Source organism: Phyllobates terribilis, unplaced genomic scaffold, assembly GCF_046119375.1.
Source record: "Phyllobates terribilis strain yellow unplaced genomic scaffold, ASM4611937v1 Scaffold_3__8_contigs__length_932513732, whole genome shotgun sequence".
NCBI lineage: Eukaryota > Metazoa > Chordata > Amphibia > Anura > Dendrobatidae > Phyllobates > Phyllobates terribilis.
Window position 1 is genome coordinate 472,743,229 of NW_027362763.1, and position 71,930 is coordinate 472,815,158.

General features: G+C 48.7%; 1 protein-coding gene across 1 annotated transcript; it reads left to right on the top strand.

The window, feature by feature from the left end:
- The first annotated feature begins 17,324 nt into the window (after window positions 1-17,324).
- On the top strand, window positions 17,325-38,174 carry MFSD4B (major facilitator superfamily domain containing 4B). The gene is made up of 4 exons (XM_073675862.1): window positions 17,325-17,737; window positions 20,087-20,255; window positions 20,667-20,783; window positions 34,048-38,174. The coding sequence occupies exons 1-4, from the start codon at window positions 17,468-17,470 to the stop codon at window positions 35,265-35,267; spliced, it is 1,776 nt and encodes a 591-aa protein (XP_073531963.1). The 5' UTR covers window positions 17,325-17,467; the 3' UTR covers window positions 35,268-38,174.
- Window positions 38,175-71,930: the final 33,756 nt, after the last annotated feature.

Consider the following 71,930-nt stretch of genomic DNA (forward strand, 5'->3'; position numbering starts at 1 on the left):
TTGTTTTTGCATGTCAGAAATGTTTATTTCTAAATTTTGTGCACTGATATTGGTTTTCCTGGTGAAAATAAACAAGTGAGATGGGATTATATTTGGTTTTTATTAAGTTGCCTAATAATTCTGCACAGTAATAGTTACCTGCACAAACAGATATCCTCCTAAGATAGCCAAATCTAAAAAAAAAAACACTCCAACTTCCAAAAATATTAAGCTTGGATATTTATGAGTCTTTTAGGTTGATTGAGAACATAGTTGGTGATCAATAATAAAAATAATCCTCTAAAATACAACTTGCCTAATAATTCGGCACACAGTGTAAATCCATGCCAGTTGCATGGATTTATATTGTCTGACCAACTTGTCAAGCACTTTTCCAAGTGATGCTCAAAATCGCTTGGAAAAGCGCTTGAAAAAACGAATGCGGAAATGCATGCAAAAACTCTTCTCCCTGGCAAAAAAACACATGTAAAATCTGCATGTGTTTTTTTCTGCCAAGGAGATACAGAAATGCTCAGGAAAATGTCTGCTTCATTTCTGCATCGTGGGCACATAGCCTTAGGGTATGTGCCCACGATGCAGAAATGAAGCAGAAAATTTCTGCTTCATTTCTGCATGTCTTTTCCCGGAAAAACGCGTGTGGAATTTGACATGCGTTTTTCGCACGTTTTGCACATGCGGAATTGCCTTGCATTTTTTAATGTATAGAGAAGGCAATTCCGCAAGCGGAATTTTTGTGTTTTTGTGTTGTTTCAATACGCACAAAGGGTTGACATGTGTATAACAAAACATGTGTAATTGCAATAATTTTCTGGGAGAAATACTTCATTTTCTGGAACAATTTCAAAGGTGCCAACACTTTCGGCCATGACTGTATGTAAAAATTTCCGCAATCACATATGACAGTATACACCACAAAATGGGATCTACATGTGAAAAATTGATCTAACAAAAATAGCGGCCCAAAGTAATTTGGTTGACTCACCTATAATAACTTTTGGGCGGTGCAAAAATATAAAGGACATGATAGTTAAGGGTTGCTTCACAGAAAAAACACATAATACAAATTGGTTGGAGAAAAGAATGCCAAGAGGCAATTATAAATGTATGTATTGTAATTACTGCAGCTATCTGAACAGGGAAAACCAAATTACTTTGTGCGGCTATTTTTGTCGGATAGATTATTTAATTACATTTAGATCCCAGTTTATGGTGTATACTATCATATGTGATTGCAGCCGTTTTAAATTTGGCGCCAATATCGCTGATTGGTCGAGGCCGGCGGCAGCGACCAATCAGCAATCCGTGTTAGTGAGGGACAGAGAGCCTGTTTAAATTTGGCGCCAATATCGCTGATTCAATCAGCGAATTGTATTAGTGAGGACCGGGGAGCGGCGCTGCGGGAGATGACCGGCTGCTCGCAGCAGAAGTATTCCGACCGGCAGCGCCACTGCCCGGTACTCCCTTTACACTTGCCGTCGGGAGATCAGCAGCCCTAGCCGCATGGAGGTCAGCGGCGCCTCTGTGAAGAACGGTGTTTAAATTTGGCGCCAATATAGCTGATTGGTCGCTGCCGACGGCCGCGACCAATTAGCGATATTGGCGCCAAGTTTAAACACTGCTCTGCTGATTGGTCTCGGCCGCCGGCCGCGACCAATCAGCTTTATTGGCGCCAAATTTAAACACCGTTGTGCTGATTGGTCGCGGCCGCCGGCCACGACCAATCAGCGATATTGGCGCCAACTTTAAACACCGCTCTTCACAGTGGTCAGCGGCGATGCAGCCGAAGTACCCGAACCGGCGGCGCCGCTAACCTCCATGCGGCTACCGTCGGGAGATCAGCGGCTAGGGCCGCTGATCTCCCGACAGCAAGTGTGAAGGGAGTACCAGGGAGCGGCGCCGCAGGTCGGGATACTTCTGCTGCGAGCAGCCGGTCATCTCCGGCAGCGCCGCTTCCCAATCCTCACTAATTGTGAAGTTTGCTGCGGATCCTGCAGAAAACAAAAAACACAGTATTTCTGCAACGTGTAAACACGGTCTTACAGACACAAAAAGCCAGATGTCATATAGTAAAGCTACATAAAGCTGACTAAGTTCTGGCGGCTCCGACTGTGAATGAACAAAAAATAATCCACAGGTCACAACAAGAGATGAGCAGGATGCACAGATGACATCACGCTGCCACGGGTGATCAAAAGCCGCCAGGGACGCCGGATGGTTAGAGATTCACGACCTACCGTCCAGCCGCCAGGTACCACTGACCTGGACGCTGGACCAGAGACCCGGGAATCCATCCGCTCATCTCAAGTCCCTAATGTCCCGGATACAGTGGACAGTCCTGGATTTGGGTCTACGCCCTGCAGTCTCGGGTGTCTGCTGAATGCCCCTCATTAGCAACACCCCTCCAACCAAGGGAGAAAAAAAAAAGGTAAATGGGCGTGGATTTGGGTGTGGCTAGGGGCGTGGCCAAAACATGATGTGTCCCTCTTTCTGTTCTTCAAAAGTTGGGAGGTATGCCTAATATACAGTCATGGCCAAAAGTATTGAGAATGAGACAAATAGTAATTTTTCCAAAGTTTACTGCTTCATTTTTTGTAATGGCAATTTGCATATACTCCTGAATGTCAAAGAGTGATCAGCTTAACAGCAATTACTGTACTTGCAAAGTCAATATTTGCCCAGAAAATGAACTTTAACCCCCAAAACACATTTCAACATCATTGCAGTCCTGTCTTAAAAGGAGCAGCTAACATCGTTTTATTGATTGATCCATTAACACAGGTGTGGGTGTTGATGAGGACAGGGCTGGCGATCAGTCAGTCATGATTAAGTAAGAATGACATCACTGGACACTTTAAAAGGAGGCTGGTTCTTGGTATCATTGTTTCTCTTCAGTTAACCATGGTTATCTCTAAAGAAACACGTGCAGCCATCATTGTGACGCGCCCCTGGGCCTGTGTCGCGCTGCGTTGCGCATGCGGGAGCTTACCCGGAGCCGGATCTCTTGAGGGTTGTAGTCTCGTGGCGGTGATCCGGTCCGTGCCCAGGGAGTCAGACTAAGTGGCGCTGTATTAGCGGTAGATGTTGGACGACTACGCCACCCGTTGAGTACAGCTAAGGAGCTGCTGCTGCAGGGCAGACCGCTGAGGCCGGTGGTAGGATTGTGCAGCGTGATAGTATAACCCCCAACGGGAGGGGTATGGCCTCAGGGCAGCCGACGTGGATGATGGGGGTAGCAGGAACCACTCGGAGACGGTACGGTGTAGTTCAGGGTCTTTACTGGTGACAAAGATAGACCCTCCCGGAGTACTGGCTAGCGATTGGGGCCTGGTCAGTCCTTGAGCAGATGGGATCTCCCCTGGCCAGGCGGAGTTGTAGGCCTCCCAAACTAACGATACTCTTCCAGCTACCTTGCTAGAGGCGGGTATAAGTAGCCCACGTCCCTGAGTGTACCGTGTGGTGCTCACCCGTATGGCCGGTGACTCGGGGCCTTCTAGTAGCTTCCGCTCCACGATGGCGGTGCTGGTCCCACGCGTGTGACCGTGCCTTCGGGTTTCTGGGCCAGAGGACCTGCAATCCCCTGCCGGTCGGTTTCTGCTGCTGGATAGGAGTTAGTCCCCACAGCCTCGGACTCCGGTGATAACTTCTCAGTCAGGGCGAGCTCTGCAGCTGCCAGCCCCTGACTCCTTGTAGCACTGCTCCCACAGAGCTCCTGATGTTCTTTTCCTATATCTGCTTCTCTGTCTCTACTTCTTCTCTACTCACTAACCCTGCCTCAGCCCTAGGTTTATATAGGGGAAGTCCTTCCCCTCCCAGGACTGGGCAGGAGGTGTGGCATGCATAGGATTCCTGACCAAGAGACCTCCCACCTGCTCTCAGACATAACATTGCTGTTACTGTGGAAACCAGACCCCTGGGGTGCCACATTCCCCCCTAGTGAAATTTAGTACTCCGGGACTAAACATATTTTTAAACATAACAAGGTAAAAACAATAATAGTACAATAAGAAAAACATATAAAGATGGTCACGGCGTGTCCGCAACCGGGTGCAGTTTTTGAAGAAAAGCAAGGTGTCCATTTCACCAAAACAGGGAGACGTAACCAGGTAGGGGTCTGTCCTGCCCCGAGTCCTTAACAGTCTTTAGTCCATTCCTAGGTTACGCTCCAACCATGTACAAGGATTCCTGGTAAATCCACCAAGGACCCCTATAAATAACTAGAAACACATAATTATACACAAGCAACAAGAAAAACAGGTAACCACAAATAAAACAATTTATACACTTCAAATCCTCCAAAGTGCGGGTAACTGGCCTCTAGTGGCCCTAGTGGACCTACGGAGCTGACTGTCTAGCCCTGAACTACAAGGTGTAGGAGCTGTCAAGGGTAAACTGGGCAGCTGTCTACCGGCTCTTTGGCTCACTAGGGGTACGGCAGGCTCACTATAAGCAGAGGGTTGATCCTCCTGTTCTGCTTGTGTGGAGTCTTCTGCCTCCTGGACCGGCTGCTCTTCCAGCTCTACCTGTTGCTCCGTAGGCACTTGGGATGCTGGTTGGAGGAACGTGAGGGCGGGTACCACAACTGCACCATTGACTTGAGTCCAGGACCGAGGGAAGTCTCCGAGCACAGTACTAACCATATCTTCCCTTTCCTCTACGGGTCGATGGTCTTCTTGTTCCTCTTCAGGGTTCCGTAGCTGTTCAGGACACTTCTTCAGGTGATCCCGGGATACAATGGCTATGGTCTCCCCTCCGTCTTTACTGATGGTACAGACTTTCGGGTTCTCGTGGCTTGAGGGCAGTACGGTGTACGGGTCCTTCTCCCACTGGTCGTCCAACTTGTGGAGCCGTCTTTTCCTCTTCAAGACCTGCTCTCCGGGTACCAGGGGAACAGCGGGAGCATACTGGTTGTAAGTTTTCTCTTGTCTTTCCCTAGCCTGACAGAGACTTCGCTCCACGCTCTCCTGTACTTTCCGGTACTGCTGCTGCCTCTCTGTGTCCCAGTCTGCTTCTGGTGAAGTGTCCTCGGGTGTCAGGACTCCCATTTCCAGGTCAACAGGTAACTTACCAGGTCTCGCCCTCATTAGGTAAGCCGGGGTACAGTTGGTGGAACCTACCGGGATGTGGTTGTATAGGTCCACTAGATCGGGCAGCTTCTCAGGCCACAGACTGCGTTCTTCCAGGGGCAACGTTTTCAGGAGATCCATTACCACCTGGTTCATTTCCTCACAAAGTCCATTAGTTTGCGGATGATAGGGTGTCGTCCTTATCTTCCGGCAGCCATACAGATTGCAGAATTCCTGTAAGACCTCCGCTTCAAAGGCAGGTCCCTGGTCCGTCAGCACTTGGTCCGGGTACCCGTGTGGACGGCAGAAGTGCTGCTGGAAGGCTCTAGCTGCTGTTTGAGCCGTTAAGTCCTTAACGGGGACGACAACCAAGAACCGGGAGTAATGATCCACAATGGTTAACGCGTAGACGTAGCCACTCCTGCTTGGGGTCAGTTTTACATGATCCAAGGCTACCAGTTCCAACGGCTGCCGGGTGACGATGGACTGCAGGGGAGTCTTCTGGCTGGCACGGTCCTTCCTTCTTAGGTTGCACGGGCCACAGTCTCTGCACCACCTCTCGATGGTTCCCCTCATGCCTACCCAGTGGAACCGCCCACGCAGCAGGAACTCCAGCTTCTTCCATCCGAAGTGTCCAGCCCCGTCGTGGTATGCTTCCATCACCATGGCTGCGTCTCTCCGTGGCACCACTACTTGCCAGATTAGTTCATGCGTCCGGGAGTTAAACATTCTGCGGCACAACTTCCCCTTGTAAAGGAACAGTCGACTCTTCTCAGCCCACAGTTGCTTGGCTTCCTCCGGAGCGTCTGGGTCAAGGCGAGCCTCTGGCCGAGTCAGCATCTCCTTTACCAGCCAGACGGCAGGGTCACTGTCTTGCGTTTCCTCCCAGTTGTAGTGAGGCAAGGGGTTAAACGTAGCGGCTTGCTTACTCCTTACCAGATGGGAATACTGGATAGTCCCATGACGGTGGAACGCGGGGAGTTCGACTTCTTCCAGTCCCTCTGGATCTTCTCCTACGTCCGGTAGGTTTGGCATCCTGGACAGGGCGTCCGTGTTGGTATTGGAGCGTCCTGCCCGGTATTTGATTGTGAACTCGTAGTTGGACAGACGGGCCATCCATCTCTGCTCTAGGGCACCGAGTCTTGCCGTGTCCAGGTGTGTCAACGGGTTGTTATCCGTGTACACGGTGAACCGGGAAGAAGCGAGGTAGTGCTTAAAGCGTTCGGTGACTGCCCACACCACTGCCAGGAACTCTAGCTTAAATGAGCTGTAATTCTCAGGGTTTCTTTCGGTGGGTCGCAGTTTTCGGCTAGCGTAAGCGATTACTCGTTCTTTCCCCTACTGGATCTGGGACAGTACGGCTCCTAGCCCGATGTTACTTGCGTCGGTGTAGAGGATAAAGGGCTGGCTGTAATCAGGGTACGCCAGGATTTCATCCCCCGTGAGGGCCATCTTCAGCTGGCGGAAGGACTCTTCTTCTAACTTCTCCCATCTGAAGGGTGGCTTCTGGTTCTTGGCCTTCCGGGACTGGCCTATCAGGAGGTCCTGCATAGGAGCTGCCTTTTTGGTGAAACCGGGGATGAATCTGCGGTAATAGCCTACCAACCCGAGGAACTGCCGCACTTCCTTTACACTGGAGGGACTTGGCCATTCCTTAATTGCGGTGATCTTATCAGGGTCGGGAGCCACTCCATCAGCGCTCACCACGTGTCCCAGGTACTGCACCTTTGGTTTCAGGAGGTGACACTTGGAGGGTTTCACCTTTAGGCCGTAGCTTGCCAGAGCTTCGAACACTTCCGCCAGGTGTTTCAGGTGGTCCTCATACGTCTTGGAATATACGATGACATCGTCCAGGTACAGCAGGACCGTCTCGAAGTTTCTGTGGCCCAGACAGCACTCCATTAATCGTTGGAAGGTTCCTGGTGCGTTGCAGAGTCCGAACGGCATGCAGGTAAACTCGCTAAGTCCCATCGGGGTGGTAAATGCGGTCTTCTCCCGGTCCGCCTCTGCTACAGGAACCTGCCAGTACCCACTAGTGAGATCCAAGGTAGAGAAGAAGTTAGCGGATCTTAAAGCAGCCAAAGACTCCTCTATCCTTGGTAAGGGGTACGCATCCTTGTGTGTGATACGGTTGATTTTCCGGTAATCTACACACATCCTCATGGTGTTGTCTTTTTTGACTAAGACTAGTGGAGCTGCCCAGGGGCTACAGCTATCCCTGATCACCCCAGCCTCCTTCATGTCTCTAAGCATCCCCTTGGCGTGTTGGTAGTGTGCAGGGGGTACGGGTCGATACCTCTCTTTTATGGGAGGATGGTCTCCCGTGGGGATGTGGTGTTCTACCCCCTTGACTCGCCCGAAGTCTAACGGGTGTTTACTAAACACTCTCTCGTACTCTTGAACCACCCGATAGACTCCCTGTTTCTGGTGTGAGGGAGTGGAGTCAGTACCCAAATGTAGTTGCTGACACCAGTCCTCCATTGTTTCCTTAGAGCCGTTACCTTCCTCCGGGGAAGATGGAGGCAAGGGTTCTACGGACTGTATGGAATTTTGATTGATGGTATACAATTTGGCTAGCGTGGCATACCGGGGCAGGTACACTTCCCTCTTCCCGATATTTATTATGCGAACGGGCACCCTCCCATGGCGTACATTGACCACCCCCCGTGCTGTCAAAATGGTGGGCCTACTGTCTGAGTAAACTGGTTCTACCATTGCCTGGTAATCTCTACCTCTCAGACCAATAGCTGCCCGGCACCAAATCATCATTTCACTTTTTGGGGGCATGGCAATAGGGAAAGGGTCACACATTCTTAAGCTACCAATCTCACCACCAGAGAGTTCTATCTGTTGCCGTCGCATCAGTGCCCGGATCTCTTTCTGGAGCACTCGCTGCTGGCCGGAGCTGGCGCTCTTGGCAACCTGTTGTAAAAGGAAAATCACCTCTGCAAGACAATTTTCAATTACATTAGTTCCTAGAGTTATCTTTGGGTGACTCTCGTGTTTGTCAATGTCTACAATGATCAGTCCCTGTGCTGCCAGTTCGACTCTACCGATTTTAATGGTCACCTCTTTAAATCCAATCTGTGGCACGGGCTGACCATTGCTGGCGATGATACTCAAGTCGTCGTCAGGGTAGCGGGTGATATCCGAGTCATTCCAGTACTGCTTGAAGAGCACGTACGGGATAGTGGTGACCTGTGACCCGGTGTCCAATAGGGCACTCATAGGGATGCCATCCAGTACCACAGGCAAGACTGGACGTCCTCCCACATATCTGTCGCGCCAGTTCGATGGGCCTGATGATCTTTTTCCTGGGGGTTGGCCCTCTACCCCAGGTTGTGCCAGTTTAAAGGACAGTACCTTGCCATATGTCCGGGTTGATTGCAGCGGCGGCAGATGGGTTGTCCGTCCTCGTTGTATCGGTCGCTGGGTCTTCCTCTGGCCGGTGGGGTCCTCCTTGGTCGACGCCACGGGATGTCCTCCGGTCCGGATGCCAGCTGGATCTTCCCTGGAGTGGAAACCTGTAAAGACTGCACAGTTCGGGTTAGCGCAGCAACGCTTTTAGCTAGCTCTTGGACCTGATGGTGCAGGTCTGGAGCCGGGTCATTGTTCAAAGCCTGCGCATCAGCTCCCACAGGCCCTGCCGACAAGGGCGCCGCCTCCTGGTGGTAAGTGGTAGTGGGGCGTCTGGGGGTCACAACGCCACCTGGTGCCGGTTCTCGAAGCACCCGGATGGCTCTGTCCTTGAACTGTGCAAATCCCAGATGAGGGTCCTGTAAGGCCATTGCCCGCAACTGGGTTCGGTGGGCATTGCAATATAAACCCTCTATAAATTGTTCAGTCAACAGCCTGTCCTCGTCTCCCACGCCGTCAGGGTCGGTCTGCTTAATGGCTCTCAGGGCCTCTTGTAGGTTCAGGGCATAGTCCCTTATACTCTCATGTGCCCGCTGTTTGCACCCGTAGAATCTAAGCTTGATCTCGGCTGAGGTGTGGGTATCAAAGGTGTCCCTCAGCCGGGTTAGTATCCCTGCGACAGTCCTCCCCCCAGGTGGCCAGGACTTTACCTCCCTTTGGGCTGCCCCGGTCAATTGGGCCACCAGGATGCTCACTTTTTGCTCCTCTGTGAGGGGGTACACCTGGAAGAGGCTATCCAGCTTTTCTCTAAAGTCATGCAGGGTATGTGACTCCCCTGAGTACTGGGGTAGCCAGGCTGCCCCCGGGATATAGGGCATGGTGAAAGGCATGACCGCAACAGCGGTGGCGCTGGCGGGGGTTGAAGCGGTGAAGCTCTCCTCCGTATCCGACATCCTTCTCCCCCCTAGTGGACCGTGGCCTACCTTGCGATGATCCTCTTCCGTAGGCCGCGGCTCCGCAGTGGATCGTCAGGGTTGAGGACCTTCCGTCGCGCTCCTGTGACGTCGACGTCTGCTGGGCTCCTTCCAGGACCTTACGCAACGTCCGGACGTGAGGCGGGGCTTCAGTTCTCGCGCGCTTTCGGAGTCCACGCCCCTCTTCTTCCCGCGCGGCGTCCTCAAGATGGCGTCCAATGGCGGGAAAACTCCACGTATGGCGGGAAGAAGGCCGAAGATGGCGCCGGATGGCGGGAAAACTCCACCGATGGCGGGAAGGAAGCGGAAGATGGCGCCGGATGGCGGGAATCTTCACCACAGGTAAGTTTGAACAGTCTTTTTCAGGCACGCAGTACCCGGTGGTTGCGGGCACGAAATCCTGCCGACTACGCCAAAAGTTGACGCGCCCCTGGGCCTGTGTCGCGCTGCGTTGCGCACGCGGGAGCTTACCCGGAGCCGGATCTCTTGAGGGTTGTAGTCTCGTGGCGGTGATCCGGTCCGTGCCCAGGGAGTCAGACTAAGTGGCGCTGTATTAGCGTTAGATGTTGGACGACTACGCCACCCGTTGAGTACAGCTAAGGAGCTGCTGCTGCAGGGCAGACCGCTGAGGCCGGTGGTAGGATTGTGCAGCGTGATAGAATAACCACCAACGGGAGGGGTATGGCCTCAGGGCAGCCGACGTGGATGATGGGGGTAGCAGGAACCACTCGGAGACGGTACGCTGTAGTTCAGGGTCTTTACTGGTGACAAAGATAGACCCTCCCGGAGTACTGGCTAGCGATTGGGGCCTGGTCAGTCCTTGAGCAGATGGGATCTCCCCTGGCCAGGCGGAGTTATAGGCCTCCCAAACTAACGATACTCTTCCGGCTACCTTGCTAGAGGCGGGTATAAGTAGCCCACGTCCCTGAGTGTACCGTGTGGTGCTCACCCGTATGGCCGGTGACTCGGGGCCTTCTAGTAGCTTCCGCTCCACGACGGCGGTGCTGGTCCCACGCGTGTGACCGTGCCTTCGGGTTTCTGGGCCAGAGGACCTGCAATCCCCTGCCGGTCGGTTTCTGCTGCTGGATAGGAGTTAGTCCCCACAGCCTCGGACTCCGGGTCCGGTGATAACTTCTCAGTCAGGGCGAGCTCTGCAGCTGCCAGCCCCTGACTCCTTGTAGCACTGCTCCCACAGAGCTCCTGATGTTCTTTTCCTATATCTGCTTCTCTGTCTCTACTTCTTCTCTACTCACTAACCCTGCCTCAGCCCTAGGTTTATATAGGGGAAGTCCTTCCCCTCCCAGGACTGGGCAGGAGGTGTGGCATGCATAGGATTCCTGACCAAGAGACCTCCCACCTGCTCTCAGACATAACATTGCTGTTACTGTGGAAACCAGACCCCTGGGGTGCCACAATTGCACTGCACAAAAATGGCCTAACAGGGAAGAGTATCGCAGCTACAAAGATTGCACCTCAGTCAACAATCTATCGCATCATCAAGAACTTCAAGGAGAGAGCTTCCATTGTTGTCAAAAAGGCTCCAGGGCGCCCAAGAAAGACCAGCAAGCGCCAGGACCGTATCTTAAAACTGTTTCAGCTGCGGGATCGGACTACCAGCAGTGCCGAGCTTGCTCAGGAATGGCAGCAGGCTGGTGTGAGTGCTTCTGCACGCACTGTGAGGCGGAGACTCTTTGAGCAAGGGCTGGTTTCAAGGAGGGCAGCAAAGAAGCCACTTCTCTCCAGAAAAAACATCAGGGACCGACTGATATTCTGCAAAAGGTACAGGGAGTGGACTGCTGAGGACTGGGGCAAAGTCATTTTCTCTGATGAATCCCCTTTTCGATTGTTTGGGACATCTGGAAAACAGCTTATTCGGAGAAGAAGAGGAGAGCGCTACCACCAGTCTTGTCTCATGCCAACTGTAAAGCATCCTGAAACCATTCATGTGTGGGGTTGCTTCTCAGCCAAGGGAATCGGCTCACTCACAGTCTTGCCTAAAAACACAGCCATGAATAAAGAATGGTACCAGAATGTCCTCCAAGAGCAACTTCTCCCAACCGTCCAAGAGCAGTTTGGCGCCCAACAATGCCTTTTCCAGCATGATGGAGCACCTTGCCATAAAGCAAAGGTGATAACTAAATGGCTCATGGAACAAAACATAGAGATTTTGGGTCCATGGCCTGGAAACTCCCCAGATCTCAATCCCATTGAGAACTTGTGGTCAATCATCAAGAGACGGGTGGACAAACAAAAACCAACAAATTCTGGCAAAATGCAAGCATTGATTATGCAAGAATAGACAGCTATCAGTCAGGATTTGGTCCAAAAGTTGATTGAGAGCATGCCAGGGAGAATTACAGAGGTCTTGAAGAAGAAGGGGCAACACTGCAAATATTGACGTGCAGCATTAACTCATTCTAACTGTCAATATAACCTATTGGTACTCATAATATGATTGCAATTATATTTCTGTATGTGATATAAACATCAGACAAACACTAATAAAAACCAGAGGCCAGCAGATCATGTGAAAATATAATTTTGGTGTCATTCTCAAAACTTTTGGCCATGAGTGTACAGAGCAGGGAGGGGGTCAGGGAGAGCAGAGCACTAATATACAGAGCAGGGAGAGGGGGGCAGGGAGAGTAGAGCACTTATATACAGAGCATGGAGAGCAGAGCACTAATATACAGAGCAGGGAGGGGTCAGTGAGAGCAGAGCACTAATATACAGAGCAGAGAGAGGGGGGTAGGGAGAGTAGAGCACTAATATACAGAGCAGGGAGAGGGGACAGGGAGAGCAGAGCACTAATATACAGAGCAGGGAGAGCAGAGCATTAATATACAGAGCAGAGCACTAATATACAGAGCAGGGAGAGTAGAGCATTAATATACAGAGCGGGGAGAGCAGAGCACTAATATACAGAGCAGGGAGGGGGTCAGGGAGAGCAGAACACTAATATACAGAGCAGGGAGAGGGGGCAGGGAGAGTAGAGCACTAATATAGACAGCAGGGAGAGCAGAGCACTAATATACAGAGCAGGGAGAGGGGGGCAGGGAGAGCAGAGCACTAATATACAGAGCAGGGAGAGGGTGCAGGGAGAGCAGAGCACTAATATACAGAGCAGGGAGAGGTGGGCAGTGAAAGCAGAGCACTAATATACAGAGCAAGGAGGGCAGAGCATTAATATACAGAGCGGGGAGAGCAGAGCACTAATATACAGAGCAGGGAGAGGGGCAGGGAGAGCAGAGAACTAATATACAGAGCAGGGAGAGGAGAGCACTAATATACAGAGCGGCAAGAGCAGAGCACTAATATACAGAGCAGGGAGAGGGGGGCAGGGAGAGCAGAGCACTAATATACAGAGCAGGGAGAGGGGGGCAGGGAGAGCAGAGCACTAATATACAGAGCAGGGAGAGCAGAGAATTAATATACAGAGCGGGGAGAGGGGGCAGGGAGAGCAGAGCACTAATATACAGAGCAGGGAGGGGGTCAGGGAGAGCAGAGCACTAATATACAGAGCAGGGAGAGGGGGGCAGGGAGAGCAGAGCACTAATATACAAAGCAGGGAGAGCAGAGCATTAATATAAAGAGCGGGGAGAGCAGACCACTAATATACAGAGCAGGGAGAGGGGGGCAGGGAGAGCAGAGCACTAATATACAGTGCAGGGAGAGGTGGGCAGGGAGAGCAGAGCACTAATATACAGAGCAGGGAGAGGGGGGCAGGGAGAGCAGAGCACTAATATACAGAGCAGGGAGAGGGGGGCAGGGAGAGCAGAGCACTAATATACAGAGCAGGGAGAGGGGGGCAGGGAGAGCAGAGCACTAATATACAGAGCAGGGAGAGCAGAGCATTAATATACAGAGCGGCGAGAGCAGAGCATTAATATACAGAGCAGGGAGAGGGGGGCAGGGAGAGCAAAGCACTAATATACAGAGCAGGGAGAGGGGGGCAGGGAGAGCAGAGCACTAATCTACAGAGCAGGGAGAGCAGAGCACTAATCTACAGAGCAGGGAGAGCAGAGCATTAATATACAGAGCAGGGAGGGGGTCAGGGAGAGCAGTGCACTAATATACAGAGCAGGGAGAGGGGGGCAGGGAGAGCAGAGCATTAATATACAGAGCAGGGAGAGGGAGGCAGGGAGAGCAGAGCACTAATATACAGAGCAGGGAGAGGGGGGCAGGGAGAGCAGAGCACTAATATACAAAGCAGGGAGAGCAGAGCATTAATATACAGAGCGGGGAGAGCAGACCACTAATATACAGAGCAGGGAGAGGGGGGCAGGGAGAGCAGAGCACTAATATACAGAGCAGGGAGAGGTGGGCAGGGAGAGCAGAGCACTAATATACAGAGCAGGGAGAGGGGGGCAGGGAGAGCAGAGCACTAATATACAGAGCAGGGAGAGGGGGGCAGGGAGAGAAGAGCACTAATATACAGAGCAGGGAGAGCAGAGCATTAATATACAGAGCGGCGAGAGCAGAGCATTAATATACAGAGCAGGGAGAGGGGGGCAGGGAGAGCAGAGCACTAATATACAGAGCAGGGAGAGGGGGGCAGGGAGAGCAGAGCACTAATATACAGAGCAGGGAGAGGGGGGCAGGGAGAGCAGAACACTAATCTACAGAGCAGGGAGAGCAGAGCACTAATATACAGAGCAGGGAGAGCAGAGCATTAATATACAGAGCAGGGAGAGCAGAGCACTAAAATACAGAGCAGGGAGGGGGTCAGGGAGAGCAGTGCACTAATATACAGAGCAGGGAGAGGGGGGCAGGGAGAGCAGAGCATTAATATACAGAGCAGGGAGAGGGGGGCAGGGAGAGCAGAGCACTAATATACAGAGCAGGGAGAGGGGGGCAGGGAGAGCAGAGAACTAATATACAGAGCAGGGAGAGGTGGGCAGGGAGAGCAGAGCACTAATATACAGAGCAGGGAGAGCAGAGCATTAATATACAGAGCAGGGAGAGCAGAGCATTAATATACAGAGTGGGGAGAGCAGAGCACTAATATACAGAGCAGGGAGAGGGGGGCAGGGAGAGCAGAGCACTAATATACAGAGCAGGGAGGGGGTCAGGGAGAGCAGAGCACTAATATACAGAGCAGGGAAAGCAGAGCACTAATATACAGAGCAGGGAGGTGGTCAGGGAGAGCAGAGCACTAATATACAGGGCAGGGAGAGGGGGGCAGGGAGAGCAGAGCACTAATATACAGAGCAGGGAGAGGGGGGCAGGGAGAGCAGGGCATTAATATACAGAGCAGGGAGAGGGGGCAGGGAGAGCAGAGCACTAATATACAGAGCAGGGAGAGGGGGGCAGGGAGAGCAGAGCACTAATATACAGAGCAGGGAGAGGTGGGCAGGGAGAGCAGAGCACTAATATTCAGAGCAGGGAGAGCAGAGCATTAATATACAGAGCAGGGAGAGCAGAGCATTAATATACAGAGCGGGGAGAGCAGAGCACTAATATACAGAGCGGGGAGAGGGGGGCAGGGAGAACAGAGCACTAATATACAGAGCAGGGAGAGGGGGGCAGGGAGAGCAGAGAACTAATATACAGAGCAGGGAGAGGTGGGCAGGGAGAGCAGAGCACTAATCTACAGAGCAGGGAGAGCAGAGCACTAATATACAGAGCAGGGAGAGGGGGGCAGGGAGAGCAGAGCACTAATATACAGAGCGGGGAGAGCAGAGCACTAATATACAGAGCAGGGAGAGGGGGGCAGGGAGAACAGAGCACTAATATACAGAGCAGGGAGAGGGGGGCAGGGAGAGCAGAGAACTAATATACAGAGCAGGGAGAGGTGGGCAGGGAGAGCAGAGCACTAATCTACAGAGCAGGGAGAGCAGAGCACTAATCTACAGAGCAGGGAGAGCAGAGCATTAATATACAGAGCAGGGAGGGGGTCAGGGAGAGCAGAGCACTAATATACAGAGCAGGGAGGGGGTCAGGGTGAGCAGAGCGCTAATATACAGAGCAGGGAGAGGGGGCAGGGAGAGCAGAGCACTAATATACAGAGCAGGGAGAGCAGAGCATTAATATACAGAGCGGGGAGAGCAGAGCACTAATATACAGAGCAGGGAGAGGGGGGCAGGGAAAGCAGAGCACTAATATACAGAGCAGGGAGAGGGGGCAGGGAGAGCAGAGAACTAATATACAGAGCAGGGAGAGGTGGGCAGGGAGAGCAGAGCACTAATCTACAGAGCAGGGAGAGCAGAGCACTAATATACAGAGCAGGGAGAGCAGAGCATTAATATACAGAGCAGGGAGGGGGTCAGGGAGAGCAGAGCATTAATATACAGAGCAGGAAGGGGGTCAGGGAGAGCAGAGCACTAATATACAGAGCAGGGAGAGGGGGGCAGGGAGAGCAGAGAACTAATATACAGAGCAGGGAGAGGGGGGCAGGGAGAGCAGAGAACTAATATACAGAGCAGGGAGAGCAGAGCATTAATATACAGAGCGGGGAGAGCAGAGCACTAATATACAGAGCAGGGAGAGGGGGGCAGGGAGAGCAGAGCACTAATATACAGAGCAGGGAGAGGGGGGCAGGGAGAGCAGAGAACTAATATACAGAGCAGGGAGAGGTGGGCAGGGAGAGCAGAGCACTAATATACAGAGCAGGGAGTGCAGAGCACTAATATACAGAGCAGGGAGAGCAGAGCATTAATATACAGAGTGGGGAGAGCAGAGCACTAATATACACAGCAGGGAGAGGGGGTCAGGGACCCTGTCACATGACTAAATGATGTCGTGGAAGGTCCTTTTAGACCACCGCGAGACACCGGACGGATCGGATAAGGACATCGGGGGCCATCAGAAGGTAAGTATATTTATATTTTACCATTCTTTTACGGTCACACTATATAAAGCCATGCCGGTTGCATGGATTTATATAGTGTGACCAAGTTGTAAAGCACTTTCCAAGTGATGCTAAAATCGCTTGGAAAGAGCATGACAACCCGCATGCGGAAATGCATGTGAAGAACGCTTCACATCCGCATGTCCCTGGCAGGAAAAATCCGGAGCATTTCTGCATCGTGGGCACATAGCCTATCAGAGCAGTGAGTCATCCTTTTGCAGACAGAGGTGGCTCCTGGTCCTGTCTGATGGAGAATCCTCAGCTCTTGGACCTGACTGAGCCGATGTAATTGCATTCAACTGTTTCTGCATTCTAAGGCTGCCGAAACTGTTGAAATTCTGATGGGGGGGATAGAAGAGTCCGATGCTGTTGAGCATTGGGCCCTCCTGTCTCACGGGCTCCCTTACCTCACGGGCCCCATAGCGGCAGTGTGGTCTGCCACTATGGGCCTTACGCCAGCACAGCTTATGTGTCCACATGATCGCCATGACGTAATTTTATGTTAATTTGCGGGAACCCCTTTCGGATCAGGACTTAAATTTACCTCATACATCGTGAAGGGGTTAAGCAATGCCTTAAGGTTGTTTTTCACAAGAACGGTTTGATGGGACAGTGCGTAGTTTGGAGCGATTTCCACCAAGATTCGATTCAAAGGAGGAAAAATGCTCAAAAACCTCCTCGAACCACAAGCAATGTGCATTTCCAGAATAAAGGAATACGGAAGTTTCCATTTTTCAGGAGACTTTAGATCTGATCTGCTCTGTTTGACCAGAGCCACAACCACCTGTACAGGTGACCTCTATACTATGAGGAGGGCCAGCAGCCAAGCGAGCTCCAGTGTCAGCCATAATACTATGGGCATTTCTGTAATCTGACGTTAATTTTGCTTGTTTTCTATGACAAAAGCTGTTGCTACAGAAGCGTCTAGTCCACAACGTGTCCTCCATGTCAAGAGGTAAACTAGAAGTTATACTCGTGAAATTCATAGCAGAAAACGAGGGAGTCTGCAGGAATCTTCCCTGTCGCCCTGCCGGACACCGGAGACACAATGATGCGGAGAGAAGGGGCCGGCTTCCCCCGCTCCTCCCACACAGGTACACCCGGCCTGTCAGTGCTCGGCTTGGGCGGCTACATCCGGGTTGTTCCCGGGGAGAGGAGGACAGAGCCGGATCCTCCGGGAGACATGAGGCCGCGGCTCTAAGTGACAGCCTAGTTAAGGGGACATGGCGGCGAATGGGAAAAAGAAGAAGCAGGTGCGCTTCGCCAGGGTAGAGGACGACGAGGCCGGTGATGAGGAAGAGGACACTTTGTTTGAGAAGCGACCAGGAAGTGTCAGAGGCAGCCGGGAAGACGAGGAAGGCGGGAGTCGTCAGAAGAGAGCGGAGGATGAAGTGCGGTTGGTACCCGGAGGCCTGAGAGGGAGAGGAGGCCAGCAGTGCGGGGGGCTGAGGTGCTGTGTGACCACTGTTATGTGCGCGGCTTTCCTGGGGCTGGTAAGAGATTCTGTCAGCTGCTGCCTGTCACGTGCCCAGTCAGTGCTAGTAGTGGTGTGACGTCACTACTCTGCTGTATACTGCTAGACTAGTGGTGTTACTACATGGGGCTGTGACGTCACTACTCTGCTGTATACTGCTAGACTAGTGGTGTTACTGCTACATGGTGCTGTGATGTCACTGCTATGCTGTATACTGCTGGACTAGTGGTGTTACTGCTACATGGTGCTGTGATGTCACTACTCTGCTGTATACTGCTAGACTAGTGGTGTTACTGCTACATGGTGCTGTGATGTCACTACTCTGCTGTATACTGCTAGACTAGTGGTGTTACTGCTACATGGTGCTGTGATGTCACTACTCTGCTGTATACTGCTAGACTAGTGGTGTTACTGCTACATGGTGCTGTGATGTCACTACTCTGCTGTATACTGCTAGACTAGTGGTGTTACTGCTACATGGTGCTGTGATGTCACTACTCTGCTGTATACTGCTAGACTAGTGGTGTTACTGCTACATGGTGCTGTGATGTCACTACTCTGCTGTATACTGCTAGACTAGTGGTGTTACTGCTACATGGTGCTGTGATGTCACTGCTCTGCTGTATACTGCTAGACTAGTCGTACTACTACATGGTGCTGTGATGTCACTACTCTGCTGTATACTACTAGATTAGTGGTGTTACTACATGGTGCTGTGATGTCATTGCTCTGCTGTATACTGCTGCACATGGAGTTTTCTACAAATAGAAAACCCAATCAGCACCTCCTAGCTAGTGTGAACAAGTGCCAGCTATTACAACAGCTATAAAAAAAAATATATAACTGCAGTCCAGGTTGCTAGAATGGTAAATTTAGACAATTGGAACTGTATTACTGCCATGAAAAATGGATACCGTATTTTTTTGGACTATAAGACACACTGGACCAAAGACACACCTAGGTTTTAGAGGAGGAAAATAGAAAAAAAAATGAAGCAAAAAAATGTGGACATGATGCCCTGCTAAGGGGGAGGGGGTCTGCTGCTGACACTGTTATCGTGGTAATGTCCCCCAATTCTGTTAATATGCCCCATCCTGGTATATATGGCCCCCTCCTTCCTGTTATACGTGGCCCTCATCCCCATCCTGGTATGCATGGCACCCCAATCCACCATCCTTGTATGTTTGGCACCCCTCATCCTGTTATGTATGGCCCCCCTCACACCCATCCTGGTATGTATGTATGGCACCCCTCATCCTGTTATGTATGGCCCCCCTCACACCCATCCTGGTATGTATGTATGGCCCCCTTCATCCCTGTATGTATGGCCCCCTTCATCCCTGTATGTATGGCCCCCTTCATCCCTGTATGTATGGCCCCCCTCATCCTAGTATGTATGGCCCCCCTCATCCTAGTATGTATGGCCCACCTCATCCTAGTATGTATGGCCACCCTTCATCCCTGTATGTATGGCCCCCCTCATCCCTGTATGTATGACCCACTTCATCCCGGTATGTATGCCACCCTTCATCCCTGTATGTATGGCCCCCCTCATCCAGGTATGCTTGGCACCCCCTGATCCCAGTCACGCTGCACAGAAAAAAAATAAACTTTCATACTCACCTTCTCTCTCCTCTAGCGCTGTGTCACGCTCTGTGCCGGAATAGTCACTCCTCCCCATGCCGGGACTGCGTGATAAGCGAGCACGCTTGTTACTCGAGATTTACGAGCATGCTCGAGTGTTTTCCGAGTATTTGCGGTGTGCTCGAATGTTATGTTTTAGTCACTCCATGTCCATGATTTGCGACTGTTTGACAGCTTTAATACATGTGAGGAATGCCTAACAAACAGGCATAAGTTTGATGTGTCACATGACCCTCTTCCCATTGAAAAAAAAAAAGTTGGATCCAAAATGGCCACCATGGTCACCACCCATCTGGAAATGTTTTCCCCCTCCCATATACTAATGTGCCACAAACAGGAAGTTGATATCACCAACCATTTCCATTTAATTTAGGTGTATCCATATAAATGGCCAACCCTGTAGTTCCCCGCCAGGGATAAAAATTCCCCAACCTGCCGAACCGTGCAGGTCCCAACAGTCAGACCCTACAATTAGTAAGTTATCACCAACCTGTAGATAGGTGACAAAGGTGTTGTCCAGTCAAAACAAGTTAAGTTTAGGAAAGGCTTCCATGAACACGTAGGGAAGATCCCCGTTGGCTTTATGTATTTCTCTGTACGGCATAGAGCTGTAGTATCGCTGTGTGCACAAAGTCTACTAGTGATTGTTTATTCATAGTCTTTCATTTTGCTCTCTATATGGCTATTAGAACTTTTTTAATAAATTGTGTTTTTTTTATTTTAGGGAATGGCCATTTCTGTTTTAGGTCCAACATTCCCTGATCTGGCTGCAAATGTAGGAAGCACTGTTGGAAACATTTCCTACATTTTCGTAGGGCGGTCCTTAGGATATCTTGGTGGCTCTGTTTTGGGAGGTATCCTTTTTGACCGCATAAATCAGCATCTCCTTTTAGGTAGGTTTGATAAAATGTACCTATTGCACATGATGGTGAGTTTGACTATGTAAAATCTACCTCTATTCACCCATCTCATACATTTACGGTATACACACATGATATGCCATAAATGCGGATAGATACAGATCCCACCTTTTGAGATATGCCATAAATGTACAAAATGAGAATATCCCTTAAAGACAGGTCTGCTATGGAGCTAAGCTCCTATCTATGGAAATTATCCTCTTATCTCTAAACTTTGTTGCTAGAAGTCACAGATTTTTATGTCGATGGCTAAAATTTTATTTTGGAAAATATTACCGAATTCATCTTTTTGTGACCAGAATAGTTGAATGTTAGATGTCATCTTAACCGGTTATTGGAAAGTAGTGAAGTTATTTTATCTTTTTTATATGTTCTTATTTCAAGGATTGTCAATGTTGGCTACTTGTACTGGACTTTTTGTCTTGCCTTGGTGTAAGAAGGCCATACTTCTTACTGGAGTTATGTCTATTGTGGGAACTTCCATGGGATTCCTAGACACTGGTAAGCACAATGCTTAATCTACCTTTTATACACTAAGATATAAAAATACAATGTTTAGGCCCCGTGGGAACAGTAGTCTTGCAGTTCAACCTACAGTCCAATTTCAGTTATATATTCGTGCACAACCTCCAAGTTGTTCGGGGCCGCAATACAGCACTCAGACGTCAATGGGGCCCTACTTTAATTAATATATTGTGTAAGGGAATAACACACCAAGGGTAGGCGCGAAACAGAATGTTTTTTTGAATGCTTTTCAATTTTCTACCCTCATATTCAAAAAAAGTAAGTACACCGCAAAGTGAAGTATAGCAACATTTCAGATAATGTACCCTGCCTCGGGCTAAAAATAGGGTATGTGTGGAATGTCTTTCTTGGTCGAAAAAAAATGCAGAATGTCCACTTGTACCAGTTATGAAGGGATGGAATCACTGGGCTGTCTAAGGATCCAAAGAGAGAGAGTGGAAATGATTATTGTCCATAGGAGAAGGGATCCTTGTGGTACAACGTGCAGTAGCTGATACTATGCTGTGACACTGGTGTAACTTTTGTGATGCTGAGCCCATGTATCTAAGCCCATCATGTTTGATACTATGTTAGTGAGTTATTGCATCTAAGCTAAAGATATTTTGGACTCCACTCTTTCCAGCTTATTTAAGCCAATGATGTGTGATTTTTGTCTCTTGAGCCTATGGGGGACAATTATTAAATGGGAATCTGTCAGTGGGATCATCCCTCAACCCGTCTATATAGGCATGTAGGTCAGAGAGTGTAATATTTTCAACATATACATATATAAAAAATATTTGGACCTGTGACCCAGTTGTTTACATTTTAGCTGTTTACCAAAACATATACAAGATACAGTTTATAATCAATATCGGCTTAAAGTGCAGCAGACTCTCAGCTTTAAATTGAGGGTATTCACATTCTAATTGGAGTAAGGCTTTAGGAATTACAGCCCATTGATATGTAGCTGCCTCTTTTTAACCCCATCATGAACGGGCTATTTTTCGTTTTTGTTTTTTCCTCCCCTTCATCCAAGAGCCATAACTTTTTTTATTCTCCATCCATATAGCCATACGAGGGCTTGTTTGTTTTTTGCGGACATGCACTTTTCAATGACATCATTCATTTTATCATGTGATGCACTGGACTGCCGGAAAAAAAATTCTATTCTGTATTTATTTATTTACCATGTTCACTATACTGTAAAACAGACCTGGCAATATAAAAAAAAGTGAAAATTTGGGAAAAAAAAAAAATTGCTTTTGTGCCCATTTTTGAGATATGGGGCTGTGTGAGGGCTTATTTTTTACGCCCTGAGCTGACGTTTTTACCGATACCATTTTGGGGTAGATACAATGTTTTTATTGCCTCTTATTGCAATGTTGCAGCATCCAAAAAATAACAATTCTGTCATTTAGATTTTTTTTTATTTCTCATTACATCGTTTAATAATTTTAGTTAATTTATTTTATATTTTGATAGATCAGACTTTTCTGAACGTGGCAATACCAAATATGTTTTTTTTTAATGGGGCAAAAGGGGGGTGATTTAAACTTTTTGTATTTTTTTTTCTCCCCTTAGGGGACCTGAAGCTGCGATCATCCGATCACTTGTGCTACACATAGCAGTGCATCACCACTACTATGTATAGTGAAAATCACCATCTCCTGTGAATGCCAGCTAAAGGCCACGGCCGCACTATCAGTATTTGGTTAGTATTCGGTCAGTATTTTTTCTCTGGAGTGGGAGCCAAAACCAGGTGAGGAACAATCAGAGAAAAGGTAGAATAGAAACAAGTCACCAATTCTGCATTTATCACCCACTCCTGGTTTTGGCTCCCACTCCTGAGAAAAAATATTGACCAAATACTGATAATGTGGCTGTGGCCAAACGCTGGCTTTCACAGGAGTATTGCAATGATAGGCACGCGGGTCTTCAGCAGACACCTGGCTGTCATGCAACCCATCGGCTTCCCACTGGAGCGCCGATGGGTGCATCGAATGACGTGCTGCCCTGCCGGCGCATGTTAAATGCTGCTGTCAGAGATTGACAGCGGCATTTAACATATTAATAGCCGACTGTTAGAGGCTATTAACACCCGGCTATCTGTTATCTTATCAGCAGCAACTGAAATCTACAATGTAGTAATTTATCTTCACTGAATACAGAATTTACCAATGAATTGAGAATTTTGAAAATTAATGATCCGTCTTCGAGGAAAAAGAAGCAGATGTCTCTGATAAGATATATTACAAAGTTTCTTATTTTCACATGAACGATTGAGTTATAAAATAAAAATTAAAATGACAGTTACACTTTAACCCCTTTCTGACGTGTGACCTAATAGTACGTCATTGTGACCTGGGCCGATTGGACCAATGACATATTATTAGGTCATGGTCTTTAATGCGGTCCCGCGACTAAAGTCGCGGTGATCGCATTAAATTTCCGGTGCCATCTTACCTCAGGATAGATGGCGCCGGCATCCCGGGGGGTGTCGCAGCCCCCGCACCCACGATCACTGTGATTGTCTGTTCAATTCTGAACAGCCAATCACCGCATTCTCACTGTTTCCGGCAATCAGATTTGACAGCTTTATTACATGTGAGGAATGTGTAAGAAATAGACATTCCTCACATGTAATAAAGCTGTCAAACAGTTGCAAATCATGCACATGGGAGCGATTCAACCATATCACCGAGCAGCTGTAAATATTCGGAGCTCGGCCCGAGTATACTCGGCGAAAGGGTTAATAGAACATACTCGCTCAACACTAGTTATCACCTGTACGTGGATAACTTTTATACCAGTGTCCCTCTCTTCAAGTCCCTCTCTGCGCGACGTACCGCAGCCTGCTGTACTGTCCGCAAAAATCAGAGAGGCCTCCCAAAGACGCTAATGGGGCAGATGCTCAGAAGGGGTGAGAGCAGAACCCAATGTAGCGACCACCTGCTGGTGGTCAAGTACAAGGACAAGAGGGATGTCCTTCTCTTGATCACCTTACACGGTGATGGCAGCACCCTCAGCATTGTACGAGGTTCCACTACACAGCGCGGCAAACCAGACTGTGTAGTGGGGTACAACAAGTACATGGGGGGAGTTGATCTCTCTGATCAAGTCCTCCAGCCGTACAGTGCTTTGAGAAAGGCCAAGGTAGAAGTTGGCGGTGCACCTTGTACAGATGGAAATGCACAACGCTTTCCTTCTGTCACAATGTGCAGGCCAGACTTCTGCGTCGTACCTTCACTTCCAGGAGACAGTTATCAAGGCCCTGATATTTGGCAGCGGTGATATTTGGGAGCGAGCCCCAGTACTTCTGGAACTGAAGGACCGAGAATTGTACCAGGCCAGCATTTCCCGGGGCAGATCCCTCAAGTCGCAAAAAAAGGTAAGTCACAAAAGAGGTGCAGAGTGTGTTATAAAAGGGGAATACGCAAGGACACCATTTATCAATGTGACACCTGCCCCGACAAACCTGGCCTGTGCATGAAAGAATGCTTCAAAAAGTACCATACTTCCATGCACTACTAAATTAATTTCTGACGTATGACAACCTGATAAACACTACACAACTGACGTATGACACTAGATTATGAAATTCAAAAATCAGCTGCCACTTGCAAAAAGGGGGCACTTGTTGGGCATTTCCACTGTTTAGGCACATCAGGAGCTATGAGAACGTGACATGACGCCCACAGACAATTCCATCAAAGTCTGCATTCCAAAGCGTCACTTCTTCCCTTCCGAGCCCTGACATGCGCCCAAACAGTAGTTTTCTCCAGCACATGGGGTATCAGCATACTCGGGGGAGGGGGGGACTGGACAACAGATTTTGAGGTCCACTTTCCCCTGTTACCCTTGTGAAAATATTTTTTTTGTGGAAAAAATGTTTGTTTTTTTTTTGTTTGTTTTTTCACAAGTCAACTTTATAATTTTCTGTGAGGCACCTGGGGGTTCAAAGTGTTCACCACACATCTAAATAAGTTCCTTAAGGGGTCTAGTTTCCAAAATGGGGTCACTTGTGGGGGGTTTCCCCTGTTTAGGCACATCAGGGGCTCTCCAAACGCGACATGGGGTCTGCTGTCAAGATCAGCGAGTTTGGCATTGAAAATGTCAAATGGCGCTCCTTCCCTTCCGAGCCCTGCCGTGCTCCCAAACAATGGCTTTCCCCCACATATGAGGTATCAGCATACTCAGGAGAAATTGCACAACTTTTGGGGTCCAATTTCTCCTCGTACCCTCGTGAAAATAAAAATATTGCGGCTAAAAGATTGTTTTTGTGGAAAAAAAATTTTTTTTTTTTTCACGGCTCTACGTCATAAACCTTTGCAAAACACTTGGGGGTTCAAAGTGCTCACCACACATCTAAATAAGTTCCCTGAGGGGTCTAGTTTCCAAAATGGGGTCACTTTTGGAGGGTTTCCACTGTTTAGGCACATCAGGAGCTCTCCAAACGCAACATGGGGTCCACTGTCAATTCCAGCGAGTTTTGCATTGAAAACGTCAAATGGCGCTCCTTCCCTTCCGAGCCCTGCCGTGCGCCCAAACAATGGCTTTTCCCCACATGTGTGGTATCAGCGTACTCAGGAAAATTGCACAACAGCTTTTGGGGTCCAATTTCTCCTAGTACCCTTGTGAAAATAAAAAAATGGGGTCTAAAATAAAATTTTAGTGAAAAAAAGTTAAATGTTCATTTTTTCCTTTCACGTTCAATTAATTGGTGTGAAGCATGTGCAGGGTTAATAAAGTTCTTGAATGTCGTTTTGTGCACCTTGAGGGGGGTGCAGTTTTTAGAATGGTGTCACTTTTGGGTATTTTCTGTCATAAAGGCCCCTCAAAGTCACTTCAAATAAGATGTGGTCCCTAAAAAAATGGTTTTGTAAATTTTGTTGTAAAAATGAGAAATCGCTGGTCAACTTTTAACCCTTATAGCTTCCTAACAAAAAAAAATTATTTTTCAAAATTGTGCTGATGTAAAGTAGACATGTGGGAAATGTTATTTATTAACTATTTTGTGTGCCATATCTCTCTGATTTAAGGGCTTGAAAATTAAAATTTTGAAAATTGCTAAATTTTTGCCAAATTTCCGTTTTTTTTCACAAATAAACGCAAGTGATATTGAAGAAATTTTACCACAATCATGAAGTACAATATGTCACAAAAAAACAATCTCAGAATCAGGGGAATCCGTTGAAGCGTTCCAGAGTAATTACCTCATAAAATGACAGTGGTCAGAATTGTAAAAATTGGCCCGGTCATTAACTTGCAAAACACCCTCGGGGGTAAAGGGGTTAAGTGCTGACATAGCACTGACAGGCATGCGGTGAACCTGGCGGTGACTTACTCCACAAAATCAGATTTGCATACTGTGCTTGCGTATGTTGCATGATATATAACTAATCTTGTGCAATATTTTTTTTTACATTTTATTCTTTTTTTTTTTTCCTTTCTAGTTAAAAAAAAAAAAAAAAAAAAAACTTAGTTGTACATTTTGGCGATAGGCACTCAGAGTCTACGGCCCCACTATCCGTATTCTTTCAGTATTTTTTCTCAGGAGTGGGAGCCAAAACCAAGTGAGGAACATTCAAAGAAAAGGTATAATAGAAGCAAGTCACCAATTCTGCATTTATCACCCACTCCTGGTTTTGCCTCTTGCTCCTGAGAAAAAATACTGTTAGTGGGGCCGTAGCCTAAGGCTGAATTGGCAAGTTGCAGCCAAGGTTCTACCAAGACCTACCTTGTTGTGGATTTAAACCCTTCACCCAGGGGTCATTTTCTGCATTTTCATTTTCGTTTTTTTTCCTCCCCTTCTTTCTAGAGCCATAACCTTTTTTTTATTTTTCTGTCAATATAGCCGTATGAGGGCTTTCTTTTGCGGAACGAGTAGTACTTTTGAATGATACCATATCGTGTACTGAAAAATGGGGAAAAAATTCCAAGTGCGGTGAAATTGCAAAAAAAGAGCAATTCCACAATTGTTTTTTTTTGGGTTTTTATTTGCCATGATCACTATACAGTAAAACTGACCAGGCAATGTGATTCTCCAGGTCAGTACGAGTACGCAGATACCAAACATGGATAGTCTTTTTTTTTTTTTATTAATATTATGATTATTTAAGTGGTGAAATTTGCATGGAAAAACAATTTTTGCTTGTGTCGCTATTGTCTGAGACACAGAATGTTTTCAGGACATGGGGCTGGGTGAGGGCTTATGTTTTTATTAATATCAGTTTGGGGTAGATACGATGTTTTACTTTCTCCTCATTGCATTTTATTGCAATGTTGCGGCCAACAAAATACCGTAATTCTGGCGTTTAGATTTTTTCGCGTTATGCTGGTTGCCAATCAGGTTAATTTATTTATATTTTGATCGGACATTTCTGAACACAGCGCTAGCAAGGGGGTGATTTGAACTTCTGTGTGTTTTTTTTGTTTTTTACTTTATTAATAATAGTAATAATAATATATTAATAATCCCGTAAGGAAATTTGAACCTGCGATCATCTGATCGCCTGTGCTACACATAGCAGAGAGAGCTTCAGTAGAAATCATGATCTCCTATGAACACCAGCCACAAGCCTTAATTCACAGGAGTATTGTAATGACAGGCACGGGAGTTTTCAGCAGACCCCCGGCTGTCATGACATCCCATGATCACATGACGGGGTGCCGATGGGCGGAATTAACCCTTTCCCAACATTTTCAGTATATGTGCGTCATGATCGGGAAGGACTTCCCGATCAATGCAGTATATAAACGTTATGGAGTTCGCCCGTGTACAGGAGGCTGTGTTCGGGCGATCGCTGCCAGGTGTCAGCTGATTCTGACAGCTGGCACCCGACACTCAGTGCCAGGAGCGGTGCCCGCAATATTGATCGCAGCTTTTAGCGAGCAGGCAGAGGGAGGAAGCCCCTCTGCCCTTGGATCGGCATCCCCTATCAACGTCATTGTTACATTGGTTTGTATATGTGTATGTATGTATATAGAGTGAAGGCAAAAGGGCCAACAAGTGCTAAGCATCTCTGGGAACTCATTCAAGATTGTTGGAAGACCATTTCCGGTAACTACCTCTTGAAGCTCATCAAGAGAATGCCAAGAGTGTGCAAAGCAGTCATCAAAGCCAAAGGTGGCTACTTTGAAGAACCTAGAATATAAGACATATTTTCAGTTGTTTCACACTTTTTTGTTAAGTATATAATTCCACATGTGTTAATTCATAGTTTTGATGCCTTCAGTGTGAATGTACAATTTTCATAGTCATGAAAATACAGAAAAATCTTTAAATGAGAGGATGTGTCCAAACTTTTGGTCTGTACTGTATATAAAATAAATAAAATATAATATAATATAATATATTATATATATTTTTATGAAGGAAAAAAAAAAGTACACATATTTGGTATCGCCGCATCTGGAACAACCAGACCTATAAAACTCGCACTAGTTAACATCTTCTTCAGTGAACACCGTAAAAAACTATGCTTTTATAATATAACCGAGCAAAAAGTGGAAAAAAATGCGATCAAAAAGACGAATGTAAATAAATAAGGTATCTCTGAAAACGTCATCTTGTGCTGCAAAAAACAAGCCGCCATACAGCGTAAAAATAAAGATCAAGTTATAGCTCTCAGAATAAAGCAATGCAAAAATAATTATTTTTTCTTTGAAATAGTTTTTAATGTGTAAAAGCGCCAAAATATGAAAAAACAATATAAATGTGGTATCGCTGTAATCTTACTGACTCGAAGAATAACGCTGCCTTATCAATTTTACAATATGTGGAATGGCATAAAATAAAACTCCAAAAAACAATTCCTGAATTGCTAGTTTTTGTTCATTGTGCCTCTTAAAAATTGGAATAGAAAGCGATCAAAAAATGTCATGTGTTCGAAAATGGCACCAATAAAAACATCAACAGCAAAAAACAAGCCCTTACATGACTCTGTTGGCCAAAATATAGAAAAATTATTTTTCTCAAAATACGGCGGTGCAAAATCTAGTTTTTGCAATAAAAAGCGTTTGTGTGTGACAGCAGCCAAATATAAAAACCCAATATAAATCTGATATTGCTGTAATCGCACCGACCCAAAGAATAAAGTCGTCTAATCGCTTATAACACACAATGAATGGCGTAAAAAATAAATAAAACCAATTCTTCACCTGCTACTGATTTGTTCATTCTGCCTCCTAAAGATCACAGTAAGGCTGTACTCATATTTGTCCTGCGCTCTATGCTGAGCACTTACACCAGGGTTTCCGTGTAAATCTCTGAAATACGTGATTGAGACGGAACCCCGGGTGGAAAATTCCCTATAATGAGGCAGGTGGAGGCACTGTAGACGCTGTCTGGCATGTGATCCGGCTGTGTCTGTCTTTTTAGGCGTGCATAAAAGCACTGTCTGCCACAGATGAATGTGATCCAAAATGTTATGTAAAATGTTCCTAACAAAAGCTTCAAATCAATCCACAAAAAAGAAAATCCCCACTCAGGTCCGTTCTGTCAATGGAAATATATGGGCTTCCATGTTATGGGTAGCACAGTGGCTCTGGAAAAGCACTATGGCTCCTTGCCCCCCGAAACAAATTCAGCAAATTCTGCGCTCTCAGATACTCCCCTCCCTTCTGAGCCACACAGTGTGCCTAAATCGCAGTTTAGCATTCTCATGTTTGGCATTTCTATAGCATTGAGAGCCTGCCTAATTTACGGGTGAATGTCTCCAAAAGCGCGAGCTGGACACAAAGTACTGCTCACTACAAAGGCATTTTGCAATTTTCACTCAGCAACATCCACTGCTGCTGGTTTCTGAAACAGAACCATGGAGTCAAAATTGTCACTACACCTGGAGATAAATTCCCAAAGGGGTATAATTTCCAAAATAGGGTCACTTGAGGGGGGATTCTGCTATTCTATCGCTTCTAGCCTACTATTTTAGGAAAATCTGCTCTCCAGAAGGCAAATAGCGCTCCATCCCTCCCAAGTCTTGCCATGTGGCTAAGCAGTACTGTACAGCCACATATGGGATATTTGTGCATTCTGCAGAAATTGTGTGACAAATTTTGATGCCATTTTTACCCATTTCCCAGTGTGAAAATCTAAAATCTGGGACTAAAACAAAATTTCGGTGGTAAAAATTTTATTTTTTTTTTCTTCACTGCCAAATGGTATAAATTTTTTTGATCCAGCTATGTTGTCAATATGATCACTGCACCCCTAGATGAATTCATTGAGAGGTGTAGTTTATAAAATGGGGTCTCTTCTGTGGGGGGATTTGCTGGTCTGGCACCTCAGGGGCTCTGCCAATGTGAATGGCACCCTCAAACCAGTCCAGCAGAATCTGAACTTCAATATGGTGCTTCTTCCCTTCTGAGCTTTGCACTGTGCCTCAAAAGTAGTTTTCGACCACATATGGTGTACAAAGGAGAAAATGCACAACAAATTTCGGGGTCCATTTTCTCTTGCTATCATTATGAAAACCCTCAAGGTGCTCACCGCACATCCAAATACCTTGAGGGGCCTAGTTTCCAAAATTGGGGTTACTTGTGGGAGTTTTCCACTGTTTAGGCACATTAGGGGCTCTCAAAATTCGACATGGCACCCGCAGACCATTCCATCAAAGTCTGAGTTCCAAAACGTCACCCTTCCTTTCTGAGCCCTGCCATGCACCCAAACAATAGTTTTCCCCCCACATATGGGGTATCTGCATGCTCAGGAAAAAATGCACAACAAATTTTGGGGACCATTTTCTCCTTTTACCTTTTGTGAAAATAAAAAAATGGTTTTTTTTTTTTCTTTAATTTTCACGGCTCAACATTATAAATTTCTGTGAAGCACCTGGGGATTCAAGGTAATCACCACACATCTAGATAAATTCCTTGAGGGGTTTGGTTTCCAAAATAAGGTCACTTGTGTTTTTTTTTCACAGTTTAGGCACATCAGGGGCTCTCCAAATGCAACATTGCGTCCGCTAATTATTCCAGTAAGTTTTGCGTTCAAATGGTGAAATGGCGCTCCTTCCATTCCAAGCCCTATGAAAAAAAAGTTAAATGTCCATTTTTTCCTTCCACAATTCATTAATTCATGTGAATGGGGTTTTGAGCACCTTGAGGGGTGAAGGTTTTAGAATGGTGTCATTTTGGGGTATTTTCTGTCATATAGACCCCTCAAAGTCACTTCAACTGTGATGTGGTCCCTAAAAAAATGGTTTTATGATTTTTTTTATTGGAAAAATGATTATTCACTGGTCAAATTTTAACCTTTATAGCTTCCTAACAAAAAAAAAATTGTTTCAAAAATTGTACTGATGTAAAGTAGACATGTGGGAAATGTTATTTATTAACTATATTGTGTGACATAAGTCTCTGATTTAAGGGCATAAAAATTCAAATTTTGAAAATTGCCTACCAAAAACAGGAAATAAAGTGTATTTAAGGGGTGTTCCCATCTCCAAGATCCTATCTCAATATTTAGTAGGTATAATAATAATAATATTAGCAAATACCTCAATTAGAAATGTAGTATAGTATTTTTGATTTGCTATGCCACTTTCCTCATATTCAGGCATTGCAGAACCTTAGTTATCCACGATTACGACCACTAGCAGCTAGCTAACTAACTGTCACTTTATCAGTGGATTTAACCATGGATACATAAGGTCCTGCGATGCCTGCACATGAGGTAAGAGAGATGGCGAATCAAAAATACTATACTACATTTCTAATTGTAGATATTTGCTAATATTATTATTATTACCTACTGCATATTGGGATAGGATCTTGGAGATGGGAATACCCCTTTAACAAATACATTTAGGCCTTGTGTGCCATTTGCACACAGCCTGTAAGGCTATGAACTTAGTCACTATGGCTCTATTCTAAAGAGCACACAACAATTTTTTCAAATGAATAAGGTTGAAAAGACCTCAGTGTGTAGCCTGTATGGCATATTATAGAAGGCAAAAAGTGGGTTGATCAACCTTCAATTTATGTAGCAAGGAAGAGAATGGGTGCTTATTCCATTGGAGCAGGCCACATTACTCCTTACTTCGTCAGAAAATTAATATTGTATAAGGTATAGTGATTTAATTAATATTGTATAGTGATTTATTGCATGTTTAGTTGCATTTACCAACTGCCATTTGTAATATAAAGCCACGGCCCCACTATCAGTATTCGGTCAGTATTTTTTCTCAGGAGTGGGAGCCAAAACCAGGTGAGGAACAATCAGAGAAAAGGTATAAGGCTATGTGCCCACGATGCAGAAATGCTCTGGATTTTTCCTGAGCGTTTCTGCATCTCCCTGGCAGAAAAAATGCATGCGGATTGTACATGCAGATTGTACATGCGGATTGTACATGCGTTTTCCTGCCAGGGACATGCGGATGTGAAGCGTTCTTCACATGCATTTCCGCATGCGGGTTGTCAAGAGCTTTCCAAGCGATTTTTAGCATCACTTGGAAAGTGCTTGACAACTTAGTCACATTATATAAATCCATGCAAACGGCAGGGATTTATATAGTGTGACCTTAAAGAATGGTAAAAAATAAAAAAATAAATCTATACTTCCCTTCTGATGGCCCCCTCAGTCTTTATTCGATCCGTCCTGGCTTGCTGGCAGCTCACGGTACACTGAAGAACCCGCCATTACATGACTATGACGTCAGCGCAGGTCCTTCAGTCCACCGTGAGCTGCCGGCAAGCGAAGACAAGGAGACCGGGGGCCATCAGAAGGTAAATATAATATTTATTTTTTATTTTAATTCTTTTTTTTCACAGGTACTATGGTACCCGGGTCCGGAGGAGAGTCTCCTGTCCTCCAGACCCGGGTACCATCCGCACATTGAAACGCTTGGATTCTGCACATACAGATCCAGTGATGCGTAATCCATGCGTTCCAATGCAAGTCAATGGCTGCGAAAACGTATCGCTTCCGCAAAATAATTGGTAGTGCTGCATTTTTTTCCACAATGATAATCCGCAGCGGAAATTTCCACAGCATGTGCACAGCACATGCGGATTATCATTGGGGAACATGGCAGACCTTCTACCATGCGTTTTCTAAGCGTTTCTGCGGCGTTTTTGCCGCTGCGGAAACGCTTAAAAAATGCATCGTGGGCACACAGCCAAATAGAAACAAGTCATCAATTCTGCATTTGTCATCCACTCCTGGTGTAGGCTCCTACTCCTGAGAAAAAGTACTGACTGAATAGTTGGGCTGTGGCCTAACATATATTGTTCTCTGTGTTGATAGGTCCTCTTTTAAAGGGGTTGTCCGGTCCAAATCGATGTCTGCAGTCACTGTGTGACTGCAGACTTATGAATCCCCCCAGCGCATGCACTGTGTGCTACAGGGATTCGACGGTTTCAGACCCAGGACTGGAGAGTATGTATGAGTTATATATTACAGTATATTTTTCTTGATTTGCAAAATGTAAAATGATTAATAATTAATGCTTAATTGATGTTTAATAAAACAGATTGAATATGTATTAGCTATACATACTAGCGGCCAGGGGGCACGGCCTCGCTTCCACACACTTGTATAGAACTAGGCTGCGCCCTGTAGTCAACCGCGTCACTAGATGAGGCGTGGCCTCGCTCGATATAAATGTATGGAGCGAGGCTGCGCCCCCTGGCCGTGAGTATCTATAACTCATACATAGTCTCCGGTCCCAGGTCTGAAACTGGTGAATCACCATGTGCGCTGGGGGGATTCATAAGTCTGCAGGCACACAGCATGACTGCAGACTTGTCGGTTTGGACCAGACAACCCCTTTTAAACTGTGACCTTTTTTTTTAACATGGATTATTAATTTTCTAGAGAGGTTTTACTTTAAAGGGACCCTGTCAGTCGCTTGACTGCACGATTGCAGACTGGTATGAAACAAAAAAGATTATTATTATTTTATTTTTTGAGCGCCATTGATTCCATGGTGCTGTAAATGAGAACGGAGTTACATACAAATATTAATTACAGTGAAAAAACTAACAGTGACAGACTGGTAGAGAAAGGAGAGGGCTGCATGACTGCATTCTTTTCATTCATCCTGAATGACCCCTTTAATGAATCTTTTGCAGACCCATGTCATAGCTTTTATACTTGTAACAGTGTTATTGCGTGTAAGACAAGCTCTCTTGCTCTTGGCATTGTATTAGATTTGTGTGACTGGTGATTACAGAATAGACAGAAGTTACACTACACCAATTTTTACTAAGCGTGTTTTTATTGATGTCCCCTAAAATATTTCTTTCTGTGCATCAGGTGGAAATGTCGTCATTCTCAATACCTGGGGAGATGAAGCTGGACCACATGTGCAAGCACTCCACTTCAGTTTTGCTTTAGGTGCGCTTTTAGCTCCAATATTGGCAAAATTAATCCCAGAAATTCTGCCACTTGATAAGCTTCGCCTCATAGAATTCCCACAGCTGAAGGGTAACAACCAAACATCCCAGGAACTGTTAGATCTGCGCTGGGGAATCAAAAAATCTATGTTATCCTATATTGTTATTGCAACATATATTTTGCTGGTTTCTTTATTTTTATTTATCTTGTACAGCAAGACCCAATCAAACCAGTCCGCCGTCAAGAGCACAGAAGAGAAAGTGCGGACAGCCAAATACCACAATACCCTTATACTTCTTCTTGTCTTGTTTTTTTTCTCCTATGTTGGTGCAGAAGTTGCCTATGGTTCCTATATTTTTACTTATGCCATCACTACAGCAGGAATGGATCATGATAAAGCAGCTGGACTGAATTCAATATTTTGGGGCGTGTTTGCTGCAGTTCGAGGTTTGGCCATTTGTTTTGCAACTTGTTTGTATCCTGGCACCATGCTGCTGCTTAGTGTGATTGGTTGTGCTGTGTCATCTTTGTTTTTACTTCTTTTTCATACCCACCCCATTGTGCTTTGGGTTGGTAGTGCACTCTATGGTGGCTCTATGGCTACCACATTTCCTAGTGGCTTTTCTTGGGCGCAACAGTACACAACCATTGGAGGAAAGTCTGCCTCCCTATTTGTCGTAGGGGCAGCCCTAGGTGAAATGGCTATTCCTGCTTCTGTAGGTTATCTTCAGGGATTGTTTCCTGCCCATCCAGTACTTATGTACACAATCTTGACCTCTTCTGTGCTGACTGGAGTTCTATTTCCAGTTATGTACAAAGTCGCCACTTGTCCCAAAGACAAGACTCGGTGGGATGGAATTGAAAGCGAGGACCGGAGGGCTTTACTTTCAGGTTCTGGAGTAGAAGAGGAGGAAGAGGAAGAGGATGCTCAGCAATGGAATGAAGCAGACTTTGAATCTATTGAGATGAATGATCAGAGTAAAAATTGCAACACTGTGATACAAGAGAGCGCATCAGAAGTGACTTCAACTTCAGATGTCAGCAGTGGGTTGGTAACAAAAAATGGGACTGCAAAAGATGTAATTGGTAATAGATCTCCCTCCAAAAAACTCAGCGCGGACAGAGAAAAAAATGACTAAAAAAATGTTGCTGAAATGATCTTCCTTGTAGGATGCATTGATATGTTCTTAAAATGAAAGTGCCGTCCAGTAGTGGGGTAATTAATCATCTCACTGAGCAGAAGTGTTAAAATCAAGGGCATTTGCCTGTTTTCATACGGTTCAATTACTAGGGCCTGAATTATCAGTGCATCTCAAAAGCCCTTTAATTCTATTATTGCACTTACATGGTGGTATGTTTATAGTGGTAATATTTTACTATGAGGACGTAAGCAAAGGAAAATACGAGGTACCATTCGCTATCTAAGCTTATGGAGAGATGAGCTGGCCAAAGTGCATTGCTGTTAAGGCCTCTTTCATAAAGATTTTTTTTTATAACAAGCATTTTGGTAGCTTTAATATATGCACTTTTAAAGGCCAAATAGAGAAGCCTTTAAGAAATGCATCAATTTTTTTTTATACAAAATAGACATGCACCAAAACAGAATACTGTTGTAAAAAGAAAAAAAAGTGGCTTAAATCTTCTTTCTTAGTCTGGTTTAACACACACAGTAAAGAGAAACCGATAATGGCAGAGATGCCTCTTGTGAGCGGAGGATCCCCCGTCTTATGGTTTATAAGCTAGCTTTTGGCTTGACCAATGTATATACACTGTGGATTTTGTGTGGTTTTTGTTTTTTCTGAAATGTGCAAGGTTTCCAGAGCATATTTTATTTCTTGAATTTTTTTTATACTAAAGCTGCAATCTTGGTGGTTTTCTTTTTCTACTCTAATTTTAAAGAACTTAAAAAAAGAAAAAAAAAAGATTGTGTGGTAAGAAAACTAACTTGGTGAGGAATGGCTTTATGGTGACGAAACAACTTTTATGGGGGTAAAACAAGAAACCTGGTCATTGCATGTATTCCGATAACTTGAAGTGGGCATTTTTCCTTTTGGTTTACACTCTAGAGTAACGTGTCCTAAGCGAGGTTGTGTTGAACTGTGGATTTCCATAGGGTAAGACATGAATTCTGTGGCAATTGGGCTGTGATAAAATCTAATTTCATTTTACATTCTTTATTTTTTTAACTATGTGACGCACAAGGTGTCCCCAGAGTAGTCAGATTGCTGAAAAGCTGCACCTTTGCTGTACGGGAAGGAGTCCTTAGCATCCCTCACCAACCTAAGCACACCTCTGGATATGGCGTATGCTGTGCTAGGGGTGAACACCGCTCCTGATATTACCCAGCCCGGAAGGTTTTATCACAGGTTACAGATGCCCTGTCATCGATATGTTTCCATATACTTCTAGCTATTAATAATGATGCACTCGTGTAGGTGCATCTAACTGTATACAGTAGGTGTGGGGGCAGGGCACGACTTGGGGTATTAAACACTGAGCAGGTGCTAGGGGTTTACTGCACTATATAATACCTTATTGCCGCTGTGCTGGTGGAGGACTAGGAAGGGATAGGTTGGCACAGATGACATGAGTGGCTATAGTGTACAGCCAGCAGCAACTGGTGCTCCCAGCGATCATCTCATTTTGGAAACCTTATGTATTATATAAGACTTTATATGTCACTCGTTTTGATAGCAGTCATGCAATGAGAGGGCAATCTGCAAATCTTTCTCCATATTTATGCCACCTTATCGGGGAGGGGGCAGAACAAAGTGATGACAGGTATACAGACTTTAAAATGGACAGTTTAATGTTATTATGCTGTAGTTTTGTTAATCTCACAGTTTTATAGTCACCGCGCTCTTGAGGGCTATAACCCAGACATCCAATGTATTCATGAGCAGCGCACACCACACGCCATTGATGGTCATTGCTATATCCATATTTAAAGGACCTAAGCTGTCAATCACCTGAATGTGCCAGGCTCCTAGGTTGCAGTACGCTGAAACAATTAACTGCAAGTCAGCAAACCTACAGCATAGATAGAGATAATGGACACTGCAGAAATCGGTGTGCCTTTTACTATTCCAGCATGCTGTCACATCTTCAATGTGGTGACAGATTCCTTTTAATTCTTAAAACATGGTGACAGATTCCCTTTATCACTTAATCTGAGAAAGCATAATGTACAGACAGAGACCCTGAATGTAGCAATGTGTTACTGGGCTGCTTGCTGTAGTTTTGGAAATCACTGGTTATCATCAGGAAATTATCACTAGAGGACTGGTAACCCTACAACCATTTAGTCCAACCACACTCCCACCACTGATTGGCAGTTTTCTGCCTGTGGAGAGTGTACACCAATCAGTGGTGTGGGCAGGTTATACAGAGCTTAGCACGCAAAGAACTGGTAGATCTGAGGCAGATAAAACAGGGAATTATCAAATCTTCAGCAACCAGTAACGTAAATGACATATTTCGGAATCAGGGTCTCTGCCCCTACATCATGCTGCTTTCTGATGGGCTAGCAAAAACCTGCTGAAAGATTTATTTTTAAAGCTTAGTAATTCTAACCTATTCTGCTGCACAGAATAGAAATATCTAAAAATGCTTGTAAGTCAGTGACACCTACGACATAATTATTTTCAGAGGTTTCTCCAAGCTGAGGAGGATGGGAATCGCTGCTATAGACCATCTATAAATCTATAACTGGATGTTTTGTTTTTTTTTCTTTACTGTAATGCTGTTAATGGACAGTGGGTTTTATTTAATTGTGAATTTGAATTGATGCTTTATTTTTAAAAGCGACTTTTTGGAATATGTGATGCACACTTTTACATGTAGGATAGGCCAGAATATTATAAAAGAATTACACATCCGTGAATTAGGAAATATATTAAGGCAATTATTGCATATTCTGTCTGGTGCAAGTACATTGGGAAATAATTGTTTTGTATTTAGTAACCTATTACACTTTATTCCTCTAAATACCAATAGTTTTTGTTTTTCATTTTTTCTCTCATAATAAAATATATACTGTTTGGAGGGACTTGTGCCTTTGGACTTATGTATTACCTTATCACACCAAATACTTCCTAAAAGTATTGAACAAGTTTATAAGAGGCCAGACCTTATAACGCTGATCTGTCAACATTCAAACTACACTGCTCAAAAAAAAATAAAGGGAGCACTCAAATAACACATCCTAGATCTGAATAAATGAAATATTCTCGTTGAATACTTTTGTTCTGTACAAAGTTGAATGTGCTGACAACAAAATCACAAAAATCATCAATGGAAATCAAATTTATTAACCAATGGAGGCCTGGATTTGGAGTCACCCCCAAAATTAAAGTGGAAAAACACACTACAGGCTGATCCAACTTTGATGTAATGTCCTTAAAACAAGTCAAAATGAGGCTCAGTATTGTGTGTGGCCTCCACGTGCCTGTATGATCTCCCTACAACGCCTGGGCATGCTCCTGATGAGGTTGTGGATGGTCTCCTGTGGGATCTCCTCCCAGACCTGGACTAAAGCATCCGCCAACTCCTGGACAGTCTGTGGTGCAACGTGACGTTGGTGAATGGAGCCGAGACATGATGTCCCAGATGTGCTCAATCGGATTCAGGTCTGGGGAATGGGCGGGCTAGTCCATAGCTTCAATGCCTTCATCTTGCAGGAACTGCTGACACACTCCAGCCACATGAAGTCTGGCATTGTCCTGCATTAGGAGGAACCCAGGGCCAACCGCACCAGCATATGGTCTCACAAGGGGTCTGAGAATCTCATCTCGGTACCTAATGGCAGTCAGGCTACCTCTGGCGAGCACATGGAGGGCTGTGTGGCCCTCCAAAGAAATGCCACCCCACACCATTACTGACCCACTGCCAAACCGATCATGCTGAAGGATGTTACAGGCAGCAGATCGCTGTCCACGGCTTCTCCAGACTCTGTCACGTCTGTCACATGTGCTCTGTGTAAACCTGCTTTCATCTATGAAGAGCACAGGGCGCCAGTGGTGACGTGGCCAATCCTGCTGTTCTGTGGCAAATGCAAAGCGTCCTGCACAGTGTTGGGCTGTGAGCACAACCTCCATCTGTGGACGTCGGGCCCTCATACCACCCTCATGGAGTCCGTTTCTAACCGTTTGTGCAGACACATTCACATTTGTGGCCTGCTGGAGGTCATTTTGCAGGGCTCTGGCAGTGCTCCTCCTGTTCCTCCTTGCATAAAGGAGGAGGTAACGGTCCTGCTGCTGGGTTGTTGCCCTTCTAAGGCCCCCTCCACGTCTCCTGGTATCTGCTCCATGCTCTGGACACTGTGCTGACAGACACAGCTACCCTTCTTGCCACAGCTCGCACTGATGTGCCATCCTGGATGAACTGCACTACCTGAGCAACTTCTGTGGGTTGTACTGTAGACACCGCCTCATGCTACTGTACCTCTAGGGGTGAGAGCAATGGCAAAATGAAAAATTGACCAAAACAACAGCCAAAAAGGATGAGAACAGAGAAATGGTCTGTGGTCACCACCTGCAGAACCACTCCTTTATAGGGGGTATCTTGCTAATTACCAATCATTTTTACCAGTTGTCTGTTCCATTTGCACAACAGCAGGAAAATTGATTCACAATCGGTGTTGCTTCATAACTGGAAAGGTTGATTTCACAGAAGTGTTATTGACTTGGAGTTACATTGTGTTGTTTAAGTGTTCCTTTTATTTTTTTGAGCAGTGTATATAGCTCTTAGACCAGATGAGACTGGTGTCCTTACTTTGAAAAATTTGTCAAATTAGCAGTAAAATCCACAAGTTAAAGGCGTTCAGCTCGAGCTGGACTTCTCTAATACAGCCATTTTTGCATAGATTATCAAAGGAAGTACAACTGCCTCATCAGGTCAAAGACTTATTTACCAATATAAGCCATTTGCATTGGTGACATTCTCTTTAATGTCCTTTTACATAAGCTAGCAATCAGCGTGTTTAAACATGCCTCCGTTTATCTGACAAACAAACTGATCTGATCGTTTATGGCTGCATAAATATAATTGTCATTGGCAGCACATCACTCCATGGAAACAGGGCGTGTTCTGTTAACAGTTTTTTAAATTTCCGGTATAAAAATGCATCGGAAACACATAAACATGGCCTTAATATTGCACCGCCAGCAATTATCTTAACGTAGCGCAGTAGTACAATGCAGGATATGCTGTAAATGTTTTCATAAGAATTTAGGAAAGTAATGAAATGTCCTATAAATGTCTGTTCTGTTCCTGATCTAAGGATCTCGGCTTTTAGTTGAGATGATTCTGTGCTGCACTTTATGTACATGCTCAGTAGTGAGGCAGTAAGATGAATCTGTGCTGCACTTTATGTACATTGCTCAGTAGTGAGGCAGTGAGATGAATCTGTGCTGCACTTTATGTACACCCTCAGTAGTGAGGCAGTGAGATGAATCTGTGCTGCACTTTATGTACATGCTCAGCAGTGAGATGAATCTGTGCTGCACTTTATGTACACGCTCAGTAGTGAGGCAGTGAGATGAATCTGTGCTGCACTTTATGTACACGCTCAGTAGTGAGGCTGTGAGATGAATCTGTGCTGCACTTTATGTACACGCTCAGTAGTGAGGCAGTGAGATGAATCTGTGCTGCACTTTATGTACACGCTCAGTAGTGAGGCAGTGAGATGAATCTGTGCTGCACTTTACACGCTCAGTAGTGAGGCAGTGAGATGAATCTGTGCTGCACTTTATGTACACGCTCAGTAGTGAGGCAGTGAGATGAATCTGTGCTGCACTTTATGTACACGCTCAGTAGTGAGGCTGTGAGATGAATCTGTGCTGCACTTTATGTACATGCTCAGCAGTGAGATGAATCTGTGCTGCACTTTATGTACATGCTCAGTAGTGAGGCAGTGAGATGAATCTGTGCTGCACTTTATGTACATGCTCAGTAGTGAGGCAGTGAGATGAATCTGTGCTGCAGTTTATGTACACGCTCAGTAGTGAGATGAATCTGTGCTGCACTTTATGTACATGCTCAGTAGTGAGGCAGTGAGATGAATCTGTGCTGCACTTTATGTACACGCTCAGTAGTGAGGCAGTGAGATGAATCTGTGCTGCACTTTATGTACACGCTCAGTAGTGAGGCAGTGAGATGAATCTGTGCTGCACTTTATGTACACGCTCAGTAGTGAGGTAGTGAGATGAATCTGCTGCACTTTATGTACACGCTCAGTAGTGAGATGAATCTGTGCTGCACTTTATGTACATGCTCAGTAGTGAGGCAGTGAGATGAATCTGTGCTGCACTTTATGTACATGCTCAGTAGTGAGGCTGTGAGATGAATCTGTGCTGCACTTTATGTACACGCTCAGTAGTGAGGCAGTGAGATGAATCTGTGCTGCACTTTATGTACATGCTCAGTAGTGAGGCAGTGAGATGAATCTGTGCTGCACTTTATGTACACGCTCAGTAGTGAGGCAGTGAGATGAATCTGCTGCACTGTATGTACACGCTCAGTAGTGAGATGAATCTGTGCTGCACTTTATGTACACGCTCAGTAGTGAGGCAGTGAGATGAATCTGTGCTGCACTTTATGTACATGCTCAGTAGTGAGGCAGTGAGATGAATCTGTGCTGCACTTTATGTACACGCTCAGTAGTGAGGCAGTGAGATGAATCTGTGCTGCACTTTATGTACACGCTCAGTAGTGAGGCAGTGAGATGAATCTGTGCTGCACTTTATGTACATGCTCAGTAGTGATGCAGTCAGATGAATCTGTGCTGCACTTTATGTACACGCTCAGTAGTGAGGCAGTGAGATGAATCTGCTGCACTTTATGTACATGCTCAGTAGTGAGGCAGTGAGATGAATCTGTGCTGCACTTTATGTACATGCTCAGCAGTGAGATGAATCTGTGCTGCACTTTATGTACATGCTCAGTAGTGAGGCAGTGAGATGAATCTGTGCTGCAGTTTATGTACATGCTCAGTAGTGAGGCAGTGAGATGAATCTGTGCTGCACTTTATGTACACGCTCAGTAGTGAGGCTGTGAGATGAATGTGCTGCACTTTATGTACAAGCTCAGCAGTGAGATGAATCTGTGCTGCACTTTATGTACACGCTCAGTAGTGAGATGAATCTGTGCTGCACTTTATGTACATGCTCAGTAGTGAGGCTGTGAGATGAATGTGCTGCACTTTATGTACAAGCTCAGCAGTGAGATGAATCTGTGCTGCACTTTATGTACACGCTCAGTAGTGAGATGAATCTGTGCTGCACTTTATGTACATGCTCAGTAGTGAGGCAGTGAGATGAATCTGTGCTGCACTTTATGTACACGCTCAGTAGTGAGGCAGTGAGATGAATCTGTGCTGCACTTTATGTACACGCTCAGTAGTGAGGCAGTGAGATGAATCTGTGCTGCACTTTATGTACACGCTCAGTAGTGAGGTAGTGAGATGAATCTGCTGCACTTTATGTACACGCTCAGTAGTGAGATGAATCTGTGCTGCACTTTATGTACATGCTCAGTAGTGAGGCAGTGAGATGAATCTGTGCTGCACTTTATGTACATGCTCAGTAGTGAGGCTGTGAGATGAATCTGTGCTGCACTTTATGTACACGCTCAGTAGTGAGGCAGTGAGATGAATCTGTGCTGCACTTTATGTACATGCTCAGTAGTGAGGCAGTGAGATGAATCTGTGCTGCACTTTATGTACACGCTCAGTAGTGAGGCAGTGAGATGAATCTGCTGCACTGTATGTACACGCTCAGTAGTGAGATGAATCTGTGCTGCACTTTATGTACACGCTCAGTAGTGAGGCAGTGAGATGAATCTGTGCTGCACTTTATGTACATGCTCAGTAGTGAGGCAGTGAGATGAATCTGTGCTGCACTTTATGTACACGCTCAGTAGTGAGGCAGTGAGATGAATCTGTGCTGCACTTTATGTACACGCTCAGTAGTGAGGCAGTGAGATGAATCTGTGCTGCACTTTATGTACATGCTCAGTAGTGATGCAGTCAGATGAATCTGTGCTGCACTTTATGTACACGCTCAGTAGTGAGGCAGTGAGATGAATCTGCTGCACTTTATGTACATGCTCAGTAGTGAGGCAGTGAGATGAATCTGTGCTGCACTTTATGTACATGCTCAGCAGTGAGGCAGTGAGATGAATCTGTGCTGCACTTTATGTACATGCTCAGTAGTGAGGCAGTGAGATGAATCTGTGCTGCACTTTATGTACACGCTCAGCAGTGAGGCCGGGCTGTGGAGTTGGAGTCAGTGGTTTGGCTTACTGACTACACAGTCCTGGTTCCCAGCCAGCACGTTTCTAGGCCTCTTTCGCAACAATAAGTCTTCTGTGTGGACTGGAAGTTGCTTTGTCAATGCTATAATATGCGTATCGTTCTCCATCTCATAGGCTCATATTGAAGTATGCAGGAGACTGTGTGATCCGGCCAGTCACACGGCAATTGTGGTGCAGAAGCTGAGAGCAATCAGAAGTATATTAATACATGCACTATGCACATAACTGTGGCATTAATTTAAAGTAGCACTCAAGTGAGTTTTTTTATTTTTTTTAAATTAATGCTGCTGTTACTTGAGTGCGATTTTAGGATACGTCACACATTGTGGTCAAGTTACTTTTTTTCTTTTCCAAAAAAATGTATTGCAGAAGAAAAACTATTTGACTAGAACATGTAAATGCACCCTTAACAACTATTCCTTTCAAATACTGTCTTAAATACATTAAAATAAAAAATCATATACAGGACCCCAGGTGCAGGCTTAAAGGGAACCTGTCATGTCTTATCTACTATGTAAACTGCCCCCATAGCGTTCTTAGTGATGCAATATGCATGACTAGCATGCTTTTTTCATTAAAATTGATGCAAATATAATTTTATATACTTATAATCCTACCTGCTCATTCAGTCATAGGTGTGTGATCCTCGCATTCAGTCACGGCTGGTGCCGCCCATGTATTTGAATCTTAATCCCGACGAGCGCTGAAGTCAGTATGGGACGCTTGCGCAGCATGGGATGGCCAGGCAGTAAAGCTTGTAGCCGCGTGCGCAGTGAAGTTTCCAGCTCCGGAGCCACTCGTCACAGCGCATGCGCAGTGAAGCTGGAAACTACACAACCTCACTGCGCACGCGCTGGGAGCCACTCGTCATAGCACATGCTTTACTGCCTGGCCATCCCATACTTCGCAAGCGTCCCACACTGGCTTCAGCGGTCGTCGGGAGCAAGATTCAAATACATGGGCGCCTGCCGTGACTGAATGCGAGGATCACACCCCTATGACTGAATGAGCAGGTAGGATTATAAGTATATAAAATGTTATATATTCATTATATTTGCACCAATTTTAATGAAAAAAGCATGTTCGTGATTCATATTGCATCACTAACAACGGCAGTTTGCATAGTAGATAAGACATGACAAGTTCCCTTTAAATTGTTGGAAACGCGATGAAAAATATATTTTGCAAATGTGAATAAATTTTAAAATGCAGGAGCCAGCAGCGCCCAAATATAATATATAGATTTTTTAACTGCCTGAAGCCCCGCTAGACAGGCCGAAAATAAAACATTCTACCTGCCTGCAGCTCCTTCTAGAGGAACAAAGGGTGCTAGGGTGCTTAGTGCATTTTGTCCATTATATAAAAGTATGCACTTTGCTTAGGTTGCTAGAATGACGAGAGAGTTGGTCTAGGACTAGGTAAATGCTTTCTTGAATTAACATGTTATAATTATGATTTAATATTTGATCACTAAAAACCTGCCTTGGAAGCCAAAGATGCCCTTTTATTTATTTTTATAGACATTAGTTCTTTAACTGTTGGCTGGGTTAATTACTTTGTATTATAATTTTAGGTTACATAATAAAGATTTAATTGGGCATTGATCTTTTGTCTTTACTTGTGTAATTAATTTGGTATGAAGTCTGACCTAATATACCTTACCTATTTAATGCTAAAATTATTCATCAACAATCAATTTATTATTTTTTTAGGTTATGCAAGTGCTGCTATTGATTACTGCTGTTCAACAGTGTATCAGAACCTGCACCAGACTTCCTGGAGTAATTCTAGCTTTAAAGGGGTATTCCACAAAGATGCTATTATCTCTTACCTACAGGATAAATAACTACAGGATCAGCTCTGACTCAAAAGGAGGAGAGAAGTTTTTCTAAGGGCTATCTCACACGAGTGTATATATCGGACAAGTGCTATGCGATGTTTTATCGTATAGCACTCGGAGCAATGTAATTCTATAGGGCAGTCCTGATCAGCTTTTTTTTTTTTCTTGTACAAGTTTGGCATGAGATAAACATTTGCAGCATGCTGCGAGTGGCTCTGTAAATTGGATGGCACACTCATTCAAGTCTGGGTGGAAATCATTAGACTGCACTCGGATGACATCCAAGTGCAGTCCGATTTCCGCAGATGCACAGAATGGAGAAATTTTGTTTTCCATATTTTCCTCACCTGTGCTATGATTCTCTCATGTGAGACAATCGGATTCTCTCATGTGAGACAATCGGATCACTCCAAGCTGACACTCTGATCAAACTCGGATTAGAGTTTGATCGGATTGTCATTAACATAATCGATCCAATTCTCGAATGAGAGAATCTACACTCGTGTGACCATAGCTTGATGGCCAGAAAAGGGGACTTCTGTACTACTTTTGAATAAAGAGCTAGCTAGCATTCATCTGGTCAACCATCTGTATTGGCATTCAATTTATTCTCTAAGTGAATACCAAAGTTAGCAACGTACAGCAGTCTATAGCCACCAGTCCCATAAAATAAAATGTGGCAATCGATAATGTGCACTGCCGCTCCATTCAAACGGGAGAATGAAGTCCCCCTTTCTAGCAATCAGTGGGAATCTCAGCAGTTAGAACCCTACAATCTTGTGGTTATTACCTGTCTTGCAGATAGATACTTTTCTTAATAGAGTATCACTTTAAAGAGGTTCTTTACCTCCTTTTTTTGGTATAAAACTATATTACTATGACAATTAGGGGGAGAGAGAAACCTTGTTTAAATGTTTACTAACAGTTCTGAGATGGATAATTTGTTGACAAGTCTTACCCAAAAATGTTGTTATATATACCATAGAATACTATCCGATCTTATTGGCAAACTTGCTCTTGTCTTTTAAAGGAGTATTCTCAAGTTGCCTCTTGAGCAGATCAGAGCTATATAGTCTCCTTATTTCCTGGTAGCTTGAAGGCATGAGCATTCCTTTTTGAGTGACAGTTCTGGGCAGACGCTCCATCCTGCTACAACACATTAAGTGTCAGTGTTTGTTCTGTGTCTACACAGTTATCATTATATTTACATATAGACCTAACCATGCCTTTTGAACAAGCACATGGCTCAGTAAAGTGAGAGCTGTGAATAGAATTGCCTTGGAAATTGCTTATGGTGGGGGCGGGGTATTGGAATTTGACATCTAATTAGTATGATGTGCTTCTCAATCCTAAGGGGGAGGGAGATGAACAGATGGCTGTTGCATAGAAATAAATGGGCTGGAGAGAGCCGTCTGGGATGTTAAGAGTTAATGTCTCCTAGATTGTAACTACTGCATATACAAGCTATACACTATGTAAGATGAAAGCTATAATTCAGAAGAGTTCAGACATTAAATTATAATTTTTGGTGTTGACTTTGTAGCTGGTGACAATTTTTAGTAAGATACATTTGGAGAAGCAAAACCCACATATAACATATGGCGAACTTGCCTCAGTTGTTAAACAAAATGTATATTTGCATCACTACACTCAATTATGGCAAGTGCAATCTTTCAAGTGACAAAAAAAGCTCTGTCTTTTGTTTTGAAAATTATTTATTACAAATTAATACTTATTATGTAAATGAGTAAAATAAATCTGTATCCTGCTTTTTGATGCTATTTTAAAGCGGCATTTATGTTCTGATTATATTGCTGAAAACTTTACTTTGGGCTGAATTGGTTTGTTGCTAGCTCTATTGCAGGTGTTTCTACATTCGGAATACACCTATTTACTGTATGTAATCTGTAAAGAAATATTGTTGGTTTTCTTCCATTACTATTGATAACTGACTCCACAATCTAGAAAACTAACCTACAAAATTTATCACAAATCTGGGTAAAAAATGGTTTATTTTTATCTTACACAGGCAGCAATGTTAATTGTAGTTTTTATTTTTGTGCTTTTCTTTGAGTTATAAAATATATTTCATATAATAAAATTGACTATATTGTAATGATTTTTCTATTAGATGTGATTTGTCTGTTTTTTTTTTTTTTTAAAGAAGCATTTGAGGTTTTTATTTTTTTTTCATTCTGTCACTAGTGATCCAATACATGTAATTTAGTTACTAGTACCCTATTTAGTACATGAATTTATGATACAGCTCACCTCTGTTGGATGTGTACCTCCTGTGTTCAACCTCTTGCCCTCTCCCGCTCCCACCTACTAACACTTTCTCTGCTCCTCCTCGCTGCCGGTGATATCTCTCCAATTCCTGGTCCTCCTCACCACATCCCCACAGTCACTTCTACCTCTCATCCATGTTTTATCACAAATTTCCGCAACCTTTCTAACCTCATACCTATTCGCTCAGCCCCCGCTTCTCCAGTCCCACTAAAAGGAGCTCTCTATGGAACGCTCACTCTGTCTACAACAAACGTTCATACATCCATGAACTTCTCATCACTAACAAACTTTCCTTCCTCGGCATCAATGAAACATGGCTCACTCCCTCTGACACAGCCTCTCCAGCTGCACTTCCTTATGGGGAACTCCATCTCTCACCAAGCCCCAGCATCAAGCATGGTGGAGGAGTTGGTTTTCTCCAATCAGATAACTGCTCCTTTACCCCAATTCTAACACCCTCCGTTACTCTCCCTTCTTTTGAGGTGCACTCTGCACGCATCTACTCCAACTGGCTGTCATTTACCGTCCCCCCCCCCCCCCCCTTCCCGGCCAGCTGCCACCTTTTTTGACCATTTCACCACCTGGCTACTTCGTTTCCTTTCTGCTGACTCCCCTACTATCATCATGGGTGACTTAAACATCCCCATTGACACTTTCCACTCAACTGTCAATAAGTTTATATCTCTCACTTAATCCTTCTGCCTTGGTCAATGGTCTTCTTCAGCCACTCACAAAGATGGTCACACACTGGACCTCATCTTCACCTGCCTCTGTTCCCTATCTGACCTCTCTAATTCACCACTCCCTCTGTCTGAGCATAGCATACTATCATTTTCTTCCCTCTCCTCTCCAGGTGCACAGTCCCCATTCCACAAACTTGCACACCCTGCTTCCGCTTTATATAACACAACAGCTGCGCTCTGTAATTGGTCGCCCCCCTCCCACATACCAAAGCTCTGACAATCAACAGGCAACCCTGCCACACCAGCCTGAACTGAGGCGGGCTTCCAGGGTTGCTGAGCGGAGATGGAAAAGATCCCATTCCAGCGAGCGCTTCATCACTTTCACACAGTCCCTCACCACTTTTCAAGTCCACACTCACTGCAGCAAAAAAAACCTACTTCTCATCTCTCATATTCTACCATAGAGTCCCACGGCTTTCATTATCATCTCTATGTTGATGACACACAGATCTACCACTCTGGACCCGATATCACCTCTTTACTAACCAAAATCCCACAATGTCTGTCCGCTATTTCATCCTTCTCTTCTAGATTTCTAAAACTTAACATGGGCAAAACAGAATTCATAATCCCCCCCCCCCATGTCACTCAACCCCCCCCCTTCCCCCAACAGACCTATGCATTAAAGTAAATGGCTGCTCACTCTCCCCAGTCCCACAAGCTCGCTGCCTCGGGGTAACCCTGGATCTCCTTCAAACCACATATCCAAGCCCTTTCTTTCCACTTTCTGCCGACTCCAGCTCAAATATCTCCCGGATCCGTACATTCCTTAATCAAGAATCTGCAAAAACACTAGTGCACGCCTTCATCAACTCCCACCTTGACTACTGCAACCTCCTGCTCTGTGGCCTCCCTTCCAACACTCTCGCACCCCTCCAATCTATCATGAACTCTGCTGCCCGACTAATCAACCTACCCCCCCCGCTATTCCCTGGACTCTCCTCTGTCAATCCCTTCACTGGCCCCCTATTGCCCAGAGACTCCAGTTCAAAAGCCTTACTAGAGCCAGAACGAGGCTCTCATAGACTTGTATTGAAAAAGTGACCTCCGTGCAGCTCCATGAGTAGGTCACTTTAACCCGAGACCGACAGAAGCGATGCTGGAAAATGATGAAGGCAGCTGCAGGTGAGTATGAGATGGGACAGAGGAATTACATTTAAAGCACCACTCCAGTGGTGCAATAAAAAAAAACCTCTGGAGTGGTGCTTTAACCCCTTAAGGACTGAGCCACTTTGTAGGTTAATGACCAAGCCTCATTTTTTAAATTTGACCATGGTCACTTTGAGGTAATAACTCTGGAACACTTCAACGGATCCCACTGATTCTGAGATTGTTTTTCCTTGACATATTGTACTTCATGATAGTGGTAAAAGTTTTTGGATAAAACTTGCGTTTATTTGTGAAAAAATTTGAAATTTGGCAAAAAATTGTGAAAACTTCAAAATTTGAATTTTTATGCCCTTAAATCAGATGTCACACAAAATAGTTATTAAATAACATTTCCCACATGTCTACTTTACATCAGCAACATTTTTGAAACATATTTTTTTTTGTTAGGAAGTTATAAGGGTTAAAAGTTGACCAGCAATTTCTCATTTTTCCAACAAACTTTTTATAACCATTTTTTTAGGGACCACCTCACATTTGAAGTGACTTTAAGGGGTCTGTATGACAGAAAATATCCAAAAGTGACGCCATTCTAAAAACTATACTACTCAAGGTGCTCAAAACCACATGCAAGAAATTTATTAACCCTTCCTTCAGGTGCTTCACAGGAACTGAAGCAATATGAATGGAAAAAATGAATATTTAACTTTTTTTTTACAAAAATTTTACTTTAGACCCATTTTTTTTATTTTCACAAGAGTATCAGGAGACCCCCTGAGCGTGGGGAGCAGTGAATATTCCTTTTCTTTAGCCGCGGGCACAGCGTAGGCTGCAGCAGGCGGCTGCTGCCTCCTGTGCCCCGCTCCCTCCACACTCCCACCACCCACAGCCATAGGTATATAGTACGGGGCACAGTTCGGACTATAAGACGCACCCCCTACTTTCCTCCAAAATTTTGGAGGAATAAAGTGCGTCTTATAGTCCGAAAAATACGGTATATAATATATATATGTGTTGCCCATCCTGGTATATATGACCTTCATATACCAGGATGGGGCCAGGATGAGGGACATACAGTTGAAACCAGAAGTTTTCATACACTATATAAAAAGACATGTTTTTCTCAATATCATGAAATCAGAATAAACCTTTCCCATTTTTGGTCAATTAGAAATACCATAATTTTTAATATTTGCCAAATGCCAGAATGAGAGAGAATGTCTTAAGGCATTTTATTACCGACTTACTGCAAAATCAAAAGTTTACATTCTTTCAATTCGTATTTAATACCACTGCCCTTAAACTGAATAACTTGGGTCAAATATTTTGGACATCCTTCCACAAGCTTCTCACAATAGTTGGTCGGAACTTGGGCCCATTCCTCCTGACAAAATTGGTGTAACTGATCCAGGTTTGTAGGTCGCATGGCTTGCACCTGCCTTTTCAGCTTTGCCCATAAATGTTCAATAGGATTGAGATCAGGGCTTTGTGATGGCCACTCTAAAACATAAACTTTGTTATACTTAAGCCACTTTGTTACCATTTTGGCAGTATGCTTCGGGTCATTGTCCATTTGGAAGACCCATTTCCACCCACGCTTTAACTTCCTGGCTGATGTCTTGAGATGTTGCTTCAGTATTGCCACATAATCTTCTTTTCTCATGATGCCATCTATTTTGTGAAGTGTACCAGTCTCTCCTGCAGCAAAAGAACCCTACAACATGATGCTGCCACCCCCATGTTTCACAGTTGGGATGGTGTTCTTAGGCTTCCAAGCTTCTCCCTTTTTCTTCCAAATGTAACAATGGTCATTATGTCCAAAAAGTTCAATTTTAGTTTCATCAGACCACAGGACATGTCTCCAAAAATTAAGGTCTTTGTTCTTGTGTGCATTTGCAAACATTAATCTGGCTTTTTTATGTTTCTTTTGAAGTGATGGCTTCTTCCTTGCCTTTCAGCCCATGTTGATAAAGTACTCATTTCACTGTGGATATTGACACAATCTTACCAGCTTCCGTCATCATCTTCACAAGGTCTTTTGCTTTTGTCCTTGGGTTGATATGCACATGTCGGACCAAAGCACATTCATCTCTGGGACACAGAACCTGTCTCCTTCCTGAGCGGTATGATGGCTAGACATTCCCACCTTGTTTGTACTTGCGTATAATTGTTTGTACAGATAAACGAGGCACCTTCGGGTATCTTGAAATTGTACCCAAAGATGAGCCAGACTTGTGCAAGTCCACAATTCTCTTCCTGATATCTTGGCTGATTTCTTTACTTTCCCATGATGCTACACAAAGAAGCAGTGTGTTTCAGGTGTGCATTAAAATACATCCACAGGTGAGTCTCTAATTAACTCAGATGTTGCCAAAAAAAGCTTCCAAACATATGACATCATATGGGCTGTCCAGAATTGTTTAAAGGCATACTAATCTTAGTGTATTTAAACTTTTGACTTTGCAGTAAGTAATAAAAATGACTTAAAACAATCTCTCTCACTATTCTGGCACTTGGCAAATATTAAAAATTATATTAATCCTAATTGACCTAAAACGGGAAAGGTTTATTCCGATTTCATGTCAGATATTGAGAAAAACATGCATATGTGTCTTTTTATATAGTCTATGTAAACTTCTGGTTTCAACTGTATGTTCCTTATCCTGGGCCCCATCCCGGTATATACAGTTGAAACCAGAAGTTTACATACACTATATAAAAAGACACATATTGCATCTTTTTCTCAATATCTGATATAAGATCAGAATAATAATAATAAATAATTAAATTATAATGGAAAGGTATAAATCAAGAGACTGCTCGACCCATGTCTCGTGTGTTGGTCCACCTGCCTCCGGTCCGACCCCCTGTCTCCTGTTTTGGGCCGCCCACCCTGAGTCTGGCCCTGTGTCTGGTGTGTTTGGCTGCCCCCCACCTTGGGTCTGGCCCTGTGTCCGTGTGTTAGGTCGCACACGTCGGATCTGATCTTGTGTCTTGTGTGTTGGGTTGCCTGCCTTGTATCTGGCACCAGAGTTTGTTGGGTTTCCTGCCTCGGTTCTGGCACCATGTCTTGGTTAATGGGCCGCCCATTTCGGATCAGGCCCTGTGTCTGGAGTGTTGGGATGCCCACCTTGGGTCTGGCCCTGTATTTGCTGTGTTGGGCCGCCCAGCCCCGGATCTGGCCCTGTGTCTGATGTGTTGGGTTGCTTGCCTTAGGTCCGGCACCGTGTCTGGTGTGTTAGGCCCCCCACACCTCGGGTCTGGCCCCGTGACTGGTGTGTTGGGCGGGCCGCCCGCGCCTCAGGTCTGGCACCTGGCACTTTGTTTCGTGTGTTAGGCCCCCCATCATGGATCTGGCCCTGTGTATGTTGCCTTGTATGTGGGGCCGTCTTCCTTGGGTCTGACTCCATGTCTCATCTTTTGGTCCACCCTCCTCGGGTCTGGCCCCTTGTCTCGTCTCGTGTGTTGGGTCGTCCGCCTAGGGTCCGGCACCATGTCTGGTTTGTTGGGCCACCACCATCTAGGGTCTGGCCCTTTGACTGGTGTGGTAGGCCGCCTGCCGGGTCAGGTCTATTGTTTCATATGTTAGGATGTCCACCTCAAGTCTGACCCCATGTTTCTTGTGTTGGGCTTCCCCTGCCCGCCTCGGGTCTGGCCCTGTGTTTTGTGTGTTGGGCCGCCCATCGGGTCTGACTCCGTGTCTGGTGTGTTGGGCTGCCACTGCCTCGGGTCTGGCCCCATGTCTGGTGTGGTGGACTGCCCGCCTCGGTGCGCCGCCTCGGTCTGGCCCTATGTTTGGTGTGTTGGGCCAGCCGCACTCAAATCTGGCCTAGTTTCAGGTGTGTTAGGCCACCCCCACCTCGGATATGGCCCCGTGTATAGTGTGTTGGGTTGCCCGCCTTGGGTCTGGCCCCTTGTTTCATGTATTGGGGTGCCTGCCTCAGGTATGGCCCCATGTCTGGTCTGGTGTGTTGGGCTGCCGTGTCTGATGTGTTAGGCCACCCCACCTCAAACCTGGCCCTGTATCTGGTGTGTTGGGCCACCCTCACCTTGGGTCTGTCCTCATGAGTTGGGCTGCCCGCCTCGGGTCTGGCCCCTTGTTTCATGTATTGGGACGCCTGCCTCAGGTATGGCCCCATGTCTGGTCTGGTGTGTTGGGCTGCCCACCTCAGGTTTGGCCCTGTGTCTAGTGTGTTGGGCAACCTGCCTCTGGTCACCATGGTCCCTGCCTGGTGTGTTGGGCCGCCCACCTTGAGTATGGCGGCATGTCTGGTATGTTGGACGGGCCTCCCCTGTTTCGGGTCTGGATCCTTGTCTTATATATTGGGTCGTCCACCTCTGGTCTGGCTCCGTGTCTCATCTTTTGGTCCACCCTTGTTGGTTGGGTCTCGCCCCATGTATCGTGTGTTGGTCCGCCCGCCTCGAGTCTGGTGTGTTGGTCCACCTGTCTCGGGGCTGGCCCCAGTGTCTTCTGTTTTGGGCCGCCTGCCTCGTGTGTTAGGCCGCACATGTTTGGTCTGATCTTGTGTGTTGGGTTGCCTGCCTCAGATCTGGCACCAGCCATGTCTGTTTTTTTGGGTTTACTACCTTGGGTCTGGCCCCATGTCTAGTATGTTGGGCCACATGGCTCAGGTCTGGTCCCGTGTCTCGTGTGTCAGGTCGCACACATCGGGTCTAATCTTGTGTCTCGTGTTTTGGGTTGCCTGCCTTGGATTTGGCACCATGTCTGGTTTGTTGGGTTTCCTGCCTCAGTTCTGGCACCATGTCTTGAAGGGTGATGGGCTGACCACCTTGGGTCTGGCCCGGTGTCTCGTGTGTTGGGCCGCCCCCACCTCAGGTCTGGCCTAGTGTCTCGTGTGTTGGGTTGCCTGCTTAAGGTCCGTTCCCTTGTCTCGTGTGTTGGGCCGCTCCCACCTTGAGTTTGGCCCTGTGTCTCATGTGTTTGTCCGACCGACTCGGGTCTGACCCTGTGTCTGGTGTGTTGGGCCTGGCCCTGTGTTTCGTGTGTTAGGCCGCCCGTCTTGGATCTGGTCCTGTGTCTCATATGTTGGTCCACCTTCCTCGGGTCTGGACCTTTGTCTCGTGTGTTGTCACCCGCTTCTGTTCCGGCACCATGTCTGGTGCGTTCAGCCGCCCCCACCTCGGGTCTGGCCCCTTGACTGGTGTGTTAGGCCGCCTGCCTCGGGTCAGATCTCATGTGTTAGGGGGTCAGGTCTTGTGTCTCGTGTTAGGACGTCCACCTCGAGTCTGGCCCCTTGACTGCTGTGTTGGGCTGCCCGCCTTGGGTCCTGCCCTGTGTTTGGTGTGTTCGGCTGCCCGCCTCGGTTCTGGCTCTGTGTCTGGTGTGTTGGGCCCCGTGTCTCGTGTGTTGAGCCGCTCCCACCTCGGGTCTGGCTCTGTGTCTTGTGTGTTGGTCCGCCCGCCTCGAGTCTGACCCCGTGTCTGGTGTGTTGGGCAGCCCGCCTCGGGTCTGGGCCTGTGCTTGATGTGTTGGGCCGCCCGCCCTCAAATCTGGCCTTGTGTCAGGTGTGTTGGGCCGCCCCCACCTCGGATCTGGCCCCGTGTCTCGTGTGTTGGCTCGTCCATCTTGGGTCCTGCACTGTGTCTGGTGTGTTGGGCAGCCCCACCTCAGGTCACGCCTCATGAGTTGGGCTCCCCGCCTCGGGTCCGGCACCGTGTCTGATGTGTTAGGGCATCCCACCTCACGCCTGGCCCTGTATCTGGTGTATTGGGCCGCCCTCACCTCGGGTCTGGCCTCGTGTCTCATGAGTTGGGCTGCCTGCCTCGGGTCTAGCCCCATGTCTGGTCTGGTGTGTTGGGCCGCCCACCTTGGGTATGGGCCCCTTGTTTCGTGTGTTGGGGCGCCTGCCTCAGGTATGGCCTCGTGTTTGTCTGGTGTGTTGGGCCGCCCACCTTAGGTTTGGCCCCGTTTCTAGTGTGTTGGGCTACCCGCCTCTGGTCTGGTCCTTGTCTGGTGTTTTGGGCCGCCCACCTCGGGTCTGGCGGCATGTCTGGTATGTTGGGCAGGCTTCCCCCACTCCCCGCCTCCGGTCTGGATCCTTGTCTTGTATGTTGGGTCGTCCATCTCAGGTCTGGCTCCGTGTCTTGTCTTTAGGTCCACCCTCGTTGGTTTGGTCTGGCCCCATGTCTTGTGTGTTGGTCCTCCTGCCTCGTGTCTGGTATCAGTTGGTCCATCCGCCTCGGGTCTGGCCCTGTGTCTGGTGTGTTTGGCCGCCCCCACCTCGGGTCTGGGCCTGCGTCTTGTGAGTTAGGCCGCCTGCCTCGGATCTGGTCCAGTGTCTCATGTGTTAGGTCGCACACGTTGGGTCTGATTTTGTGTCTCGTGTGTTGGGTTGCCTGTCTCATATCTGGCACCATGTCTGGTGTGTTGGGCTGCCCGCCTCGGATCTGGCCCTGTATTTTATGTTTTGGGCTGCCCGCCCATGGATGTGGCCCTGTGTTTGGTGTGTTGAGCCACCCTCACCTAAGGTCTGGCCCCGTGTCTCGTGTTGGGTCGCCCGCATGAGGTCTTGTCTGGTGTGTTAGGCCGCCCCCACCTCGCATCTGGCCCCATATCTGGTTGGGTTGCCCCCACCTTGGGTCTGGCCTCGTGTTTCGTGAGTTGGGCTGTCTGCCTCGGGTCTGGTGGGTTGGGCCGCCCACCTCAGGTTTGGCGGCATATCTGGTGTTTGGGCAGGCCGTCACGGCCCCCAGCCCCGCCCCATCTCGAGTCTGAATCCATGTCTTGTATGTTGGGCCGTCCGCCTCGAGTCTGGCTCCGTGTCTCGTCTTTTGGTCCACCCTCATTGGGTCTGGTCCCATGTCTCGTGTGTTAGGCTGCACGCTTCGAGTCTGATCTTGTGTCTCGTGTGTTGGGTTGTCTTCCTTGGAATTGGCACCATGTCTGGTGTGTTGGGTTTCCTGCCTCGGTTCTGGCACCATGTGGTTCTGGCTCAGTATCTCGTGTGTTGGGCCACTTCCACCTCAAATCTGGCCCAGTGTCTCGTGTGTTGGGTCGCCCGCCTCAGGTCTGGCACGTGTCTCGTGTGTTGGGCCACCTGCCTCTTATCTGGCCCCTTGACTGGTGTGTTAGGTGTCTTGTATGTCGGGCCTTCTGCCTCGAATCTGGCTCAGTGTCTCATCTTTTGGTCCACCCTCGTTGGGTCTGGCCTCATGTTTCGTGTGTTGGTCCACCTAGCTCCGGTCTGGCCTCTGTGTCTCCTGTTTTGTGCTGCTCATCTTGGATCTGGTTCTGTGTCTGGTGTGTTTAGCCGCCCCCACCTCGGGACTGTCCCCTTGTCTGATGTGTTGGGCTGCCTGCCTCGGGTCTGGCCCTGTGTTTGGTGTGTTGGGGCGTCCGCCTCAGGTCTGGATCCGTGTCTTGTATGTTGGGGCGTCCGCCTCGGGTCTGGATCCGTGTCTTGTATGTTGGGCCGCCCACCTCGGGTCTGACCACGTGTCTCGTGTGTTGGTCCTCCCGCCTCGGGTCTGACCCCGTGTCTGGTGTGTTGGACCCCCCCAGTTCGGGTCTGGCCCTGTGTTTGGTGTGTTGGGCCACCCGCCCTCATATCTGGCTCCGTGTCTGGTGTATTGGGCTGCCCACACCTCAGGTCTAGCCACTTGTCTCATGTGTTGGTCCGCATGCCTCGGGTCTGGACCCATGTCTCGGGTGTTGGGTTGACTGCCTTGGGTCCGGCACCGCACCGTGCCTTGTGTGTTAGGCCGCCCCCACCTCGGGTCTGGCCCCGTATCTGGTGTATTGGGCTGTCCATCTCGGGTCTGGCCCTGTGTCTGGTGTGTTGGGCCACCCTCCCTCGGATCTGGCCCTCTAGCCTTGTGTCTCGTGAGTTGGGCTGTCTGCCTGGGGTCTGGCCCCTTGTTTCGTCTGTTGGGGCACCCACCTCGAGTATGGCTCCATGTCTGGTCTGTTGGGCCGCCAACCTCGGGTCTAGCCCCGTGTCTAGTGTGTTGGGCAACTCGCCTCAGGTCTGGTACCTGTCTGGTGTGTTGGGCCATCCACCTCGGGTCTGAAGGCATGTCTGGTGTGTTGGGTGGGGGCCTCCGCCTCGGGTCTGGCTCTGTGTCTCTTCTTTTGGTCCACCCTTGTTGGGTCTGGCCCCATGTCTCGTGTGTTGGTCTGCCCTCCTCGTGTCTGGCCCCGTGTCTGGTGTGTTGGTCCACCCGCATCTGGTCTGGCCCCTGTGTCTCCTGTTTTGGGCTGCCTGCCCCCTCGGGTCTGGCGCTGTGTCTGGTGTGTTTGGTCGTCCCCACATCGGGTATGGCCCTGTGTCTTGTGAGTTGGGCCGCCTGCCTCTGGTCTGGTCCCGTGTCTCATGTGTTAGGCCGCACGCGTAGGGTCTAATCTTGTGTCTCATGTGTTGGGTTGCCTTCCTTGGAACTATCAACACGTGGATGAGGAAAAATATATGTTCCTTGATATCTGCGCTTCTCCGTATAAGTAAGGATCCGGTGTCAAACAAAATGTTTTTATATTTTAATAAATTACATTTATTGTAACAAGCTATGATCAAACACGTTTCACGGACGTCCTATCCGCTTCATCAGTGAATAGCTGTAAGCGTTTGTGTGTTGTGCATCACACACAATAAGGTGAGCGTCATTCTTTATATTCATTTATTGTTTGCTGGGTAACGGCACTATTTGCGCCCCTATTCTATTTCTAAACTTCCTTGGAACTGGCACCATGTCTGGTGTGCTGGGTTTCCTGCTCGGTTCTGGCACCATGTCTTGGGTGATGGGCTGCCCACCTTGGTTCTGGCCCAGTGTCTCGTGTGTTGCCTCAAACTGGATCCGTGTATGTTAGGCCATCCACCTCGGCTCTGGCTCTGTGTCTCATCTTTTGGTCCACCCTCGTTGGGTCTAGCCCCATGTCTCATATGTTGGTCCGCCCATCTTGGATCTGGCCCTGTGTCTGGTATGTTTAGCCGCTCCCAACTCGGGTCTGACCCTGTCCGTGTCTGGTGTGTTGGGCTGCCTGCCTCGGGTCTGGCCCTGTGTTTGGTGTGTTGGGCCATCTGCCCGCAGGTCTGGCACCGTGTCTGATGTGGTAAGCCGCCCCCACCTCGGGTCTGGCCTCGTGTCTCGTGAGTTGGGCTGCCAGGCTCGGGTCTGGCCCCTTGTTTCGTCTGTTGGGGCACCCGCCTCAGGTCTGGATCCGTGTCTTGTATGTTGGGCCACCCACATCTGCTCTTTCTCCTTGTCTGGTGTGTTGGGCCACCACCGCCTTGGGTCTGACCCAGTGTCTGGTGTGTTGGCACGGTTCAGGTCTGGCCCTGTGTTTGGTGTATTGGGTCACCCGCCCTCGGATCTGGCTCCGTGTCTGGGGTGTTGGGCGACCCCCACCTTTGGTTTGGCCACGTGTCTCGTGTGTTGGGTCGCCCGCCTCGGGTCTGGCACTGTGTCTCGTGTGTTGGGGGCCCCGTCTGGTGTGTTGGGCCGCCCCCACCTCGGGTCCGGCCCTGTATCTGGTGTGTTGGGCTGTCCGCCTCAGGTCTGGCCCTGTTTGGTGTGTTGAGCCACCCTCCCTTGGATCTGGCATTGTATCTAGTGTGTTGGGCCGCCCCCACCTAAGGTCTGGCCACATGTCTTATGAGTTGGGCTGCCCGCCTCGGGTCTGTCCCCTTGTTTCATCAGTTGGGGCACCTGCCTCGGGTATGGCTTCATGTCTGGTCTGTTGGGCTGCCCACCTCGGGTCTGGCCCTGTGTCTAATATGTTGGGCAACTGTTGGGCCGTCACCCTCGGTCGGGTCTGGAGGCATGTCTGGTGTGTTGGGTGGGGGCCCCCACCTCGGGTCTAGATTCGTGTCTTTTATGTTGGGCCATCCGCCTCTGGTCTGGCTCTGAGTCTCGTCTTTTGGTCCACTTTCGTTGGGTCTGGCCCTATGTCTTGTGTGTTGGTCCGCCCTCCTCATGTCTGGCCTCTTGTCTGGTGTTTTGGGCCGCCTGCACCTTCGGGTCTGGCTCTGTGTCTGGTGTGATTGGCTGCCCCCACTTCGGGTGTGGCCCTGTGTCTTGAGTTGGTCCGCCTGTGCGTTGTGTGCTGTGTCGGACACCTCAGGTCCAGCACCGTGTCTCGTGTGTTGGGGGCTCCGTCTGGTGTGTTGGGCCACCCCCACCTCGGGTCTGGGCCCATGACTGTTAGGTCACCTGCCTCAGGTCTGGTCTCGTGTCGTTAGGACATCCGCCTCGAGTCTGGCCCCATGTTTCGTGTGTTGGTCCGCCCGCCTCGGATCTAGCCTCATGTCTGGTGTGTTGGGCCGCCCCCGCCTCAGCTGAGTCTGGTCCCATTTTTTGTGTTAGGCCATCCGTCTCAGATTTGGCCCCATGTCTTATGTTTTGGGTCGACTGCCTCGGGTCCGGCACCGTGTCTGGTATGTTAGGCTGCCTCCCTTCTCTGGCCTGGCCCCTTCATTAGTGTGTTAGGCCGCCGACCTCTGGGTCTGGTCCGGCACCGTGTCTGCTGTGTTGGGCCACCCCCACCTCGGGTCTGGCCAAGGTGTGTTAGGCCGCCTGCCTCGGGTCAGGTCTCGTGTCTCATGTGTTAGGACGTGCACCTCGAGTCTGACCCCATGGTTTCATGTGTTGACCCACCCACCTCAGGTCTGGTCCAGTGTCTGGTGTGTTGGGCCGCCCGCTCGGGTCTGGCTCTGTGTCTAGTTTGTTGGGTCACCACCGCCTCGGGTCTCGTCCTGTGTCTCATGTGTTGGTCTGCTCGCCTCGGATCTAACCCTGTGTTTGGTGTGTTGTGCCTTGTGACACCCACCCCTGAATTTGGCCCCGTGTCTGGTGTGTTGGGCAGCCCCCACCTTGGGTCTGGCCTCGTGTCTCATGTGTTGGTCCGTCCCCCTTGGGTCTGGCCCTGTGTCTGATGTGTTTGGCCGCCCCCAACTCGGGTCTGGCCCTGTGTCTTGTCAATTGGGCCGCCTGCCTCGGGCCTGGTCCCGTGTCTCGTGTACTAGGCCGCACGCGTCAGGTCTGATCTTGTCTCTCATGTGTTGGGATGCCTGCCCCCACCTACTGTCTTGCCCTGTGTAGTTGGGCCACTTGCCTCGGGTCTGGTTTCGTGTGTTGGTCTGGCCATGTGTTTAGTGTGTTAGACCGCCCGCCTTGGGTCTGGCCTCATGTCTGACTCCGTGTCTGGTGTGCTGGGCCATCCCCCCCCAGGTCTGGTGGCGCTGTGTATGGTGTATTGGGCCTCCCGCCTTGGGTCTGGCACTGTGTCTCATGTGTTGGTCAGCTTGCCTCGGATCTGGCCCTGTGTCTGGCCCTGTGTATCGTGTGTTTGACCGCCTGCCTTGGGTCTGGATCATGTTTGGTGTGTTGGGCCATCCTTACCTTGAGTCTGGCCCAGTGTCTATTGTGTTCGGAAGCCTGCCGCGGGTCTCGTTCCATGTCTCGTGTTTTGGACCGACCCTGTCTCAGATCTGGTCTTGCCACGTCGGGTCTATCCCCTTGTCTTGTCTTTTGGGTCACCCGCCTTGGCGGGTCTGTCCCTATGTATGGTGTGCTGGGCAGCCCACCGGTCTGGCTTTGTGTCTGGTTGGGCCGCTCGGGTTTGGCCCTGTGTCTCGTATGTTGGGGTCTGATGTCTTTTAGTCCACCCTCGTTGGGTCTGGGCTGCCTGCCTCGGGTCTGGCCCTGTATCAGGTGTTTGGCGGCCCCCACCACGGGCCGCCTGCCTCGGGTCTGGTCCCGTGTCTTGTGTGTTAGGCTGCCTGTCTCGGGTCTGACCCTTTGCCTCGTGTGTCGAATTCCCTGCCTTGGATCTGGCACCGTGTCTGGTTTATTGGTTCTGGCACCATTTCTTGGGTGATGGACCACCCGCCTTGGGTCTGGCCCCGTGTCTCATGAGTTGGGCCGCCCACACCTTGGGTCTGGCCCCTTGTCTTGTGTGTTAGGTCACCAGTCTCAGGTCCGGTACCGTGTCTGGTGTCTCATGAGTTGGGCCGCCCCACCTCGAGTCAGGCCCCGTGACTAGTCTGCAGGGCCGTCGGCGTGTCAGGTCTGAGCCTTTGTTTTTCGTGTGTCAGGCCGACCGTCTCGGATCTGACCCTGTGTCTCGTATGTTGGGCCGTCTGGCTCCATGTCTCATCTTTTGGTCCACCCTCCTCGGGTCTGGCCCCTTGTTTTGTGAGTTGGATTGCCCGCCTTGGGTCTGGCACCGTATCTGGTGTTTTGGGCTTTCCCCCCGTGGGTCTGGCCCTGTGTTTGATGTTACGCCGCCCCCACCTCGGGTCTGGTCCCGTATCTGGTGTGTTGGGCTGCCCACCTCAGGTCTGGCCCTGTGTTTGGTGTGTTGGGGCACCCGTCCTCGGATCTGGCCCCGTTTCTTGTGTGTTGGGCCGTCCCTACCTCGGGTCTGACCTCGTGTCTCGTGATTTGGGCTGCCTGCCCTAGGTCTGACCCCTTGTTTCGTCTGTTGGGGCACCCGCCTCGGGCATGGTGGCTCCATGTCTAGTGTGTTGGGCCGCCCACCTCAGGTCTGGCGGCATGTCTGGTGTGTTGGGTGGGGACCCCTGCCTCGGGTCTGGATCCGTGTCTTGTATGTTGGGCCGCCCACCTCGGATCTGGCTCCTTGTCTGATGTATTGGGCCACCTGCCTTGGGTCTGGCCCTGTGTTTGGTGTGTTATGCCACCCGCCCTTGGATCTGGCCCCGTGTCTGGTGTGTTATGCCACCCGCCCTTGGATCTGGCCCTGTGTTTGGTGTGTTATGCCACCCGCCCTTGGATCTGGCCCTGTGTTTGGTGTGTTATGCCACCCGCCCTTGGATCTGGCCCTGTGTTTGGTGTGTTATGCCACCCGCCCTTGGATCTGGCCCCGTGTCTGGTGTGTTGAGCGGCCCCCACCTCGGGTCTGGCCACGTGTCTCATGCGTTGGCCCGCCTGCCTCGGGTCTGGACCTGTGTCTCGTGTGTTGGGTTGCGCCCCCCTCGGTTCTGGCACCATGTCTTGGGTGATGGGCCGTCCACCTTGGGTCTGGCCCCGTGTCTCATGTGTTAGGCTGTCCCCACCTCGGTTCTGGTTCCGTGGTGCGTGTGTTGGGTTGGACACCTCAGGTCCGGCACCATGTGTTTTGGATGATGGGCCGCCCACCTTGGTTCTGGCCCCGTGTCTCTTGTGTTGGGCCTCCCCCACCTCGGTTCTGGCCCCGTGGTGCGTGTGTTGGGTCGGACACCTCAAGTCCGGCACCGTGTCTTGTGTGTTTGGCTGCCTGCCTCAGATCTGGCCCTGTCTGGTGTGTTGGGCCACTCCCACCTCAGGTCTGGCCCCTTGACTGTTAGCCACCTGCCTCGTGTCTGGTCTTGTGTCGTTAGGATGTCCTCCTGGAGTCTGGCCCCATGTTTCATGTGTTGCTCCGCCCGCCTCGGATCTGGCAACATGTCTGGTGTGTTGGGCCGCCCTCGCCTCAGCTTAGTCTGGTCCCGTGTTTCATGTGTAAGGCCGCTCGTCTCGGATTTGGCCCGTGTCTTGTGTGTTGGGTCAACTGCCTCAGGTCCAGCATCATGTCTGGTATGTTAGGCCGCCTCCCTCCTCTGGTCTGGCCCCTTTATTGGTGTGTTAGGCCTCCTGTCTCGGGGTCTGGTCTCATATAATCTCTTGTGTTAGGACATCCGCGTCGGGTCTGGCACCATGTCTGGTGTGTTGTGCCACCACCTCGGGTTTGGCCCCTTGACTGGTGTGTTAGGCCGCCTGCCTCTGGTCAGATCTCGTGTCTCATGTGTTAGGACGTCCGCCTTGTCGAGTCTGACCCCATGGTTTCATGTGTTAGTCCGCCCGCCTCGGGTCTGTCTGGCCCTGTGTTTGGTGTGTTGGGCCACTCGCCCCCGAATCGCCCTGTGTCTAATGTGTTGGGCCACCACCGCCTCGAGTCTGGCTCTGTGTCTCGAGTGTTGGTCCGCCTGCCTCGGGCTTGACCCCATGTTTGGTGTGTTGGGCCACTCGCCCCCGGATATAGCCCTGTGTCTGGTGTGTTGGGCCACCCCCACCTTGGGTTTGGCGACGTGTCTCATGTGCTGGTCCGCCCATCTCGGGTCTGGCCCTGTTTCTTGTGTGTTGGGTCGCCCACCTTGGGTCCGGCACCATGTCTGGTGTTTTAGGGCTTCCCCACCTCGGGTTTGGCCCCGCATCTGGTGTGTTGGGCTGCCTGCCTGGGTCTGACCCTGTGTTTGGTGTGTTGGGCCACTCGCCCTCGGATCTGGCCCTGTGTCTCGTATGTTTGTCTGCCCCCACCTCTGGACCCTGGCCTTGTGTCTCGTGTGTTGGGCTGCCCACTTCAGGTCTGGCACTGTGTCTGGTGTGTTAGGCTTCCCCCACTTCGGGTCTGGCCCCATGACTATAGTGTGTTGAGCAACCTGCCCTAAGTCTGTCCACATGTCTGGTGTTTTGGGCCGCCACCGCCTCAGGTCTGCTCCCGTGTTTCGTGTGTTAGGCCGTTAGTCTCTGATATGACCCCATATCTCGTGTGTTGGGTCATCCATCCGCCTAGGGTCCAGCATCATGTCTAGTATGTTATGACGCCTCCTCTGGCCCCTTCATCGATGTGTTAGGCCACCTGCCTCGGTGCTGGTCTCGTGTCTCATATGTTAGGTAGGACATCCGCCTCGGGTCTGACCCCATGTCTCATTGGACTACCCCCACCTCGGGTCTAGCTGTGTCTCGTGTGTTGGTCTGCCTGCCTCGGGTCTGGCCCTGTGTCTGGTGTGTTGCTGCCTGCCTCGGGTCTGGCCCCGTGTCTGATGTGTTGGGTCACCCCCACCTCGGGTCTGGCCCCATGTCTGGTGTGTTGGGTCACCCCCACCTCGGGTCTGGCCCCATGTCTGGTGTGTTGGGCCACGCCCACCTCGGGTCTGGCCCTTTGCCTGGTGTGATAGGATGCGTGCCCTGGGTCTGGCCCGTGTCTCGTGTGTTGGTCTGCCCACCTCAGGTCTGGCCCTGTATCTGGTGTGTTGGGCTGACCCTGACTCGGGTCTGGTCCCGTGTTTCGTGTGTTAGTCCACCCGTCTCGGATTTGGCCCCCTATCTCATGTGTTGGGTCACCCACCTCGGGTCCAGCACCATTTCTGGTATGTTAGGTCGCCTCTCTCCTCTGTTCCGGCACCTTTATCGATGTGTTAGGCCGCCTGCCTCGGGTCTGGTCTCATGTGTTAGGACATCTGCATCGGGTCTGGCTCTGTGTTTGGTGTGTCCCTGGGTCTGGCCCCGTGTCTGGTGTGTCAGGCTGCCCCTGCCTCAGGTCTGGTCCCGTGTTACGTGTGTTAGGCCGCCCATCTCGGATTTGGCCTCGTATCTCGTGTGTTGGGTCAACCTTACTGTGTCTGGTACAGTTATATGAAAAAGTTTGGGCACCCCTATTAATCTTAAGCTTAATGTTTTATAAAAATTGGTGTTTTTGCAACAGCTATTTCAGTTTGATATATGTAATAACTGTTGGACACAGTAATGTTTCTGCCTTGAAATGAGGTTTATTGTACTAACAGAAAATGTGCAATCTGCATGCAAACGAAATTTGACAGGTGCATAAGTATGGGCACCTCACCAGAAAAGTGACATTAATATTTAGTAGATCCTCCTTTTGCAAAAATAACAGCCTCTAGTCGCTTCCTGTAGCTTTTAATGATTTCCTGGATCCTGGATGAAGGTATTTTGGACCATTCCTCTTTACAAAACAATTCCAGTTCAGTTAAGTTTGATGGTCGCCGAGCATGGACAGCCCTCTTCAAATGATCCCACAGATGTTCAATGATCTTCAGGTCTGGGGACTGGGATGGCCATTCCAGAACATTGTAATTGTTCCTCTGCATGAATGCCTGAGTAGATTTGGAGCGGTGTTTTGGATCCTTGTCTTGCTGAAAGATCCATCCCCTGCATAACTTCAACTTTGTCACTGATTCTTGAACATTATTGTCAAGAATCTGCTAATACTGAGTGGAATCCATGCGTCCCTCAACTTTAACAAGATTCCCGGTGCCGGCATTGACCACACATCCCCAAAGCATGATGGTACCTCCACCAAATTTTACTGTGGGTAGCAAGTGTTTTTCTTGGAATGCTGTGCTTTTTTGCCGCCATGCATAACGCCTTTTTGTATGACCAAACAACTCAATCTTGGTTTCATCAGTCCACAGGACCTTCTTCCAGAAAGAAATTGGCTTCTCCAAATGTGCTTTTGCATACCTCAGCCGACTCTGTTTGTGGCGTGCTTGCAGAAATGGCTTCTTTTGCATCACTCTCCCATACAGCTTCTCCTTGTGCAAAGTGCGTTGTATAGTTGACCGATGCACAGTGACACCATGTGCAGCAAGTTGATGCTGCAGCTCTCTGGAGGTGGTCTGAGGATTGTCCTTGACTGATCTCACCATTCTTCTTCTCTGCCTTTCTGATGTTTTTCTTGGCCTGCCACTTCTGGCCTTAACAAGAACTGTCCCTGTGTTCTTCCATTTCCTTACTATGTTCCTTACAGTGGAAACTGACAGGTTAAATCTCTGAGACAGCTTTTTGTATCCTTCCCCTGAACAACTATGTTGAATAATCTTTGTTTTCAGATCATTTGACAGTTGTTTTGAGGAGTCCATGATGCCACTCTTCAGAGGAGATTCAAACAGGAGAACAACTTGCAAGTGGCCACTTTAAGTAGATTTTCTCATGATTGCATACACCTGGCTATGAAGTTTAAAGCTCAATGAGGTTACAAAACCAAAAAAAGTGCTTTAGTAAGTCAGTAAAAAGTAGGTAGGAGTATTTAAAACAAGAAAATGATAAGGTTGCCCATACTTATGCACCTGTCAAATTTTGTTTGAATGCAGATTGCACATTTTCTGTCAGTACAATAAACCTCATTTCAAGGCAGAAACATTACTGTGCCCAACAGTTATTACATATATCAAACTGAAATGGCTGTTGCAAAAACACCAATTTTTATAAAACATTAAGCTTAAGATTAATAGGGGTGCCCAAACTTTTTCATATAACTGTATGTTAGGCCGCCTCTCTCCTCCGGTCTGGCCCCTTCATTGATGTGTTAGGCCGCCTGCCTCGGGTCTGGTCTCGTGTCTCATATGTTAGGACATCCGCATCGGGTCTGGCTCTGTGTTTGATGTGTCCCTGGGTTCTGGCTCCGTGTCTGATGTGTTAGGCCGCCTTTGCCTCGGGTCAGGCCTCTGGTCTGACCACCCCGTCTCATGTGTTTGCCCGCCCCCACCTCGGGTCTGGCTCTGTGTCTGGTGTGTTGGTCCACCTGCCTCGGTTCTAGCCCCGTCACTGGTGTGTTGGGCTGCCTGCCTCGGGTATGGCCCTGTGTTTGGTGTGTTGGGCCGCCTGACCTGGGTCTGGTCTCATGTTTCGCCTCTAGTCTGGCTCTGGTTTGGTGTGTTGGGCCACCCGCCTTGGTTTTGGCCCCGTGTCTGGTGTGTTGGGCTGCCTGCCTCGGGTATGGCCCCATGTCTGGTGTGTTGGGCCACCCCCCGGTCGGGTCGGACCAAGCCTTGACTGGTGTGATAGGGCGTCTGCCCTGGGTCTGGTCACTCACATGTTTCGCCTAGAGTCTGGCCCCGTGTCTGGTGTGTTGGGCCACCCGCCTTGGTTCTGGCCCCATGTCTGGTGTGTTGGGCTGCCCGCCTTGGGTCTTGCCCTGTGTTTGCTGTAGTGGGTCGCCCGCCTCGGATCTGGCTCCTTGACTGGTGTGTTGGGCTGCCTGTCTTGGGTCTGGTCTCGTGTTTCATGTGTTAGGATGCCCACCTTGAGTCTGGCCCTATGTTTTGTGTGTTGGTCCCCCCTCCTCGGATCTGGTCCCATGTTTGGTGTGTAGGGCCACCCGCCTCAGGTCTGGCTGAATGTCTCGTGTGTTGCGCCGCCTCCACCTAAGGTCTGGCCCCGTCTTTCGTGTGTTAGTCTGCCTGCCTCGGGTCTGGCCCCGTGTCTGGTGTGTAGGTCTGCCCGACTCGGGTCTGGAACCCCGTGTCTCGTGTGTTGGCTGCCCCTGCCTCTTGTCTGGTCCCGTGTTTGGTCTATTGGGCCACCCGCCTCAGGTCTGGCACTGTGTCTGGTGTGTTGGGCCACTCACCTCAGGACTATCCCTTTGGTTGGTGTGTTGGGCCGCCTGCCCCATCGGGTCTGGCCCCTACCTGGTGTGTTAGGCTGCCTGCCTTGGGTCTGGCCCTGTCTCTGCTGTGTTGGGCAGGCCGCCGTCACCTCAAGTCTAACCCTTTGTCTGGGGTGTTGGGCCGTTTGCCTCGGATCTGGTCCTGTGTCTCGTGTGTTTATCGGCCGTTTGCCTTGGGTCTGGTCCCATGTTTGAAACACGGGGCAAGACCCATGGAGGATAGACCAACACACGAGACATGGGACCAAAGCCGAGGCATGCGGCCTAAAACACCAGACAGGGGCCAGACCCGAGGAAGGTGGCCCAACACACCAGCCAAAGGGATAGCCCTGAGGTGGGCGGTCCAACACATGAGACACGGGGCCAGACCCGAGGTGGGGGCGGCTCAACAGCTGGGATAAGGAGCCAGACTTGAGGGCGGTGGGCCAACACATGAGACACGGGGGGCCAGACCCAAGGCGGGGGTGGCTCAGCACACCAGATGCGGGGCCAGACCGGAGGCGGTCGGCCCAACACGTGGCCAGACCTGAGGCTCATGGCCCAACACAAGAAACACGGAGCCAGACCGAGGCAGGTGACCCAAACGACAAGCAAGGAGCAGACCCTGAGGCAGGCAGACCCAGCACACAAGACACGGGGCCAGGTCCCAGGTAACTAGTCTAACACACTCAGCCAGATGAGACAAGGGCCAGCCAGACTTGAGGTGGGCGGGCCAACACACGATCCACGGGGCCAGGTCCCAGGCGGGGGGGGCTTAACACACCAGACACGGCTCTAGACATGAGGCGGGTGGACCAACACACTGTAACAGGCAAGACCCGAGGCGGGCGACCCAGAAGACAAAACAGGGGGCCAGACCCGAGGCGACCGGCCTAACACACGAGACACTGGGCCACACCTGAGGTGGGGGCGGCCCAACGTTGACACCAGACATGGGGCCAGAACCGAGGCGGGTGGCCCAACACACCACACACAGAGCCAGACCCGGGGATGCCGACCCAAGACACTAGACATCGGGACAAACCTGTGGCGGGCAGACCACACACAAGATAAGGATCCAGACCCGAGGCGATCGGTCTTGCACACAAGACATGGGACCAGACCCAACACACATCCCTCAACAAACAAGACCTGAGGTGGGGGTGGCACAACACATGAGACACGGAGCCAGACTCGAGGAGGCAGACCCAAGACACCAGATACGGGGCCAGACCCAAGGAGGGCAGACCAACAAAGAGACCCTGGCCAAACCCGAGAAGAGAGAGCTAACACATGAGATACAATGCCAGACCCGAGGCTAGCGGCTAAATACACCAAACAGGGGCGAGACCGGATTTGTGTGAGTCAACACACCAGACATGGGACCAGATCCGAGGTGGGTAGACCAGACACACCACACACAGAGCCAGACCCGGAGATGCCCACCCAAGACTCCAGACATGGGGCCAAACCCATGGCGGGCAGACCACACACAAGATACGGGTCCAGTCCCGAGGTGACCGGTTTAACACACAAGACATGGGACCAGACCCGATGCACATTCCCCAACAAACTAGACCCGAGGTGGAGGCGGCCCAATACACGAGACACGGAGCCAGACCTGAGGAGGAAGACCCAAGACATCAGACACGAGGCCAGACCTAAGGAGGGCGGACCAACATATGAGACCCAGGCCAGACCTGAGACGAGAGAGCTAACACACATGAGACACGGTGTCAGACCTGAAATGAGTGACTAAATACAAACAGGGGCCAGACCGGATTCGCGTGACTCAACACACCAGACATGGGGCCAGACACGAGGCGGGAGGCCCATAACAGACATGGGGCAAGACCAAAGGCACCCGGGTAGCCCAACAAACCAGACTGGGGTTAGACCCGAAGCAAGCGGCCCAATACACTCCAGACACAGGGGCCAGAGCCTAGACTGGCGGCCCAACAAATCAGACAGGAGGCAGAACCGAGGTGAGTGTGGCCAACACACGAGAGAGCTATGGGGACAGACCCGAGGCGGGGGCAGCCCAACACACCAGACATGGGGAGAGACCCTAGGCGGGCGGACCAACACATGAAACATGGGGCCAGATGCGAAGCGGGCGGCAAAACACACAAGACACGGGACCAGTCCCTAGGCAGGCGGCCCAACTCATCAGACACGGGGCCAGACCCAAGATGGGTGGCCCAACACACCAGACATGGGACCATACCTGAGGCAGGTGGCCCAACAGATGAGACAAGGGACCAGACCCGTGGCGGGCTGTCCGACCCAACATACCAAACATGGGGCCAGACCCGAGGTGGGTGGCCCAACACACCACACACAGAGCCAGACCCGAGGATGCCGACCCAAGACAGCAGACATGGGACCAGACCTGTGGCGAGCAGACCACACGGTCCAGACCCGAGGCAACCGCTCTAACACACAAGACATGGGAGTAGACCCGATCGATGCACATTCCTCAACAAACCTGGGGCAGACCCGAGGAGGCATCTAGACACCAGACACAGGGCCAGACCCAAGGAGGGCAGACCAACACCAGAAACACAGGGCCAGACCCAAGAAGAAAGAGCGTTACACATGAGACATGGTGCCAGACCCGAGGCAAGTGGCTAAATACATGGGGCCAGACCCAAGGTGGGTGGCCCAACATACCAGACATGGGGCCTTGGTCCCTTGTCTCATCTGTTGTGCCACCAGCCTCGGGTATTGTCCCGTGTCTGGTGTGTTGGGCCACCCACCTTGGGTTTGGCCCCGTGTCTGATGAGTTGGGCCGCCTGCCTTGTGACTGGTCCCGTGTCTCGTGTGTTATGCCTCCCACTTTGGATCTGGCCCCATGTTTCGTGTGTTGGTCCACCCGCCTAGGGTCTCTCCCAATGTCTGGTTTGTTGGACTGCCCACCTAGGGTCTGGCCATGTGTTTAGTGTGTTGGGCCGCCTGCTCTGGTCTGGCCCCTTGTCTGGTGTGTTGGGCTGCCCCCGCCTCGGGTCTGGCCCCATGTCTCGTGTGTTGGCTACCCTCGCCTCGGTTCTGCCCCGTGTCTGGTGTGTTGGGCCACCAGTCTAGGCTCTGGCCCCTGTGTCTGGAGTGTATTGGGCTGCTTGCCTCGGGTCTAGCCCCAGTCTGGTTTGTTGGGCTGCCCGGGCACCTTTGGTCTTGCCCCATGTCTGTTGTTATGGGCCGCCCGCCTCGGGTCTGACCCTGTGTCTGGTGTGTTGAGTCATCCAAATCTGGTCTGGCCACTGTTTGGTGTATTTAGCTGCTCACCTCGGGTCTGACATCATATCTCATGAGTCAGCTCTCTCTTCTCGGGTCTGGCCCCGTGTCTCATATGTTGGGCCGCTCGCCTCGGGTCTGGCCCAGTGTCTCTTGAGTGTGTTGGTCCACCCTCCTTGGGTCTGGCCTCGTGTCTGGTGTCTTGGGTCTGCCTCTGTGTCTCTTGTGTTGGGTCACCCCCACCTCGGGTCTGGTCCAGTGTCTAGTTTGCTGGGGAACGTGCATCGATCGGGTCTGTTCCCATGTCTTGTGTGTTAGACCGGTCTTGGGTCTGGCCGAACACACCAGAGACTGGGCCAGATCTGAGGCAATTGACCCAACATACGAGACTCGGGACCAGACATTAATTGACATTCCCTGGATCACCGTCCCACTACAGAAACTAGTACCTATAATCTGTAGTTCCCTGGATCACCGTCCCACTACATAATCTAGTACCCATAAACTGTAGTTCCCAGACCCGGGACCAACACACAAAACATGAGACCAGACACGAGACAGACGGTCCAACACACAAGAGATGGGTTCAGACCCAAGGGAGGTGGACCAAAAGACGAGACACGGGGCCAGACCTGAGGCGGATGGCCCAACGTATGAAACACGAGGCCAGACCTGAGGGGGCGGCCTAGCACATGAAACGTGGGGCCAGACCTAAGGTGGGCAGCCCACATGAGACACGTGGCCACACCTGAGGTGGGTGGCCCAACACACGAAACATGGAGCAGAACTCGAGACAGACATCCTTACACATGAGAAAAGGGACCAGACCCGAGGCAGGCGGCCTAAAACACCAAACATAGGGCCAAACCCAAGGGGGGGGCGGACGGACCAGCACACAAAACATGGAGCCAAACTCAAGGCAGACATCCTTACACACGAGAAAAGGGACCAGACCTGAGGCAGGCGGCCCAACACACCAATCACTGATCTAGATATGAGGCGGTGGCGGCCCAGCACACTAGTCAGACACATATGTAGCTGGGCTGTGGTGGCCCAACACACAAGACACGTAGCCAAATCTGAGGCGGCAGGCCCAGCACACCAGATTCAGACTCGAGGTGGGCGGCTCAACTCTCGAGACACGGGGCCAGACCCGTGGGTGGACCAACACATGAGACAC

What these genes read in the sequence shown, in the direction of transcription:
- MFSD4B (XM_073675862.1), top strand. Translation starts at nt 17,468, where the DNA reads ATGGCGGCGAATGGGAAAAAGAAGAAGCAGGTGCGCTTCGCCAGGGTA. An exon ending in GCGCGGCTTTCCTGGGGCTG is followed by an intron (nt 17,738 to 20,086) that starts GTAAGAGATTCT and finishes TTTTTATTTTAG; the next exon opens with GGAATGGCCATTTCTGTTTT. An exon ending in CATGGGATTCCTAGACACTG is followed by an intron (nt 20,784 to 34,047) that starts GTAAGCACAATG and finishes TCTGTGCATCAG; the next exon opens with GTGGAAATGTCGTCATTCTC.